Source organism: Chlorocebus sabaeus, chromosome 12 (genome assembly GCF_047675955.1).
Source record: "Chlorocebus sabaeus isolate Y175 chromosome 12, mChlSab1.0.hap1, whole genome shotgun sequence".
In the NCBI taxonomy this organism is placed as follows: Eukaryota; Metazoa; Chordata; class Mammalia; order Primates; family Cercopithecidae; genus Chlorocebus; species Chlorocebus sabaeus.
In genome coordinates, this window is record NC_132915.1 from 61,618,563 (window position 1) to 61,690,651 (window position 72,089).

The window sequence follows — 72,089 nt, forward strand, 5'->3', positions numbered from 1 at the left end:
TATATATACTTCTAGAACTTATTTAATATTATGCACATATGAAATTTATTACAAAGTATTTATTATGAGATATTAAGATATGCTAAAAGAAACAGAGAAAAATATAATGAAAATCCAGGTACCCACTACCCAGCTTAAGAAAAAAAACATTATCAATACAGTGAAGATTCCCTGTTTACACACATTTCTGAATTTCCATCTCTTTCTTTTTTTTGGAATAAAAAAATGTATTACAAAAATAATACATACTTGTAAAAAAATTCAAACAATACAGAAATAAAAGCACAATATCCCACCCAGTATACATAACAAACACAGAAGCCCCCTCCCCTCCAATCCCATTCCTGGGGGGTTATCATTGTGAACAGTTAGCGTATATCCTTTCAGACTTTTACCTTTGCATGCACAAGTATATATAAAAACACATATAAATAAACACACATGGTTCTGTGTCTTACAAAAATGGAATCACATATATCTGTTATATATGATTCTTCAATTTCTTTCTTCATTCACACATTACACAGATTTCTAAAACACAAACCTGATGACATCACTCCTCTAAGAGCTTATTTCCCATAATATAAAAATCATACACATTAACATCAAACACAAAGCTTGTGATGATATACTTCCTGCCCATCTTTCAGTCTCATCTCCAGCCATTCCAGCATTAAAGGACTGGAATATAAACCATCCTAAATCCTTCCTGGAACACGGCAGTTACAAACAAACAAACTAGAAACACATTCTGCCATTTCTAGACTGTGGCCTTTCCCACTCATGTTACACTTTGCCTGGACTTTTCCATCTGGCAAACTTCTACTAATTCTAAAACAATCAGCTCGCAAATTATCTCTAGGAAGACTTCCCTGACTTTTCAGACATGATTACTCCATTTCCCCTATACTTTATAGCAAGCTTCTTAATTGCATTTATCTCACAGTACTATAATGATTTATTAACATGTTTTGAATTCTACTTCCCCTTCCCCAACTCGATGGTGAGCTCTTTGGGTAAAAGGGATTTGTCTTATTTACCTTTGCATCCCAAGGATCTGATAGAGTGCTTATCATGAAAAGCAGATGCTCAGTAACATATCTGTTGAGGGTTTTATGATTCTAGGAACATTTACTGAGTACCTACTATGCACAGAACCATATCCTAAGCATGAAAAGAAACACATGACACAGTCATTGCCCTAAGAAACTTACCATTTTCCTACCATTTCCCCTGAGGCGGGAGGGACAGAAAACATTTAGATGGCAACATTATCATTTCTGATATATAGGCTGTTTCAAAGTTTACGGTAATTTGCCTCAAATCCATTTAGGAACTAGGCATTGCATAATTAAATAATAAAATAATGGGCAGTTTGTCACATAGGTTTAAGTGTAGCAGAGTCCACTAGAACCCAAGTCTCTGTCCCAGCAGGAAGGCTCTTATCTGTTCCAGCCTGTAAATTAAAAAAAGTGAGATGATACCATGCTTGGAAATTTTTTTTTTTTTTTTTTTTTGAGGTGGAATCTCACTCTTCCGCCCAGGCTGGAGTGCAGTGGCATGATCTCCACTCACTGCAACCTCTGCCTCCTGGGTTCAAGTGATTCTCCTGCCTTAGCCTCCCGAGTAGCTGGGATTACAGGCATGCACCACCATGCCTGGCTAAATTTCGTATTTTTAATAGAGATGAGGTTTTGCCATGTTGGCCAAGCTGGTCTCGAACTTCTGACCTCAGGTGATCCGCCCACCTCAGCCTCCCAGAGTGCTGAGATTACAGGTGTGAGCCACCATGCCCAGCTGGAAATTTCTGATGCTGCTGAAGCTTGTGTCTTGGGTGTTCGACTTGGGATCAGGCTCCTCATAGCTCCCATAATTGATGTTGCTATCCTCCAAACTGTGGGAAGCCTCCCCACTGTCTCCCTCATAGGACATCATGCTTTCTTCATTTTCCATGCCCATCCTTGTGTTCTCCTGAAGCATGCTGAAGCATGTGGAGTTGTTTGGGTTTTATTCCACCAGATCCACATCAGAGTCACTTCCACTTTCACTCAGCTGGATGGCAGAGAAAGAATTGTCTCCTTCATCACTCCCAGCATCTTCCTCATCATCTTCTCCTTCAGATATAAGCAAATCCTCATACAGGACACTGGCTTGAGGCTGTTGTATAGTTCCTTCCTCTTCATCTGCAAGATCACCATCTCCATCTTCACCTTCTGGGGCGGGAGACTTAGGTTTCCCATCCTCCTCGTCATCATCATACCCTTCAATATCTACATCAGAGTCTTCCTCGCCCAGCCTACCTCGGCCCTGGCACACCTGGTTTTCTGGAGTGGCAGTGGGAATATCCAAGACAGACATATTGCTCTCATCTTGAAATACAGAGGTATCTCGAGACATACTGAGGCATGTGTTGGTATCATACAAATCAGGAGGCGGAGGTGTACAGGGCCCTGGGGTCATTGGGTCCAGGCTTTCTAATTCTGCTTCCTCCAAAGCTGCTTCTTTAACTGTACAAATATCCTTCTCAAGTTGAGTCAACTGCTCATCATACTCAGTCAACGTCTGGTAACAGACGTTCACAATCTCCTGGGCAGTCTTAGTATACTGACTCTCAGGTCCATTATACTTAACACTGTTGGCCAGAATAAGGTTTACATCATCTAGAAAACTCTCCCGACTCTGATACTTGTGCTTGGAGATGTTCTTATGTATGGTCTCTAAATCCACCGGATTGACAATCACTTTGTAATAATCTGGAACAAACTTCTTATTAACTGGGTGATGAAATGGCCAAGAATCTGGAACTGCCATCATTTTCTGGGTGACAATGTTGTCCAGAATGAAAGAAAATGCCACTTGGTCATCATCATCCAGCAAGGGGTTGATAGCTTTCTCTAAGCGAGCTAATTTGTCTCCTTTCTCTCTGAGTTTTTCATCACAGAGATCCAGCATGGATTGAGAGATCTGAGTCAATGAGTGTTTTGGACCATTGTAGGTTGCACTGTTTTTCACAATTAGCTCCAGATGCTCTCTGAACTCTTCCCGAGATGGGTAGAGGCGTTTACGCACATTTTCACGGAGTGTTTGTAGGTCCATTGGCCGAGTGATGATTTTGTAGTAGTCCTTTACAACCTTTGCATTGACTGGAGTGTGGAAAGGGTATGTATTTGGAAGATCTCTCATGTCATTGATGATAGACTCCAAGATGGATGACAGCGTCACCATAGGGTCTGTGCGGCGTCGGTGGATGGACTTATGAGGTCTATTCAAATAGTCACAATGAACAGTGGTTCCAACTCGCCGTTTCTTCTTTGGAGGAAGCTGCTGTTTAGGAAACTTGAGAACCAGAGATTTTCTGCGAACCTCATCCGCATTCTCAATTAGCTGTTTCCCCAAGACAATTTTGGTCCCTTCAACCTTGATAAGTTCTTCATTATCATTATGAATGACTGTCTTTTCCAACTCCTCCTCCTGCTCTTCTGTCATGGCAACAGGGTTGGAAGGTGGCACATTTGTTTGATAATAGAGGGGGCAGAATTTGTTAGTCCTCATGTGTCCAATGGCACCACATGCCCCACATTTCAGTTTTAGGTCAGGACGCTCCTTCATTTTCTTGGGCTTCTTCTCAGGAGGACCCCTAAGTTTCTCCTTTTCCTGGTTCCGCTTAAGCCGCCTCAGTTGCTCTTGAATCCTCCGCCGCTCCTTTCGCATCTCTTCCCGATGTTGTTCATCAAAAAGGGCAAATTTTTGAATGAATTCTTCATCTTTTGTAGTCCGTATGCGCACATAGGCATCAATGACAGCTGGTTTTCGGACTGTCTCACAGCGAACATACTCCTTCCCCTCTTCATCTCGAAATGTGCGATAAATCTTGAGACAGTGTCCAGTGGCAGAAGAGTTAAGGCTTGTCACAGAAGCTGTGTCATCATCTCTGTGATTGTTTCCTGATGCTGCTGAGCCTGCTGCCAGTAGCATTCGCTGTAGTTCCTTCCGCTCCTGCTCCTCCCATTCACGTGACAGCTGAGAGCTGGTTTTCTTGTTCTGCAATATGTTCTCAATGTTCTTTCCCATTTCTTCAAAGTCACTATCTTCAGCTGAGCTGCTGTCTGTGTCACTTGATAAGACTTCAGTTGATGACAGAACCTTGTTCTGTAGGTCAAAGATGCGCTGACATTCCTCTTTGTAACGCTCTTGATGCTCAGCCACAGAAACCCTTGATCCACGGGCAAATTTACTCATGGGCCCCTCTCCAGAACGAGCCTGTTCTGTTGACATTGTGCGCACCACATCAATCACTTCCCAGCGGGACAACTTTTTAATCTCTTCCTCTGGCACACCAAATTTACGTAGAAGTTGTTTGGCATTTTTCAGGGAAAGGCGACGAAGGTCTGCATCTGTTCCTGTCACTGTCTTCTTCACTGCCTGTGGCTCTTTATCATCCTTCTGCTGTGTTGGTTTATTTGGAATCTTCACATAGGAGAATCCTTCACCACACCCTGTGGGATCTGCCACCCCAGTCACCTCTAGGAGACACTTGCCCTTCATGGCAGCAATGAAGGCCCTTGTGGTGTTCCAAGGAGCAGTGTGAACTTCATCATCAATCTTCATCTGGAAATCTTCCTCGTTTTCTTCTTCTGGAGCAAAAAAGGATTTCTCACCATAGCCAGCATCCTTCAGTCGTTGCTCTGCAGCTATCATACTATAATAAGCACAGCACTGCTCTGGTGACACCATAGCTCTGATCTCTTCTTCCGTTGGTAAACGAAAATCAGACTTAAGCACCCACCAGTTTGAATCCATCCCTGTGCGTTTGAAGTCAGCGCAGAGCTTTAGCCTCTTCCGGATGCTGCTTTCTGAATGGGAAGGAAAGGCTTTTTTTATATCTTCCATTCGTATCCTCCGTGGCCGATCTTTACTCTTCCAGAAAAGGCGGTAAATAAAAACCTGTAGAAAGTCTCGAATATGCGTATTGGCCCTTTTGGACTTAGGCCCAGGAACTTCAAACAAGGGACACTGCTGGCCAACCACAAAAATATCCACTAATTCCCGAATATAGTAACCCTGTCTTGTCCGAATGATCAAGAAATCAGTTTCTGGCATCTTATGAAGATAAATTGGAGCACGAAAAAGGTTGTTCTCAAATGCCTGCAGTAATTGGCCAGGATGGAGAGAGCCCAGGAAAGGAGATGTATGGCAGTAAACAGTTTCCCCATATTTACAATCTGGTGCTCCAGGATCTTTTCCAGGTTTCCGTTTATAATAGTTCTTTATCTTGGTTGCCATGCCAACCTGCATCATTAAGGGTCCATTTTCCTCACTATATTCTGCAAGAATAAGATCTCCATCTTTGCCTGTGAGATCCTGAGGTGTGCGCATAAAAAACAACTCTCCACCACCTGAGGCTTGCCTCTCTTGTTCTCTCATCTTGGCCTTTTTTTTGATGTGCTTTAGCAAAGGTTGGACTGAATGGGGACCTGGCTGAGAGAGTGCACCGAATGAGTACTTTTTCAGAGGTGGGCGATGGAACTGCCGGATTTTGATGGGCCCCATGTGGGTGGGAAAGAAGGGTTGCCATAATTCCACAGCAGGAATTGAATGCTGGATAATATTCCCTCCAAAGGTGCCTCGAAGACCCTGTTGCTTGGGGTAATAATACTCATCACTAGAGAGATTCCATGGATCTTTCACTTCTGGCTGAGACATGTTCTGCTGTGGTTCCTCCTTGATGACTCCTGTTTTCCCCAAGAGAATTCGACTCTTCTTCAGAGATGATTCCCTCTTACTCTCCTTGGAGGGGGAGTTAGAGGTGGCCTCCTCCTTCTCATCAGGAATTTCAAAAATGAGGTTCTCGTCATTGGGATCAAGTGTCAAAACAGGAGGTTCCAAAAGCCGGGGCATGGCCTGAGCATCCCAAATGATATTGTCCTCCCAGCGTCCATACACCAGATCCTCATTGTCAATGGGAAAAATAGAGTACCAAGGTTTGTCATCATCCAGAGTGGCTGCAAAACCTTGCTGAACATTGTAAGCCATCGCATTCCTAGTCATGCTAGAAGGCAGCCAACCTGCCAGGCTTGCACGCTGAGGTTTTGTCCCTTTGTGTTTGACATCCTCCCCATCCCAGATGATATAATCCTCCCAATGCAGCTGTGTCACCATCAGGAAGTTTTCATCAGCCAGAAGATCAGTGCCATTGCTTTCCTCAAGTTTCCTAAATTTCTCTATCATTCTAGATTTTATCACAGGTTCATGCTCTGTTTTTCTCAGTTTGAAGCCATAGTCAAACCCACTGCCATCTTCAGAGACACCCAGCATATCATACCACAGTTGGGCAGGCCCATAACGCCACTCAGCCACTCTTGGTTTGGTATCTGTCACTTTATCTACATCTCCAGTTGATTGGGAAAATTTGGACTCCACAGGAACCATCATCGTGATTTCATCATCGGAGAGGCACTGCTCTGGAGGTGGTCGTGGAGCATAGTCATAGTTCCACAAAGACTTCTGGCTGACTTCTGATTCTACCGAGCATTCCACCTCCTGGATCTGCTCTTCCTGTATCAGCTCACGATGCTTCTTCCTCTTTCTCCGAGCACTCCGCCAAACAGATGGGACATTCTTCCCTGGTCCAAAAAGACGTAGGAAGCGTAACACCTTTCCAGGTCGAAATTCTGGAAAAAGTTCTGTGACACTTGGCAACAGCTTGGTGGCATCATGCTGCATAATCCCAGTCAACGGAAGGGTCAGCTTTCCATCCTCAGATTCTGCCTGTGTTGCTTCCTGAGGTCCCATCTCAGATTCTGAGTCAGAGTAACTACTGAAGTCCACTTTCTCTGAGGCCAAAAAGGAAGGGGCAATGATGGAGGGCAAGATGATGCCTTCTCCATTTTCAGACACACAGGTAATAGCATCCTGGTCCTTATCCTTCTTCATTGGTCCCGGGGGTGGAGGTGGAGGAGGCATCAACTTGCAATCACTGTCTTCGCAATTAGCATCATAGTCATCTTCATCATAATCTGAGTGGCGAAGGGGCTGCAAGCTCCCCATCGTCTGCTGGTATTTTCGGCTTTCATCTTCTGCCATCTCGTTGATGTCTGAATAGTCCACAGCTGCTTCTGTACTCCTAATCCACCCTTCATCATTTACCACGGCACCGGCAGTCCCGGTGAATTCTTCATTTGCCGTAAGTTCAGTGATCAGGCTGCCCAGTCCCAAAGCCCCCAAGCCTGCTAAGTGCTTCCTACACTCATCATCCAAGACGCTCTCCCCCTCCAGCTGCCCCGCTCCATTGATGTTGCCGAAAAGGATACCCGCTAAAGAAAATGGGCCACCTCCAGCCGAATCCTCCTCGCTGTCCGCGTCCGACATGATGGCGGCAGCAGCGATGGTAGCTACTGCCCTCGGCAGCAAATCGCAGCCGGGTCCCACAGACCGGAAATAAAACAACAGTCACCCGGAAGTGACTTACTGAGCTCCCTTACCCTACCAGCCTCTACCGGAAACTGAATAAAGGTGGGGGAGGGGCGAAGGCGGGTGTGGAGGGGGCGGGACCGGAAAACACTTGTTTTTTTTTTTTTTGACATGGAGTCTCGCAGTGTCACCCAGGGTGGAGTGCAGTGGCAGGATCTCGGCTCACTGCAAGTTTCGCCTTCCGGGTTCATGCCATTCTCCTGCCTCAGCCTCCTGTGTAGCAAGGACTATAGACGCTCGCCACCACACCCAGCTAATTTTTTTTTCTTTTGTATTTTTAGTAGAGACGGGGTCTCACCATGTTAGCCAGGATGATCTCGGTCTCCTGACCTCGTGATCTGTCCGCCTTGGCCTCCCAAACTGCTGGGATTACAGGCGTGAGCCACCGCGCCCGGCCTGTTTGCTTATTTTTGAGACAAAGTCTCGCTCTGTCGCCCCAGGCTCGAGTGCAGTGGCGCAGTCTAGGCTCACTGAAACCTCCGCCTCACTAGTTCAAGAGAATCTCCTGCCTCAGCCTCCCTAGTAGCTAGGATTACAGGCATGAGCCACCATGCTTGGCTAATTTTTTTGTATTTTAGTGGAGACAAGATTTCACCATACTGGCCAGGCTGGTCTGAAACTCCTGACCTCAGATGGTCAGCCCACCTGTGTCTCCCAAAGTGCTGGAATTACAGGCTGCACCCAGCCTCCATAAATCTCTTTATACATTAACTAAATATGTATGCTTCTTCAAATAATCTATAATATTGTCATGCTTTACAATTTTGTATAAAAGGCATTATACCGTGTGTACTCATTTTTTTCCCTTCCTTTTTTTTAAGAGATGAGAATCTCACTATGTTGGCTAAGCTGGTCTTAAACTCCTCCTGGCCTCAAGCAATCCTCCCACTTTGGCCTCCCACAGTGCTGGGATTACAGGCAAGAGCCACCACACCTGACCTTACTGTATGTACTCTTAGCCAGAATGTTTTCTGGATGAAATTTATGTTTATGATATTCAACTACATTGATGCATTCAATTCTATTTTTATAGCTCTATAGTGTTCTACAGTATGGTTATGCTACAATTATCTATGTTCCTATGTTTGTTCATTTAAATTATTTCCAAATTGTTCCTCTTATAAATAATGTATATGATTCCTTGATCATATGTAGGACACATTCTTCAGGGTATACATCTAGGAGTGGAATTACTAGATTTTACAATATATGCTTTTTCAACTCCACTTGCTATTACTAAATTGTTCTCCAAAGTAGTTGTACCATTTTACCTATCTAACAGCAGTGTATAAAAGTTCTTACCTCTCCACATCCATTCTAACACTTAGATTGTCATTTGTTAATTTTTGTTCATTTCCAATAAATGTATAATGATATTGTGGTTGTAATTTGTATTTCTTTGATTCCTAGTGAAGGCTAACTTTTCATACACTTATTGACCAACTGTTTTTCCTCTACGGTCAATTTCCTTTTCATATATTTTTATCTAATTTTTATAGTGTTTTTAGGTTGTCTGTCTTTTCATTGATGTATAAGAGTTCTTCATATATTACGGATTTGCTTGCAAATAACTTTCCCAATCTGTGATATGTCTTTTAATCTATTTTAATGGTGTCTTTGATTTGCTATTTTAAAATTTCAATCTTGTCTTATCAAAATTTTCCTTTATGTTTTTCTTTCTTTTCTTTCTTTTTTTCTTTTTTTTTTTTTTTTTTTTTTTTTTTTTTTTTTTTTTTTGAGACAGAGGCTTGCTCTGTCGCCCAGGCTGGAGTGCAGTGGTGCGATCTCGGCTCACTGCAACCTCTGCCTCCGGGTTCAAGTGATTCTCTTGCCTTAGCCTCCCCAAGTAGCTGGGACTACAGGCACATGCCACCATGCCTGGCTATTTTTTGTATTTTTGGTAGAGACGGGGTTTCGCCATGTTGCCAGGCTGGTCTCAGACTCCTGACTTCAGGTGATCTGCCCACCTCGGCCTCCCAATGTGCTGGGATTGCAGGTGTGAGCCACCACGCCGGGTCTATGCTTTTTTTTTTTTTTTTCCTAAGAAAGCTTTTCCTACGAAAAGTCATAAAGATATTTTCTTACATTCTAAAAGTTTTAATGTTTCACTTGTTTTTTTGTTTAGTTCTTTATCTGTAATTTATGTGTTTGATGTAAATCTAGTTTGTGCGTGTATGTGTGTGTGTGTGTCTGTCTTTCTCTGATAATCAATTGTTACAGCACCATAGATATCCATTAATCTGTGATGGATCTTTGTCATATATCAGATTACCATAGAAAAATATATTATTAATATCTGTCTGAATTTCTGTTCTGTTCCATTGGTCTATTTGTTTATCCTAGAGACTCACTACACTTAATGTCTATAGCTCCATTTCTATAGCTTTATAATAAATCTAGACAGTTGACAAAAATGAGCCCTGTCCCAGCCTTGATTTTTTTCTGAAACTAAGGTTTTTTTTATCTTTTGCCCTTGCATATAAATTTTAGAATCACCTTGTTAATTCCCACTTTAAAAATTTGAGGAGTTTATAATTGTATTACATCCATAAGTTAATTTGGTGAGACCTGATATTTTTGTTACATGAGTTTTCTTATCCATGAACATAATGAACGTAGTAGCTCTTTATTTATTTAAGCTTTCTTTAAATATTTTTCAATAAAATTTAATACTTTTTCTGCTTAAATATCTTATACATCTTTTGTTGATTTATTCCTAAATGTTTGAGTGTTATGTGGCTATTAAATGTTAATTTAAAATGCGTGTATGTAGTTGTGTATATATATGTTCTTAATTTCTTGTTAATATAGGAATTCAATTGCTTTTTAATTATAATTGTCTTACATCTAGTAACCCTAGTCTAGTCAACTGTCTTAATGATTTTCACAATTTGATTGCAGATTGTCTTGGGTGGTTGTTTATGTAATCCTCTATGAGTAATCATATTTAAAGTTTTATTATTTATCATTCTATTTTTAAATACTATCAATTGTGTATGCATGTTTATATCTCTTCCTTTTAGATAACCAATAGTATATAATTTTCCACCTTGCTTTTCTTGCTTAAAAATATATCTTGGAGATTACTCCATAGTAGTTTATAAAGAGATTCCTTATTCTTTTTGATAACTGTAGAATTATCACTTGGGTGAGTATACCAGCCACCCATTGACAGGTATTTGAGTTGTTTCCAGGCTTTGCTATTTCACACAGTGCTGCAGTGAAAAGTCTTATGTATGCATCCTTTTGTTTTTTCTGTTTTGTGTGTGTGTGTGTGTGTGTGTGTTTTTGTTTTGTTTTGTTTTGTTTTTGTCGGCGCATCTTTGGGATAGATTCCTGCAAGAGGGATTAGTGGGTCAAAGTGTAAATGCAGATATTATTTCATTGGTATTTGCCAAACTCTATTCCTCAGTTGTTGAACCATTTTTCATTCCTAACAGCAATGAATGAGAGGGACAGTTTCCCCAAAGCCTCAACAACACAGCATGTTATCAAATTTTTAAATTTTTGCTGATCTCATAGGTATAAGACAGTATCTCGCTGTAGTTTTAATTTGCATTTATCTTATCATGGATGACATGGAGTATCTTCAACCAAGGGGCATTTGCATTTATTTTTACTGTGTACTTGTTCATATCTCTTGTTCATTTTTCTAAGGTTGTTAGTCTTTTCTCCTCTTTTTAAAGAAAATTTTAATATGTTAGGGATATTTACCCTTTCTGTAATATAAATTGAAAATATTTTGCCAGTTCATCACTTATTTTTTCACATCACTGTAAATTTTACCTTTCTTATTAAAATATTTGTTCTCTGGACAAAGAAGTCTATGTTGGTAGTTTTTTATTTCTTTCAATATCCTGAAGTTAACTTTCCATTGACCTCTGGTTTTCACTTGTACTGGCTTTCCACATCAGTTGTTGATCAGATTGGTGCTTTTTTGTTGGTTTTGTTATATTTAAGATTTTCTCCTTGCATTTCATTTTCTACAGTTTCACTATATGTTTCTGGAGGCAGATTTCCTTTTTTTTTTTTTAGACAGAGTCTCACTCTATCGGCCAGGCTGGAGTGCAGTGGTACGATCTTGGCTCACTACAACCTCCACTCATGGGGTTCAAGCAATTCTCCTGCCTCACCCTCCCTAGTAGCTGGGACCACAGGCATGTGCCACCATGCCAGGCTGGTGTCTCCAACTCCTGACCTCAAGTGCTCTGTCCACCTCGGCCTCCCAAAGTGCCAGGATTACAGGCATGAGCCACCATGCCTGGCCTGGAGGCAAATTTCTCTTTTTGTTCTTTTTAGCTTCATTTGACCCTTTAGGCTTATTAAATAGTAAAATTGAATGTCTTTCATTAGTTCTCTGAAATTCTTTGACATCATCTTTTAAAATATTGTCCCTGCTCCATTTTATCTCTTTTTCTTTTTTATGCTCCAATTATGTGAATGTTAGACCTTACTTTGTCCTCTATGTTTCTTAGTCAATATTCTGTATTTTCCCTTTTAAAAATTTTCTTTAGGTTTCATTTTTATATTTTTCTCTGACCCAGCTTCCAGTTCACAACTTTTTTCTTCAATTGTATGTAATCTTCTGTTAAACCCATCCATTCAGTTCTTCATTTTACCTATTGCGTTTTTCAATTTTACAATTTCTAGTTGGTTCATTTTTAGTTTTACAGTGTCACCTCTTACGGTTTCTATGACTGCACTGATATTTTTAAACAAAGCATTTATATCCATGAGTTGTTTTACAACATCTGTCTGATAATTCTGGTATTTGGACTCTTGCAGCTCTGTTTTTGTTGTCCACTCTTTTCCTTAGTTCTTTCCTTAGTTCCTTGATTTGTCTTGAGTCTCATTTTGCATTATAGGCTTTCATAGCTTGTTGAAAAAATTAAAATTATATTTATTGATAGTTTGAGACCCAGGATGATGTTATTTTCCTTCAGAAAGGATTTAACTTTTTTTCAACTTTAAAAAACCTGAGGATATTAGCAGTCTAGAACCAACATTTGAGGGTTTGGCAGGCTAGAGTAAAATCCATACCCCATGCTTCCAGGTTGCGGTCTTTGTCTCAAGCCAGAGCAAAAGATACTATATTAGGGCCTCTGTCTTTGAGGGACATGAACGCTAGTTCCTAAACCTGCATGCATCTGAGTAATCAAAAGCTTAGCTCTGTGTCTGCTGCTTCCAGTCCATTGCCAAAAAAGCCTCAAAACCAAAATAGCAGCCCTTGTGGTTCCAGGATATACAGTGGGTAATTTCCCAAGATCTCTGTGAAGCTCTGCCTCAGCTTCCTTTTAACTATCAGCAAATCCTCCTTTCCAAAGAGATGCTGTTTCACCTCTTTGAGCTCTCTTTAATTGTTTTCTTATTTTAATTCCTTACTATCTTGTTAGATTCTAATGTTTGTAAGAATGTGTGTGTCTGTGTTTGTGTGTTTTGCTCCATTTTTAAAACTGTCTTCAAGTGGGAGATTTGATTGAAATCATCTGCTCTGCTAACCCCGGAATCTGGAATATGGGCTAATATCATAATGGGGGAGACCAAAAATAAACAAACAAGTAAATACATATGTCAGGTGGTGATAAGTGCTATTGAGAAAACTAAGGCAGAATAAGGGAGATAGGAATGCCAGGGGTGAGGGAAAAAGTTGTCAGGGAAGATCCTTCTGAAATAATGACATTTGAGTGAATAGCTATGAAAAATGAGAGAGGTAATTGTTCTATGTAACTTTGGAGTCAGAGTATGTGCAAGGGGGAGAAGATGTGGAGAAATAGGAACACTTTTACACTGTTGGTGGGACTGTAAACTAGTTCAACCATTGTGGAAGACAGTGTGGCGATTCCTCAAGGATCTTGAACTAGAAATACCATTTGACCCAGCCATCCCATTACTGGGTATATACCCAAAGGATTATAAATCATGCCGCTATAAAGACACATGCGCACATATGTTTATTGCGGCACTTTTCACAATAGCAAAGACTTAGAACCGACCCAAATGTCCATCAATGATAGACTGGATTAAGAAATTGTGGCACATATACACCATGGAATACTACGCAGCCATAAAAAAGGATGAGTTCATGTCTTTTGTAGGAACATGGATGCAGCTGGAAACCATCATTCTCAGCAAACTATTGCAAGGACAGAAAACCAAACACTGCATGTTCTCACTCATAGGTGGCAACTGAACAATGAGAACACCTGGATACAGGAAGGGGAACATCACACACCGGGGCCTATCGTGGGGTGGGGGGAGGGGGGAGGGATAGCATTAGGAGATACACCTAATGTAAATGATGAGTTAATGGGTGCAGCACACCAATGTGGCACATGTATGCATATGTAGCAAACCTGCACATTGTGCACATGTACCCTTGAACTAAAAACATAATACAAAATAATTAAAAAAATTAAAATGATGAGGTGAGGGGGTAGCTGAGGGCAAAATTATATAGGGCCTTGTAGGTCATTACTGTTTCAGAATTTTACTGTGAGTGAAAGAAGGAGCCATTATAAGTTTTGAGCAAAAGAATGACTTGAGATCTTACCTGCATTTGAATAGGTAACTCTGGCCTCTATGTTGAACTGACTGTATTGAGGTAAAGGAAGAAGTGGGTCCAGCTGGGAAGTTATTAAAATGATTCCAGTGAGAGAGTGAGATATGATGGAAGCATGGACCAAGATAGTAGCAATAGAGGTGGTGAAAGTGTTCAGATTTTTAATACATAGTATTTTGAAGATAAAGTCAACAGGATTTACTGATGAATTGGATATGTGGTGTCAGAGAAAGGAGATAAGGTTTTAGCCTGGGCAACTAGAAGGACAGAGAAACCATTTCCTGAGATGTAGAAGACTGTATAAGGAGAAGACGACAGCAGAGAGATGGGGGATGTCATTGGAGAGTCAGGAGTTTGATTTTGGATAGGTTAATTTTGAGATTCCCTATTAGATAGATTTCAAGTGGAGATTTCAGCAGAGGCTGAGTACAAGTCTACAAGTTAGGAAAGAGGTCAGGGTTAGAACTATAAATTTGAGACTCATTGGTGTATAAATGCTTTCAAAGCTTAGGGACTGTGAATGGTGTTACCTAAGGAGTAAGTAAAGACAAAGAAATCAAAATATTTTAGGGCTAAACTCTGCAGTGTTCTAATATTCAGCAATCAGTAAGTAAGAAGGACCTGAACAGCCAGTGGCATAGAAGGAGAACCAAGAGAAAGTGATGCTTCAGGCCAAGTGAAGAAAGTGATTAAAAAAATAAAGCATGGTCTGGCCGGGCGCAGTGGCTCACGCCTGTAACCCCAGCACTTTGGGAGGCCGAGGCGGTGGATCACGAGGTCAGGAGATCGAGACCATCCTGGCTACAGTGAAACCCTGTCTCTACTAAAAATACAAAAAAATTACCTGGGCATGGTGGTGGGCACCTGTAGTCCCAGCTACTCAGGAGGCTGAGGCAGGAGAATGGCGTGAACCCATGAGGCGGAGCTTTCAGTGAGCTGAGATCACACCACTGCACTCCAGCCTGGGCAACAGTGTGAGACTCCATCTCAAAAAATAATAATAACAATAAAAATAAAGAAAAGAAAAGAAGCGTGGTCAATGAACAGTTGCTGAAAGTGTAAGTAAAGCCATGGATTAAGCAATAGTGAGGCCAAATTTTAGAAAAGTAAATCTAAGGAATAAACAGCATTTGAAAACATTGGCATTAAAATGACATTTGTTCTTTTGAGTAAAATCTAAGAAAAAGAATTCTAATGGGATGCTTTAGGCAACAGCAAATGATAGCCTTCTTTGGTATCAACCTGGCAGACAGAAGTATCTCCCCACTCCTGCCATGAAAAATGCTCAACAGTTTATCACTTTATTTGCAGTATTATTTCTTTAGTCTCAGAAATAGCTTTGTATACTTTGACTTCTAGATTATTTTTTATTTTTCATTTTTTCATATTTCATCAAATATTTTCATATATGATGATATGGTAGCAGGTGGGTATTAGGTAACTTTTGAGCTCTCATACAAAACAAAAGAAATATTTGGAATCTTCAAAGAATACAAACAAGCTTGCATGTCTACAAATTCTGAAACATTTTCCCAAATAATAACACATTAATAAAACCCTAAGTACTTTAATTATTTCTAAATTATATATATGTGTGTGTAATTAGTTCTTTCAGTCTTTGTTTTAAACATAATTTATTTTCTCCACAGAAAACATTTATTTTTTAATTATCATACAGAATGGGAAATTCAATTTTCTTTTATCAAAATGATTTCCTGATTGTCGTTCAATTTAAAAATTTTAATGTGACATTAAATATGTTTAAACTATTTAAATTAAGATAGTTAAAATGATAAATTGCTTCATTTTTATTTTTTTAAATAAGAAAAAGCATTTTATGGTGTGAATATTTTTATTTGAGTGCATTCATATGAACATAGAAAAAATATAAACATTAAATCGCCATTTCTTGTTTTGAGGAAGGAATGACAGTGGGAATGAGAGTCATGGGGAAGGAGAACTTTGTTGGTTTTTCTTTTTTATAACTTTTATTTTAGGTTTGGGGGTACATGTGAAGGTTTGTTATACTGGTAAACATGTGTCACAGGGGTTTGTTGTACAAATTATTTCATCACCCATGTATTAAGCTAGTACCCAATAGTTATTTTTTCTGCTCCTCTCCCTCCTCCCACCCATCACTCTCAAGTAGACTACAGTGTACAGTGTCTGTTGTTACCTTCTTTATGTTCATAAATTCTCATCGTTTAGCTATCACTTCTAAGTGAGAACATGCAGTATTTGGTTTTCTGTTGCTGCATTAGTTTGCTAAGGATAATAGCCTCCAGTTCCACCCATGTTCCTGCCAAAAAAACCAAACATGATCTTGTTCTTTTCTATGGCAGCATAGTATTTCATGGTGTATATGTACCTCATTTTCTTTATCCAATCTGTCACTGATGGGCATTTAGGTTGCTTCCATGTCTTTGTTATTGTGAATATCGCAGCAATGAACATTCATGTGCATGTGTCTTTATAGTAGAACAATTTATATTTCTTTGGGTACATACCCAGTAATGGGATAGCTGGGTCGAACGGTAGTTCCGCTTTTAGCTCTTTGAGGAATTGCCACACTGCTTTCCACAATTTAAACTCCGACCAACAGTGTATAAGTGTTCCCTTTTCTCTGCAACCTTGCCAGCATGTTATTTTTTGACTTTTTATTATAGCCATTCTAACTGGTGTGAGATAGTATTTCATTGTGGTTTTAATGAGCATTTCTCTAAAGAATGGTGATATTGAGCTTTTTTCATATGCTTGCTGGCTGCATGTATGTCTTCTTTTGAAAAGTGTCTGTTCATGTCTTTTGCCCACTTTTTAATGGGGTTGTTTTTCTCTTGTAAATTTGTTTAAGTTTCTTACAGATCATGGATAGTAGACTTTTGTCACATGCATAGTTTGCAGGTATTTTCTCCCATTCTGTAGATTGTCTGTTTATTCTGTAGATAGTTTCTCTTGCTATGCAGAAGCTCTTAATTAGATTCCATTTGTCAATTTTTACTTTTGTTGCAATTGCTTTTGGTGTCTTTGTCATGAAATCTTTGCCAATTCCTATGTCCAGGATGGTAGTGCCTAGGTTGTCTTCTAGTGTTTTTACAGTTTTGGGTTTTACATTTAAGTCTTTAATCCATTTTTGGTTGATTTTCCATGAAGCAAAATAATACTTGCTTCATGGGATCATTATGATTTTACAGGGCCAAGCATTGAGTAGGTGCTGAGTGAAAGAAAAGTATTCATCATCACCATCGTTATCATCGTCATTGTTCAATGATCTCCAAAATAAAGTAGTTAAAAAAAGATAAGCTAGGGTAAGCATTATCATTACCAAAGGTTAGGATTTGGTTTTATAGGAAATATATTTATTTATATTAAGAGTTTAACAATAAAACCCATGAAGGGGAAAAGGAGAGAAGATTCATTGCATTCCCTGTACTGGACGACAGGAATTTTTACATACGTCTTTTAGTTAAACCTGACAAACCTTTATTTAGTTAAATTCCAGAGAGGAGGTAGTATATGCCCATTTTATAGATGGAAATTGAATCTCAGAAGGACTGATTTGGCCAAGATCACATAGCTGTTAACTGGTAGAAGTGAATCAACTTCACTTGTTTTGACTCCAAATTTCATACTAAACTTCAAACTTATAGTCATTTTGGAGGCTATTGAAATTGGACCACCTACTCTCATCTAGCCTAGATCTAAATCCAAAGCTTGTGGGTAGCATAGGCTTTAATAGTCCTCAGGTTTTTTTGTTTGTTTGGTTGGTTGGTTTGTTTTTGGAGATGGAGTCTTGCTCTGTTGCCCAGGTTGGACTAGAGTGCAGTGGCTCAATCTAGGCTCACTGCAACTTCCGTCTCCCGGGTTCAAGCAATTCTCCTGGCTCAGCCTCCCAAGTAGCTGGGACTATAGGTGCCCAGCACCACACCTGGCTAATTTTTCTTTTTTTTTTTGTATTTTAGTAGAGACAGGGTTTCAACATGTTGCCCAGGCTGGTCTCGAACTCCTCAGCTCAGGCAATCCTCCTGCCTCAGTCTCCCAAAGTACTGGGATTACAGGTGTGAGCCACCATGCCTGGCAATAGTCTTCAGCTTTTATTCACTCTTTCATCCACATCCTAACCACACCAAAGGAACCCCATAATTCAGAGGGCTAGTGACCACACCTGCTGCCTGCACAGAGTTCACAGCTGTGCCAGCCCCTGTCTGCATGGAGTTGGAACATTCCCTTCCCTGGAAAGTTCTCTTCCTTAGCTGGCAAATCAGATGGAGCTGGGTCTGGGCTGACTGTACCTCCTGTGTTCCCATGGATGCAGTCATGCTCATTTCCAGCCAACCTTGGGTTGAAGAAGTTGCCTGACTCAGCAAGTCTGTCATTTCCTCCTACACAATTCTTTCCAGCTTGTTGGCAATGGTATCCAGGAGTGGCTGGAGAATTCTGATAACAGCTTACTGGTTGGATTCCAGGAGAGTAGCTCTGATTCTGCTGAAGACTCATTGGAAGGTGGAGAGTTACTGACAAAGGAAGTTAATGATGACCACTCCAGAAACTCTGACTACCTCTGTGGATGCCTTCACAACTATTTAAAGCATAAATAGTTGGAGCTAACTGAGACACCAGAAAATGAAACAAATCCCATAAATAGAAATTAACAATCAGTCTATGACCCACTTAAGTAGATGTTACATCTCCTGCCAAAAGCCTGCCAGACAATGTACCCTGAGTTAATGGCTTGGTGCCTTCCTTTTCATCACTCTCATATGGAAATTAAACAATTGTCTACTAATTCCCTTGCAGGACCATGCCCTCTTCTTTTCTGACCTCCATTCTTGGTAGCTTTTGTTTGTTTGTTTGTTTTTTTAACTACGGAACTACTTCTTAAAACACAGCCAGTACAGAACTGCAAAAGGTGTCTGACTCGAGCAGTTGTGGATATTGGCATGTGAAAGTTACACTTACCATGCAATATCAAAGTCATGAAACTCAAGTGAAGATATTGTGTTTTTCTCTATTCTGTGAGCAATATTTGGCACACTCAGGGATTCACAAATCCTCTTTCAAGACCTTCCAATATTGAGATTTAATTAGCTTTTTCTAGTTATATCTCCTTTATTATTTAACCTATGGTCTTGTCTAGCACTGTTTAATAGAAATGTAGTATGAGGCACATGTCATTTTAAAGTTTCTAGTAGCTACCTTAAAAACATTAGGTAAATTAATTTCAATAATACACTTTTTTTTTTTTTTTTTTTTTTTTTTGAGAGGGAGTTTCACTCTTTTTGCCCAGGCTGGAGTGCAATGGCACGATCTCGGCTCACCGCAACTTCCACTTCCCGGATTCAAGCAATTCTCCTGCCTCAGCCTCCCTAGTAGCTAGGATTACAGGCATGTGCCACCATGCCTGGCTAAGTTTGTATTTTTAGTAGAGACGGGGTTTCTCTATGTTGGTCAGGCTGGTCTTGAACTCCCGACCTCAGGTGATCCACCCACCTCAGCCTCCCAAAGTGCTGGGATTACAGGCGTGAGCCACCGTGCCCAGCAATAATACACATTAACCTTATCTATCCAAAATATTATTTCAACATGTAATCAATATAAAAAATTATTAATGAGATGTTACATTCTTTCATACTAAGTCTTCAAAATCTGGCTATAAGAGGTACACTTACAGCACCTCTTAATTGGAACTAGCAGTTTCAAGTGCTCAATAGCCTCATTTAATCAGTGGTTACTTTATTAGACAGTACAGCTCTATTCAAATATGTTGAAAGAAAAAGCAAATAGGTAAGTAGTATTATTAAATGAACAAGTTCTCCAGAGGAAAGTAAACATAGAGATTTAATATATTGTTTCTGCTGCATACATTTTGCTTCCTAATAAAACATGTAGAGATTCAATAGTAGCTGCTGGTGCACGAAATAAATAACTTAGAGGTGAAGAGCCTGGCTTTGAGCCAGACAGATCAACCATTAAAATTTTGGCCCTGCTCTGGCCAGGTGTGGTGGCTCACACCTGTAATCCCAGCACTTTGGGAGGCTATGACTGATGGATCATGAAGTCAGGAGTTCAAGATCAGCCTGGCCAACATGGTGAAACCCCGTCTCTACCAAAAATACAAAAATTAGCTGGGTGTGGTGGTGGGCACCTGTAATCCCAGCTACTTGGGAGGCTGAGGCAGGAGAACAGCTTAAATCCGGAGGCAGAGGCCACAGTGAGCCGAGATCACGCCATTGCATTCCAGCATGGGCAACAAGAGTAAGAATCGGTCTAAAAAAAAAAAAAATTTTTTTGGCCCTGCTCACAATTAGCTTGTAATCTTGACAAATTACTTTTATTTTTATTTTTATTTTTATTATACTTTAAGTTCTAGGGTACATGTGCACAACGTGCAGGTTTGTTACATATGTATACATGTACCATGTTGGTGTGCTGCACCCATTAACTCGTCATTTACATTAGGTATATCTCCTAATGCTATCCCTCCCCACCTCCCACAATAGGACCTGGTGTGTCTCAGTTGCTTCTTCTTCTATAAACAATTCACCCCATTTGGGTCTAATATTGAGAGAAGTAGAAATTGAATGAGGAAGATACCCAAGTTGTGGAATGTCTTTAAGGCATAGAGCTTTATAAACTAAGTGTGCTGCCAAGAGAAAGATTATTTAAATGAACTGGTGAGAATGACAAGTGGCATGGGAAAAGAATGGAAGAGTACATGAAGGATGCATTACTCCCGAGATCCTTCCTCATTCTGATATTTTATAATTTCATATTTTATATCAAGTTAAAATGGATAATTTTGCAGTGCTTTGCAAATGCTTATCCTTTAAGTAACTATTCAACCTTAAATTTTGTCTGTGTTACAAATTTAGGAAGTGCACATTTTAAATGCCTATCCCTGATGAGGGGCAGTTGCAAGTTTCTGGGATTCAAATAAAAGAAGATCCTTACTTATTTGCAGGTAGTTCACATAGTGACCCAGAACACTGGCTTTAGACTCTGAAATACCCAAGTTCTTGTTCAGCTCTCCCAGTTTTGGAACTGTGACTTTGGGTAAGTCTCATAAACTCTGTACATGTCATCTGAATGATAGAAATAATAATAATATCTATCACCCAAGATTGGTGAAAGAATTTACTTAGATGATGTGCAAAGCTCCCGTAAAATTCTCCATACATTTTAGTGGTTATATCTTGTTACTTTACAGTTTTGATCATTCTAATGCAGCCATTCCCGTTTAATAAAATCTTTGGAATGGCTTCTTCATGTTGGTGGGAAATTTCCCTTTTACCAACAGCCAAATAAATGGCTATATAAAATAACATTTCTTTCATCTTCATAGGGCTCCCTCCTAAAACAGCCACTTAGGAACAAGAGCCACTGAAAAGTGGTGGATGTCCTCTCTTGACAACCCATAGCAGGAACCAGCTTGTGTAGCAGTGACACTGCAAACTAAGGAACCAGAAGCCAGATGCATCCCTTGCCAGGGGGCTCCCAGTGGAGTCTTGTAGACTATGTTACAGTGTGCCATGGTTCCAATTTAATTCTAAGCTCTAGTTGTGTGACTAAAAGCCTAAAGGAGAAAAAGGAAAACCAGCCTCAAAGTCCTGCCTACTTCTGTCTTCTGGCAAGAAGAAACTATGGCTATACATCCAGGAGGGCTGGAGGGGTTGAGTGGCATTACCATTTTGTAACTCTCTTACTCACAAAAAACACAGGAGATGTTTTCAAACAAATGTACATTCATGAGGAATTTTTTTTAAAGATAGTAGAAAGAATTTTTTTAAAACGCAGCGGCAGCACAAGGCTTATTGGTTATCTCTGTTCAGCAACACACATTTGGGGGTCATGTCAGAAAATGGTATGTGCTCATAGGACCTGCCTTCCTTTAGGTCATACCTTTACATCATCCGTTTATTGTGGAAATAATACTGTTCATTCTCATGGGCTGCTTAAGATTTCTAAGATATCACACTGGCCAGAATATTTTGATAAGTTCCATTGCTCAGGGTCCTGGATTTTTGACTGGTCAAGTCCCATCCAAGGAACTGGAGCATAAAATAGATAACTTAGAGGTCAAGAGCCTGGCTTTGAGCCAAAGAGACCAGTCATTAGAATTTTGGCCCTGTTCATTACTAGCTTGTGATTTTTACAAATTACTTTTCTTTCTAAGCCTCAGTTTCTTCTTCCATAAACAAAGGCTAGAAAGATACCTGCTTCATAGGATTGTTACTAGGATCAAATGAGAATGCCTATAAAGTGCTTAGCATAGTGCCTGGCACATCGTAAGATTTCAATAAATGTTAAATGCTTTCACATGTAAAACTGGTGGAAATATGTCTCGTTTGTTTCCAGGGCCTCTGTTCCTCTAGAAAATTGTCAGGTGATAAGAGTCTATCCAGTACCAACAAGCTACACAACCAGAGCAAGACTGAAACAAGTCCATTTACCTGTGACTCAAGAAGCATGGAATGTTAAAAAGGGAAGGGCCTTTAAAGACCATTTAACCCAATCTTTTATTTTCCAAAAAATAAAAATAAACAAAACTTCTGGGAGATAAAGAAACTTGATCCGTGTGAAGAGCTAGTTAGAGGTAGGGCCGTGGTTCAAATCTATATTTTTTGACCTTTAATCCTGTGATCTGATGAGCTCAATTACTTTAGTGGTTAGAACAGCTTAAATGGCAGGGCATGAATGACCAAGGTGAAAGCCTCCTAAATGTCTAAGTCATCTCATTAACCACTCATTTGTGATTCCATGATTGTATCACAATATGCTCTCTCAATAGCAAACAGAGAGCAAGTGATTACAAGATGCCACCTTAAAAGAAACCCTCCACTTTATAGGCCCTGCAAACCATCATCGTCATGGTAAGTTTGCTAAACACATTTGATATTGAACCATAATGTGTGAAACAATTCATCAAATGCTTACAACCATTTATGCCAAAGAACTGGGGGGAAATCATAGAAATCTATACTGTGAACTGTAAGCCAAAGGCATTTATGACAAGTGAAATGTCATGCTAGACATTCTTTACAATGACACCCAATAATCCCTATTTCCTGGTATTCATATCATTGGGTAACTCCTCCCCTAGAGTTTGGGCTGGATGTATGCACTTACTTCTAACAAACAGAATACAGCAGAAGTGATAGGATGTCGATTGTGAGATCAGGTTATAAAGACTGTGGCTTCTACCTTTGGCACTCTTTTTCACTCTCCTTTAGTTTGCCTATTTGGGGAAAACCATCTGCCATGTCACAAAGTAGCCCCATGGATAAGCGCATGTGAGTAAGCTTGGAAGCAGACCTTCTGAGGCCTGCCTATAACTATGTGAGTGAGATTGGAAGCAGTTTTTTCAGCCCCAATCAAGTCTTGAGATGACTGACAGTTTGACTGCAACCTTGTGAGATACCTTAGGCCAAATGGTACCCAGCTCAGCTGCTCCCAGGTGCATTAGCCATAGAAATTATGATATAATAAATTTTAGGGTAACTTGCAATAGATAATACAAAATACAGATAGGATTGGGATGTAGCAACCCTAAGCACAGGGCTTGATGTAGTGGTCCCCCAAAAAGCAAATATTTTTATTGTCATTATGGACAGTCCAGAAAAACAGTAATTCATTTTCTGTGAGACTTCTCCAAGGTTCTACAAAAATCAAATAAATATACTTATGGATGATCTCAGTACTATTATCTGGACTGTGAAAGTGGGAAAGTTCAGTTTACTGCTACCCTTGGTGCCTGGCAAATCTTGGCTCTCTATAAATATTCTTGAATGAACGAATGAATGGATGAAAGATATCTCCCAATGGCATAACTGGTTCTGCACCAGTCTTATGGGAATACTATTTTAAAAATATCTTCCATTATTTCCTCTGTAATTTCTTAGTAATTCAGGTGTTATTTTTCTTTCCCTTGTATCCCATCTGCTTTCAAGGTAAGTCAAGAGTCATTTTACTCTAGTGAAGGAAGGGATGGGTGCTATCTTGAAAAGAAATCTTCTTGTTTAGTTTCATAGCAAGACAGAGTTGAAAGCCAGATACTGATGAGAGAGAACATTTTAAAAATAAATTCCCAAATCTCCTTTTTTATATATAAGCCATGCATACCTGTATGAAAATATATGTTTCCATGGCCAGACTGCTGTTCTAAGTGGGTCCCTGATCCCATTTCTCCTCACTGGGCAGGACCTCCAGGCTGGAGTCTCCAGCTACCCCCGCTAGTGTTTTCTGGCTGATGGAGGTTTCATACCTCCCTGGGATGGAGCTCCCAGCAGGAGGATAGACCACCATCTTTGCTGTTTGGGACTTAGCTGTCTCACTCTTTGGGCTTTGGAGAGTCCAGGGCATCTGGAGACTGAAGCAGATCCCTAGCCCAGCACAGCTGCTCTATGAAAACACAGCCAGACCTGCTGGTCCCCAGTACCATTCCTTCTCCCTGGATGGGACCTTCCAATGGGGTCTCCAGCCACCTGCTACCGATGTCTTCCAGCCAGCAACAGGTCTGAACCTCCCTGGGAGGGAGCACCCAAGGGGAGAGGAAGGCTGCCATCTTTGCTGTTTCACAGCCGTCACTGTTGATACCCCTAGGTACTAGAAAAGTCAAGATGACTAGGGATTGGTGCAGACTCCTGGCATACTGCAGCACCCCTACGGAAAAGTGGCCTGTTCCTGTACCTCCTCACCTGGCAGGTCCTCCAGGCATGGGCCTCCAGCCACCCCCTGTTGGGGCTATTGAGCCAGTAGCAGCTCTGCAACTCCCTGGGCAGAGCCCACAGGGGTAATTGAAAGTTTCTCTGCCACCACCTCTGCAGTGGACGTGCCATTGCTACTCTTGGACTAGTGAAGGAGCAAAGACCCTAGAACCTTGTAGAAGACCCTAGAACCTTTTGTAGAACCTTGGAGAATTCTCACAGAAAATGAATTACTGTTTTTCTGGACTGTCCATAATGAGAATAAAAATATTTGCTTTTTGGGGGACCTAAGTGCCTCACTCATACCTCCAACAAGCTGCAATTGACCCAAGGAGAGGAGGCAGGTATATCTTCCCTGAGTCCCACTCTGCTTGTCACCAGACAGGGAATTCCTGGCTTGAGCCCACAGCACAGACCCTCCACCATGGGCTGATTGCACTGACAAATTGCTAACCTGTATCTCTCTGGGGTAGAGCCCCCAGGAAACAAGAAAAAGACCCTTGACCACAACCACTACTAAGGTCTCTTCCTCTGCCGCCTCCAACTTGGGAGAGGAACAGAAACTCTGAGATAACCCCAGAGCCTAGGAGTGTCAAGCCATGATTTACATCCAGCACTCAAGGGAGAGAAGAGCCCACTTTCAGAGCATTCAGAGGGAACCCAGCTGCAACTGTGAGGAAAGAAAGGGAGCCACACAACTGAGCAAATCTACCAACTGACCAATATGCCTAACCACCACCTACGCGATCACACCCAAAGCTTCAACACCAAAAATAACCCACTAACACTGTGAAGCCAAAGACAAGAAGTCAGCTTCAAATAAAGACCATGCACAAAACCTTGGCCTTGTAAAAACATCTAGAAAAGAAGTCAATTGACTGTACTCAATCTATACTGCAGTTAAAGGAACAAGGATTCCAGTACCAACACAAGAATTCCAGTAACTCAGATGGACAGAGTGCCATGTGTCTTTCAAATGACTGCACCAGTTTTTCAACAAGAGTTCTTAACCAGGCTGAGCTGGCTGAAATGACAAAAATAGAATTCAGAATACGGATAGGAAAGATCATTGAGATTTAGAAGAATGGAAAAACCCAATACAAGGAAACTAAGAATCACAGTAAAACAACGCAGGATCTGAAGGACAAAATAGCCAGTATAAAAAGGAACCCACCAGCTCTAACAGAGCCAGAAATGCAATACAAAAATTTCACAATGCAATTACAAGTATTAACAGCAGAATCCACCAAGCTGAGGAAAGAATCTTGGAACTTAAACACTGGCTTTCTGAAATAAGACAGTGAGACAAAAATAAAGAAAAAACAATGAAAAGGAATGAACAAAACCTCTGAGAAGTATGGGATTATGTAAAGAGGCCAAATCTATGAATCACTGGCATCTCTGAAAGGGAGAGGGAGAAAGCAAATCACTTGGAAAATATATTTCAGAATATCATCTATGAAAACTTCCCCAACTTTGCTGGATAGGCCAACAGTTAAATTCAGAAAATATAGAGAACCCCTGCAAGATTCTACACAAGAAGATCATCCCCAAGACACATAATCTTCAGATTCTCCAAGGTCAAAATGAAAGAAAGAACGTTAAAGGTAGCTAGATCTCTTTTGCAGGTCATCTACAAAAGAAATCTCATTAGGCTAACAGTGAACCTCTCAGCTGAAACCCTACAAGCCAGAAGAGATTGGAGCCCATATTCAACATTCTTAAAGAAAAAAAATCTTCAACCAAGAATTTCCTATCCAGTCAAACTAAGCTTTCTAAGAAGAGGAGAACTAAGATCCTTTCCGGATAAGCAAATGTTGAGTGAGTTCATTACCACCAGATCTGCCTTACAAGAGGTCTTGAAAGGAGCACTAAATATAGAAAGGAAAGACTGCTACCAAATAATACAAAAACACTCTTAAATACACAGACCAGTGACACTACAACCACACAAACAAGCCAGCATAATAACCAGCTAACAACACAATGACAGGACCAAATCCACACATATTAATACTAACCTTTAATGTAAATGGGTTAAATGCCCCCACTTAAAAGGCACAGAGTGGCAAGCTGAATATAAAAGCAAAACCCAATGGTATACTGTCTTCAAGAGACCCATCTTGCATGTAAAGACACCCATAGGGTCAAAATAAAGGAATGGAGAAAAATCCACCAAGCAAACGGAAAACAGATAAAACCAGGGTTGCAATCCTAATTTCATACAAAATAAAATTTAACCCAACAAAGATCAAAAAAGACCAAGAAGGGCATTATATAATAATAAAGGGTTCAATTCAACAAGAAGACCTAATTATTCTAAATATATATGCACACAACATAGGAGCACCCAGATTTATAAAGCAAATTCTTAGAGACCTACAAAGAGACTTAGACTCCCACACAATAATAGTGGAGACTTCAACACTCCACTGACAGTATTAGACAGATAATCAACGCAGAAAATTAACAAAGATATTCAGGACCTAAACTATACATTGGACCAAATGGATACGATAGATTTCTACAGAACTCTCCACCCCAAACCAACAGAATATACATTCTTCTGATCGTCACATGGCACATACTCTAAGACTGACCACGTAATTGGACATAAAACAATCCTCAGCAAATGCAAAAGAGCCAAAATCATACCAAACGTACTCTTGGACAACAGCACAATAAAAATAGAAACCAAGATTAAGAAAATCACTTAAAACCATGCAATTACATGGAAATTAAACAACATGCTCCTGAATGACTTTTGGGTAAATGAAATTAAGGTGGAAATCAATAAGCTCTTTGAAACTAATGAGAACAAAGACACAACATACCAAAATCTCTGGGACACAGCTAAGGCAGTGTTAAGAGGGAAATTCATAGCAATAAATGCCCACATCAAAAAGTTAGAAAAATCTCAAATTAACAACTTAATATCCCAACTGAAAGAATTAGAGCAGCAAGGACAAATCAACCCTAAAGCTAGAAGAAGACAAGAAATAACCAAAATCAGAGCTAAACTGAAGGAAATCAAAACACAAAAAAACATTCAAAAGATCAATGAATGCAGGAATTGTTTTTTGAAAAAAATAAGGTGAGTCACTAGTTAGACTAATAAAGAAGAAACGAAAGAAGATCTACAGAAACACAATTAGAAATGATGAAAGGGGTGTTACCGCTGAACCCACAGAAATATAATTAACCACCATAATCTACTATGAATACCTCTATGCACACAAACTAGAAAACCTAGAGGAGATGGATAAATTCCTGGATACATACATCCTTCCGAGACTGAACCAAGAAGAAATTGATTCCTTGAACAGTTATGAGAAAAATTATGGGCTCCAAAAGGGAATCAGAAATAAATAGGCTACCAATCAAAAAAAGCCAAGGATCAGATAGATTCACAGCCAAATTCTATCAGATGTACAAAGCAGAGCTGCTGTCATTCCTACAAAAACTATTCCAAAAAATTGAGGGGGGGCTCCTCCCACCACATTCTATGAGGCTAGCATCATACCGATACCAAAACCTAGCACAACAAATAAAAAGAAAACTTTAGACCAATATCTTTGATGAACATTGATGTAACAATCCTCAACAAAACCCTAGAAAACCAAACCCAGAAGCACATCAAAAAGCTAAACCGTCATGATCAAGTAGACTTTATCCCCAGGATGCAAGGTTGGTTCAACATAATCAAATCAATAAATGGGACTCATCACATAAACAGAACTGAAGACAAAAACCACATGATTACCTCCATAGATGCAGAAAAGACTTTTGATAAAATTCAATATCGCTTCATGTTAAAAACTCTCAATAAACTAGGTATTGACGGAACATATTTCAAAGTAATAACAGCTGTCTACGACAAACCCACAGCCAACATAACACTGAATGGGCAAAAGCTGGAATATTCCCCTTGAAAATCATCATAATACAAGGATGCCCTCTCTCACCACTTCTATTCAACACAGTATTGGAAGTCCTAGCCAGAGCAATAACATAAGAGAAAGAAATATAGTCATCTAAATAGGAAGAGACAAAGTCAAACTATCTCTGTTTGCAGACAACATGATTCTACATCTAGAAATCCCCATAGTCTTGGGCCAAAAGCTCCTTCAGCTGATAAACAACTTCAGCAGAGTTTCAGGATACAAAATCAGTGTATAAAAATTATTAGGATTCCTATACACCAACAGGAACCAAGCCGAGAGCCAAACCAGGAAGGCAACCCTATTCACAATTGCCACAAAAAGAATAAAATACCTAGGAATACAGTTAACCAAAAAGGTGAAAGATCTCTACAACAAAAATGACAAAACATTGCTCAAAGAAATCAGGGAAAACACAAACAAATGGAAAAACATTCCATGCTCATGGATAGGAAGAATCAGTATCATTAAGTACTGCCCAAAGCAATTTACAGATTCAATGCTATTCCTATCAAATTATCAATGGCATTCTTCACAGAACTAGAAAAGTCTATTTTAAAATTCACATAGAACTAAAAAAGAGCTTGAATAGCCAAGGCAGTTCTAAGCAAAAAGAACAAAGCTGGAGGCATTGTGTTACCTGACTTCAAACTATGCTACAGGTCTATAGTAACCAAAACAGCATGGTACTTGCACAAAAACAGGCACATAGACCAATGAAACAGAATAGATAGCCCAGAAACAAGGCTGCACAACTATGACCATTTGATATGCAACAAAGGTGACAAAAACAAGCAATGAGGAAAAGACTCCTCATTCAATAAATGGGGCTGGGATAAGTGGCTAGCCATGTTCAGATGATTTAAACTGGACCCCTTCCTTACACTATACACAGAAATCAACTCAAGATAGATTAAAGACTTAAATGTAAAATCCAAAACTATAAAAACCCTAGAAGACAACCTAGGCAGTACTATCCTGGACATAGGAATGGGCAAAGATTTCATGACAAAGACACCAAAAGTAATTGCAAAAAACACAAAAATACACGAATGGAATCTAATTAAACTTAAGAGCTCCTGCACAGCGAAAGAAACTATCCACAGAGTAAAGAGACAATCTATGGAATGGGAGAAAATATCTGCAAACTATGCATGTGACAAAGGTCTACTATCCATCATCTATAAGAAACTTAAACAAATTTACAAGAGGAAAACAAACAACCCCATTTAAAAAATGGGCAAAGGATGTGAACAGACACTTTCAAAAGAAGATATACATGCAGCCAACAAGCATATGAAAAAAAGTTCAATATCACCGTTCATTAGAGAAATGCAGATCAAAACCACGATGAAATACCATCACACGCCAGTCAGAATGGCTATTAATAAAAAGTCAAAAAATAACATGCTAGCAAGGTTGCAGAGAAAAGGGAACACTTACACACTGTTGGTGGGAGTTTAAATTAGTTCAACCATTGTGGAAAGCAGTATGGCGATTCTTCAGAGAGCCAAAAGCAGAACTACCATTTGACCCAGCAATTCTATTAGTGGGTATATACCCAGAGGAATATAAATTATTCTACTGTAAAGACATATGCACACGAACGTTTACTGCAGCAATATTCACAATAGCAAAGACATGGAATCAACCTAAATGCCCATTGATGAGAGACTAGATAAAGAAAATGTGATACAGATACACCATGCAGTATGCAGCCGTAAAAAAGAACGAGATCATGTCTTTTGCAGGAACATGGATGGAGCTGGAGGCTATTAGCCTTAGCAAACAAACACAGGAACAGAAAACCAAATACCGCATGTTCTTGTAAGTGTGAGCTAAATGGTGAGAACACATGGACACACAGGGGGAATAACACACACTGGAGTCTACCTGAGGGTGAGAGGGTGGCAGGAGGGAGAAGAGCAGAAAAAATAACTATTGAGTACTTGGCTTAATACCTGTGTGATGAAATAATCTGTACAACAAATTCACATGATGTGAGTTTACCTATATAACAAGCTTCACATGTACCCCCAAACCTAAAGGTTAAAAAAAAACGAAGGTCCAGAAAACTTAGGTCAAACTTTTTTTTAAAAGTAATCTAAAGAAAAAAGTTATATAACTATGTTTTAATCCTAGAAGATGCTGAATATTACGGCTCTGAATAATGTAATGTTTTTATCTTCATTGGTTTGGAGATGTATCTATACAATGTAGTCCCGTCTTAATAATAACCAAAATTTAAAATTAATAACTTCCTTTTTTTTTTTTTGAGATGGAGTCTTGCTCTGTGGTCCAGACTGGATACGTTGGTGTGATCTTGGCTCACTGCAATCTCTGCCTCCCAGGTTCAAGTGATTCTCCTGCCTCAGCCTCCCGAGTAGCTGGAATTACGGGTGCATGCCACTACGCCCAGCTAATTTTTCTATTTTCAGTAGAGATGGGGTTTCACCATGTCGGCCAGGCTGGTCTTGACCTCCTGACCTCAGGTGATCCACTGGCCTTGGCTTCCCAAAGTGCCGGGATTATAGGCATTAGCTGCTGCACCCAGCCAAAAACAATAACTTTCATTTGTAAAAAGAAAGAAGGAAGGAAGGAAGGGAGGGAGAGTGGGAGGGAGGGAGGGAAACAGAGAGAGAGAGAAAGAGAGAGAAGGAAGGAAGGAAGGAAGGAAGGAAGGAAGGAAGGAAGGAAGGAACGAAGGAAGGAAGGAAGGAAGGAAGGAAGGAAGGAGAGAGAGAGAAAGAAAGAGAAAGAAAGAAAAGAAAAGGAAAGAAAGAGAGAGAGAGAGAAAGAAAGAAGGAAGGAAGGAAGGAAAGAAGGAAAAGGAAAAGGAAGAAAAGAAAAGAATACAGTTTTGCTCTAAGCCATGGGTAGAGTGGACTCAGAAGGTGACCCAAGAAATGTTCTTATAAGACAGGAATAGAAAATTAGAAAGTGTTTTGCCAAAAGAAAAGAAGGGTGACAAAAAATCAAAGGCTAGGCCCTGACTTCTCGTTCCCACCTTGGCTTCTGGGTGGCATGTTAAGGGCTGTGCCAAACGAAAACTCCAGAAAGTTTGAGGGAAGGAAAAACCAGAGGCATTCGTGTTCCACTTTTCATTTGGGATTTGGAAGGGGATTGCCTCAGAGTTCATCATGTCAAGATGGGGTTTCACAGCAGGGTAGAGGTAGACAAAGAGAAGTTATACAAAATAAAGAAGCTAAATTGGTTGCATGCCTCAGTATTAATTTTGTTAAATTTTAACCCCAATTAACAAATAGGTTAGCTCAGTTTTGCCTGGTTTCAGAGTGCCAGAGGCCTCAGTTTGCAGTCTTTATGAAGCAGCAGCACAGCCTGTGAGAAGAATGGTGGGAATGATTGCTAGAAATGAGGCTGATTACCACTGTTTTGCCCCTAACTGACAAGATTCTGCCAAAAATTGACGGGTCCACAACAGCGTCTGTTGGCAGGTTCTGCCTTTGTTCTTGATGCTTTCAGAATAACCATTTCTCTTGCGGGGCAGCATCATAATCATAGGCAGATAGCCCTAGGTTCTCACCTTGGCCCTGGCGGTTATTGCCTATGTGATTTTGGATAACTTTCTTATCTCTCTGAACCTCAGTTTTTATTAATAATAATAACACAAAACAATAATAAGTGTAGTACCTCAGGGTTTATTAAGTGAAAAGCACTTTACAAAGCATATGATATGCATTACCTCATTTAGTTCTCACATTCACCATATGAGGTAGGTACTACTATAATCTACATTTCAGATGGGAAAACATGCCCCAAATCACACAGGTAATAAGTAGCAGAAGTAAGAACTGAAACCAGGTTAACCTGACTGCAAAGACCATGGAGCTTGATTGCTATACAGGGGGATCCAGGAGATGGCTGTGATACCAAGCAGCCTGCAGGGACCCTTATTTGCAATTCCCTGCTAGCCTGTATCAACAGTTGGTCCAGAATAATAACAGCATTGACCCCTGTGGGATCAAGGTAACTCTCTTTTGTGTGTGGGTGAATACAACTTTTAAACAAGTCTCACATTTATTCTAACAAAAATATTTCGATCTGTGTCTATGACTTATCACTTTCCATTAGGTTCCATACTGGGGCCGGGAATCATGCCACACTGCAAACTCCCCCTAGATCTGGGAACAGATGCTTGCTGGTGACTGCCTGCAGCAGCATACCTAAAAACCAGTGACAGTCTGGGCAGGTTCCCAGCTGCTGCAATTAGCCTGCAGGATCCTTGTAGGCAAAGGTGTATTTTAGGACAGCAGTACTGAACAGCATCATAGAATGACAAGAACACAGCCCCTTCCACGTTTCTTCAAATGTCCAAATAGCTCATGCTCATGTTTGACCCTATTTAATAGTTGTTTGTATGGAATGCAAAAATCTGTGTATCTGTATATTAATAAATATCCATGCACATACAATTCAGAAACTGAATTATAATATCTTTTTAAAAATAAATTTTAATTATAATAAAGTAAATTCTTTTTTCAGAGGACTGCAACACATTTTAGTTAGCAAATTCATTTGTTGTTGATAATTTCATTAGCTGCTAAGTTCTTCCAGGGGAATCATTTAGCACTATTGGTAAAAATAATGACTAGATAATGCTTCTTAATGAATTGCCATGAGCAACAAGTATGACTCAATAGCTTAGTATGATGGAAAGAAATTTCTGGTCTAGATCAGGAATATCGAAGGCAAAAGAAAACTTAGAATTTATTTATCCTATGCTACCACCTGTCCCCTGGCATAATTTACAAGTCAGGAAGCAAGTTCAGAAAATTCGTGTCATTTTCAAGGTCACTCAGTGAGTTACAGGCACAACCAGGGGTCCTGACTTTCAGAGCAGCTAAGTCATATCACTTCACAGTCATGTTCTGCTGTACACCTGTGGCAATAACTGTGAACAGATAATCCCCTCCATCTTTGGGACGGAATTAGAGGTTATCACAGTTTATATTTACAAGAATAATTCAAAATATCTGTTGAATAGAAAGTAGAGATATGTTAGGAATCCAAATTCAGGAGGAACTTACTGAAACCTCAGCATTCCAGACACCAAGTCTCTCATTTCATTTGCATAACAATCCATGAGGTTGATATATTAAGAACTTCCCCACACCAACATGGCACAAGTATACATATGTAACAAACCTGCACGTTATGCACATGTACCCTACAACTTAAAGTATAATAATAATAAATAAATTAAAAAAAAAAAAGAACTTCCCCAATTCACAGATAAGGAAATGGGGATTACAGAGGGCGTGTGATGACCCACTGTATTAGTCCATTTTCACACTGCTGATAAAGACATACCCAAGACGGGGGATTTACAAAAGAAAGAGGTTTAATGGACTTAACAGTTCCACATGGCTGAAGAAGCCTCACAATAATGGCAGAAGGCAAGAAGGAGCCAGTTACGTCTTACATGGATGGCAGCAGGCAAAGAGAGAGCTTGTGCCAGGAAACTGTGCCTTATAAAGCCATTAGATCTCATGAGACTTACTCACTGTCATAAGAACAGCACTGGAAAGACATGCCTTCATGATTCAATTACCTCCCACCAGGTCCCTCCTACAACATGTGGGAATTCAAGATGAGATTTGTGTGGAGACACAGCTGAACCATATCATTCTGGCCCTGGCCCCTCCCAAATCTTATGTCCTCACATTTCAAAACCAATCATGCCTTCCCAAGAGTCCCTCAAAGTCTTAACTCATTTCAGCATTAACTCAAAAGTCCATAGTCCAAAATTTCATCCAAGACAGGGCAAGTCCCTTCCACCTATGGGCCTGTAAAATCAAAAGCAGGTTGGTTACTTCCTAGACACAATGGGGGTACAGGCATTGGGTAAATACATCTGTTTCAAATGGCAGAAACTGGCCAAAACAAAGGGACTTCAGGCTCCATGCAAGTCTGAAATCCAGCAGCACAGTCAAATCTTAAAGCTCCAAAATGATCTTCTTTAACTCCATGTCTCATATCCAAGTCACGCTGATGCAAGAGGTGGATTCCCACAGTCTTGAGCCACTCTGCCCCTGTGACTTTGCAGGGCACAGCCTCCCTCCTGGCTGCTGTCATGGGCTGGTGTTGTGTCTGTGACTTTTCCAGGTACACAGTGCAAGCTGTCAATGGACCTACCATTCTGGGGTCTGGAGGGCGGTGGCCCTCTTCTCACAGCTCCACTAGGTGGACTTTGTGTGGGGACTCTGACCCAACATTTCTCTTCCACACTGCCCTAGCAGAGGTTCTCCATGAGCGCCCCACCCCTGCAGCAAACTTCTGCCTTGGCATCCAGGCGTTTCCATACACCTGAAATCCAGGTGGAGGTTCCCAAACCCCAATTCTTGACTTCTGTGCACTTGCAGGCTCAATGTCATCTGGAAGTTGCCAAGCTCTGAAGCCACAGCCCAAGGTCTTCATTGACCCCTTTCAGCCATGGCTGGAGTGGCTAGGATGCAGTGCACCAAGTCTCTAGGCTGCACACAGCATGGGGACCCTGGGCCTGACCCATTAAACCATTTTTTCCTCCTAGGTCTCTGGGCCTGTGATGAGAGGGGCTGCTGTGAAGACCTCTAACATGCCCTGGAGACATTTTTCCCATTGTCTTGGGGATTATCATTCAACTCCTTGTTACTTATGCAAATTTCTATAGCCAGCTTGAATTTCTCAGAAAATGAGATTTTCTTTCCTATTGCATTGTCAGGCTGCAAATTTTCTGAACTTTTATGTTCTGCTTCCCTTATAAAATGGAATGCCTTTAACAGCACTCAAGTCATCTCTTGAATGCTTTGCTGCTTAGAAATTTCTTCCACCAGATACCCTAAATAATTTCTCTCAAGTTAAAAGTTCCACAAACCTCTAGGGCAGGGGCAAAATGCTGCAAATCTCTTTGCTAAAACATAACAAGAGTCACCTCTGCTCCAGTTCCCAACAAGTTCCTCATCTCCATCTGAGACCGCCTCAGCCTGGATTTCATTATCCATATCATTAATAGCATTTTGGTCAAAGCCATTCAACAAGTCTCTAGGGAGTTCCAAACATTTCCACATTTTTCTCTCTTCTTCTGAGCCCTCCAAACTGTTCCAACCTCTGCCTGTTACCCAGTTCCAAAGTTACTTTCACATTTTCCAGTATATTTTCAGCAGTGCCCCACTCTACTGGTACCAATTTACTGTATTAGTCTGTTTTCACACTGCTAATAAAGATGTACCTGAGACAGGGCAATTTGCTAAAGAAAGAGGTTTAATGAACTTACAGTTCTACATGGCTGGGGAAGCCTCACAATCATGGTGGAAGGAGGAGCAAGTCATGTCTTACATGGATGGCAGCAGGCAGAGAGAACTTGTGCAGGGAAACTCCACCTTATAAAGCCATCAGATTGCATGAGACTTATTCACAGGAACAGCACTGAAAGACCTGCCTTCATGATTCAATTACTTTCCACTGGGTCCCTCCCACAACATATGGGAATTCAAGATGAGATCTGGGTGGGGACACAGCCAAACCATATTATACACAGTAAATAATGGAACTAGGATTTGATGTTGGACTTTGTGACTCCAGTGTAGGCCCTTTCTATTTTTCCACAGCAACAACTTATTAAAGCTTCCATAAGAATCCCCAATGGGGAGAACTAAGAATCTCCTTGGCTCTGTATACATCCAGATACTCTTTTAGGTAAAGATATAGCATTCAGCTCAGTTGGAGGGAAGTAGAAACCATGGTCCTTACTCTTGAGGAATTATCTTCCTTCTGGCTGGTGAACTGAAATTATTCAAAAAGGTCTTCGGTAAAGCATGACTGCTGGCATAAAACACAGTGCTTAAGTAGAATAACAATAAATTGCAAATTCAAGCATCTTCCCTACCACTGGAAAGTTTATTGCTACACAGATAAATCCTCCAATGAGTACAAGAAAAATATAAACATCAGCTACTGAATTTTACCCATATTGATATTTGGTCATGTGCCAAATGGGTTTGCACTTTAGCATGCAATATTAAAACTTCGGAATCCACTATCCTTGACCTGCACTGGATTCCCCCAAATGCTTGAAGACTCCATTATTCATTCCCACATCAGCTGTGAATTTCTAGTTCGTTACTAATCTCCTCTGCTTCTTACAAATCAGCTTCTTTTTGTGTGTATTTATTGCATCACCTTGCTATGTATGCTGGAAACCTTTAAATATTTAAAGTTGTAATTTAAGAAACTACAGAGAAGCCAGAAATAGAAGTTTGGGTTTTAAAATTTTTTCTTACAAGAAACGGTTAGAAGCACACCAACCTAGAGAGAAAAAAAAGACAGACTCTCCTGCACAGGTTTGGGGAGCTGCTGATATACCGCCCTGGTAAGTTGACACCCTGGCACCCATGGTATTTAGAGGTAAAGGGTATAGAGTAGATACAATATTGCCCAATTATCCCTCCTTCCAAGACTCTTTTGCCAGAACCAACGCCTTGCCCACCTGCTTTCTCTTCTTAACTTTCCATTTCCTCCTCACCCCCATCCATTGATACCATGAAATATGCTATACATATTGGCACTTTTCAGTCTTTATCATACTTGACTTTTATGCCACACCGTTTATGGGTCCCACCTTCCCAAAACTCTCCTCTTTAGGGCAATGCTAATAACTACTGCTGTCATTATAAGTTTGCATTCATAGAGTGCTTATAATTTATAAGGCAGTGTGTTAAGCACTTTGTCTGCATTCTTTCAATGAACACTTATAAGCCCATGATGTAGACATTATTATTATTCCTATATCACAGATGAAGAAATTGAGGCACAACAGGTTAAGTAACTTGTCCAAAATGATACAGCTAGTAAATGGCAGAGCCAGATTTTGAACCAGATTTTCCTGCCTCCAGAACTCATATTTGTAAGCATTACACTACAGTGCCTCATAATGTTTTCAAGACAGTGACTGTCTTAGTCAGCTGGGCTGCTATAACAAATTACCATAGACTGAGTGGTTTAAACAAAAGACAGTTATTTACCATAGTTTTGGAAGCTGGGAAGTCCAAGATAAGGTGTAAACAGACCCTGACTGTACAGATTTAAGGAGTGTAGCTGGCTGGAGGATAAGGGGTACTCACATAAGCACCTTCCAATTAGTGTATAATTGATGGAGTATAGATAAAAGTACTTAAACAACCAAAATGGCTCTATTTGTAAATAAAATTTCTACACGTTTTGTCAAAACTCGTAGGTTAATTCAAAATCCAATGTGCAAAAACAAATAAAAGGACACTTTGGCAAATTTTTGCAAGTTTGTGATGGTTTCAGTCTCCTCTAGGAAAAAAAAAATATTTTGACTATGTCTGGTGCTTGCCTGTATCCTTTAAATCTTCAGGAAAATTCAGTATGGGGTAAGATCTATGATTCATGTTAGTCTGTGTTTGACTTTTGTGTTAGTATAAAGATTGAAAAAGTGAACTATGTTCCTGGAAAGGCTAAAAACAATAATAATATCACTTAGTATGAACCAGGTGCTGTGTTAAGCATGGCAAATCTGATGGAGGTTTAAGGACTTTGTGGAGCGGTAGGGAGAGGTTCTTGCTGACAGCTAGCCAACCCCAGAGGCAGAACCATTTAGTTAACCTGCAGCTGACCCAGACACATGAAAGAGCCCAGCTGAAATCAAAAGACCTGCCCAAATAAACCCAGCCTAAATTACTGACCCATAGAATCATTAGCTCAATGAAGTATTGATACATTAAGCCATGAAGTTTTGAGGTTTTGTAGCACTAATGAACTACTACAATCTTCAACTAAATCGCCTTTTTAAAAAAGCTGTGAAATGAGTATGATATGCTAGTAATATGTATTGCCTAATATACAATAAAATAAAAATACATTATAACTATTATATTCTCTTATAATATTAAAGAAAAAAGAGAAGATATTATTCCAGGCAAGGCAGATGGTCAAGAGTACAGTTGAAAAATAGAGGAAATTTAACTGGGTTTGGAAAATCATGTAGGATGTGACTGTGTAGAGGTCAGTGAGGACAGAAGTATTGGATTAGGGAGAAAAGGATATTCTACGAATATAAAGTGTATTTGGAAGATAGTGGGTAAATCAGCTCGGTTAAGACATAGTGTTTTGGTTTTATTTCTTTGTGAAGATCTAAATCTGGAAAAGCTTTTAAGAAAAACTTTAATGTAGGCTAATGCCTTCAGTTGGATACCTAAATAAATAAATCATCCCTGTCACCATCTGTTTTTTCAAAATGAGACCAATGCATGTCTAACCTCACTTCTAACCAGAAGGGACTGATTTTTGAGGGATCATAATTCTCTTTCAAAATCTTTTTTGAGGCTGGACAACATAGGGAGACCCCATCTCTACAAAAAGTAAAAACATTAGCCAGGTGTAGTGGCACATGCCTGTGGTCCCAGCTACTCGAAAGGCTGAGATGGGAGAATTGCTTGAACCCAGGAGGTCTAGACTGCAGTGATCACGCCACTGCACTCCAGCCTGGGCAACACAGAGAGACCCTATTTCAAGAAAAAAAAATAAGAAGAGGAAGAGGAGGAGGAGGAGGAGGAAGAGGAAGAAGGAGGAGAAGAAGAAAGGAAAAAACCATTCTTTTGTGGTCACAAGGAACAGAGCATAACTTTCCATTCCTACATTAAACAATTTAGGCACAGCATAGGGCAGATTTTACAGCTGGTAATAAGGTAAACAGAAAATACAGGTGACCAGAAGCTAGGACACAAGCTGATGCTCTTACTCAGCAACTAATGAGCTGTGTTACTTTGGGTGAGTGATATGTCTGAATCTCAGCCTCCTCATCCATCAAATACATGGGGTTAAACCAGATGATCTCTAAGATTTCTTCCAGCTCTAAAATTCTGTCACTCTCTGTCAGCTATTTAGCAAGACAAGCAGCCATCAAGAGATCATCAGATTCAGTGCTGATTCAGCCCTTGGCAGAGGTGCTTCTGAGTACTTCAGGGAGGAACTTGTTGTGGAGCTCCAGCTTACCATGCCTGAGTTTTGCTTGATGCATAATGACTCAGGCACTTCTCTAGAGGGGGCATGTGTGTGTGTGTGTTGGGGAAAGGGGAAAGGGTCAAGAGTGAAAAAAAGTTAAAGTCTTAGACTACATTATATCCAATCTGAAAGTTTATTGTGTCTCTAGGAGGCATATAGGACATTACTGGAAATTGATTCACACTTTGCCGGCAAATACCACTGTCAGCTCGCACTGCTATGAAGAAATATCTAAGACTGGGTAGTTTATACAGAAAAGACATTTAATTAGCTCATGGTTCCGCAAGCTGTACAGGAAATATGGCAGCATCTGCTTCTGGGGAGGCCTCAGGGAGTTTTACTCATGGTGGAAGGCAAAGTGGGAGCATACATTTTACATGGCAGGAACAGAACCAGGGTTGGTGGGGAGGTGCTACAAACTTTCAAACAACCATGTCTCGTGAGAACTCATTCACTATACAGTACCAGGGGGTGATGGTGCTAAACCATTCATAAGAACCCCATTCCCAGGATCCAATCACTTCCCACAAGGCCCTACCTCCAACACTGGGGATTACAATTCAATATTAGACTTGGTAGGGACACAGATCCAAACCATATCAGTCAGAAAAATTTTAAAACTAGAACATCCTTAAAGGGAGCTCCTACTGAGCCTGTCTTGGGATAAGTGCAGCATTCAAAACAGAGACCAGCGTCATGGACTGAGTGACAAAGGAGAAAGGAAGAGGAGACAGGAAAACTGTATTACAATCATCCATTTATTCAATCTGTCATTCAATCTAGCACTTTCTGTAGGCCAGGCACTCAGTAGGTGCTGGAAATACAGCAAAGATCCAAACCAACAAAAAATTCCTGCCCTTATGGATCTTTCCATCTCTTCCTGATATTTCTTCTGTGGTAGCCAGGATGTGTACTATTATACACGCATCTGTTTCTGGGGTGTTTGTTGTTTGCTTGTTGGCCTTCTTTTGTTCTCTTTGTGTGGACTGTAAAGAGTTGGTGGGGTTGGGGGTAACTTTCTGGTGCAGATGCTTGGAGGACTGAGGACACCTGAAGGACTTACTTGGATTGGTCAAAGCTTGACTTAACTCATTCATTCAATCATCAATTATTCATAAAGAACCAACTATATAAAAGGTTCTGCAGTTTTAAAAAAAAGTAAATAAGCCAGATTCTCTGTCCCAAAGATAGTCACAACCTAGTTTTCCCTACTGAGGAAAAAAGACATTAAAAATACTTAATTACAATTCAATATAATCTATGCTACAACTGAGTGCACACAAAGAGTGAACTCAAAGAAAAGAGTTAACTCTGCTGGAAAAAACTCTAGGGACATCTTCCCTGAGGAGGTTTGGTAACCTGGGTTGTGAAGAATGAGTAGAAGTTTTGTTGCAGGCTGAGGGGAAAGCATGTGCAGAATAAAAACACGGAGAGCAGCTGCATGGTTTGGAGAGAGGTGGTTGTTCCGTGTGGCTGCAGCAGTCCTTAATCTTGCTGCTTATTAAGATTAACAGGAGAGCTATCAAAATGACAGATACCGTGACCCTACCACCAGCTTGATTAAATTAGAATCTTTTGGGGATGAAGCCCAGTCCTGCATGAAATTTTAAGACTCTCTGGGCTGGGCGTGGTGGCTCACGCCTGTAATCCCAGCATTTTGGGAGGCCAAGGCAGGCAGATCACGAGGTCAAGAGATCTAGACCATCCTGGCCGACATGGTGAAACCCCATCTTTACTAAAAATACAAAAAATTAGCTGGGCGTAGTGGTGCATGCCTGTAGTCCCAGTTACTCGAGAGGCAGAGACAGGAGAATCACTTGAACATGGGAGATGAAGGTTGCAGTGAGCCAAGATGATGCCACTACACTCCAGCCTAGTGACAGAGTGAGACTCTGTCTCAAAAACAAACAAACAAACAAACAAACAAACAACAACAACAACAACAAAAACTACCTGGGTGGTTCTAAGGTGCAGCCACAGTCAAGAACAATTAGGCTAGAATAGTACTTCTCAAATTTTAATATCATAAGAATCACCTGAGGGTCTTTCGAACTAAAAGTAGATCTACCATTCAATCCAGCAATCCCACTACTGGGTATCTACCCAAAGAGAAAGAAGTTATTATGTGAAAAAGACACACATGTATGTTTATAACAGCACAATTCACAATTGCAAAGATATGGAAAAAACTAAGTATCCATCGACCAATGAATGGATAAAGAAAATGTGGTATATATACACCATGGAATACTGTTTGGCCATAAAAAGGAACAAAATAATGTTTTCTTTGTTGCAACTTGGATGGAACTAGAGGCCATTATTCTAAGTGAAGTAACTCAGAAATGCAAAACCAAAAACCATGTGTTCTCACTTATAAGTGGGAGCTAAGCTATGAGTTTGCAAATGCATACAGAGTGATACAATAGACTTTGGAGACTCAGAAGGGGGAGGGTGGTGAGAGAGAAAAAACTACATATTGGGTACAATGTACAATACTCAGATAATAGGTGCACTAGAATCTCAGAATTCACTGCTGTATGATTCATCCATGCAACCCCAAACTCCAAATCTATTGAAATAAAATATATATATACACAAACATTTATATATATTATATATATATATAAAATAAATTCTAATCCAATAGGTCTGGGGTGGGCCTGAGAACCTGCATTTCTAACAAGCTCCCAGGTGATGCTGATGCTGCTGGCCCACAGCACATTCTAGCAAGTGAACAGAACAGTGGTTCTCAACGTATGGTGCCAGTACCATCAGCATCACCTGGGAACACAGAAGAAATATAGATTTTCAGGGCCCACTCCAGACCTACTGAATTAGAAACTCTGTGGGTGGAGATCCAGCAATCTGTGTTTTCAAGTCTTCTTAAAAAGGTTCTCCTGCACCTTAGAGAGTCATGATAGTGTTGAAAAACCACTGGGGTGAAAAACCACTTTGGTTTAGAGCATCAGAAGGTTGGGTAATGGTATTGAAAGATATTAGAAATGTACATGGGGTGTAAAGAATGTGGCATACAAAGAGTTAGAACAGGGGTTTCCAATCTTTCAGTTTCCCTTGGTCACATTGGAAGAAGAATTGTCTTGGGCCACACATAAAATACACTAACACTAATGATAGCTGATGAGCTAAAAAAAAAAAAATTGCAGAAAAATCTCATAAAGTTTTAAGAAAGTTTACAAATTTGTGTTGGGCCGCATTCAAAGCTGTTGTGGGCTGCATGTGGCCACGGCCCATGGGTTGGACAAGCTTGAAGTTAGAATTTTATCCCATAGGCAACAGGAAATTCCTAGATAGTCTTAAGAAGAAAAGTAATCTAATTCGAAGTTATTTTAAGATCTTTCTGGCAGAAGTTTCCCTTTGAGGCACCTCCCAACTATGGTAGGAAGTGTCCTAGTTGCTTTGGTTTCACTGATGGGCCTTTCCACCCATCTTCCCAAGGCCTCTGCCCCTCTACAGAAAGCCTAGGGTCCTGTGACAGCTCTTAGTCCTGCCCAATGTTTGCTGGGCTGACTTCCCTGGTTTCTGACCTGGTGCTTATCCATTGAGTCTTCCCCTTTCCTGGGTCCCTCTTGGGGGTGCCTGCCTTTGGGTTGTCAGTCCCCTTTGACTTGACTTCTCCTGGGGCCATTGCCTCTTGGGTATTCCTAACTTGGCTTTAAGCACTGCATTCTACCATCACCCTCATTCCCATGCCACATTCGACTCCCACTCCAAGCACAGTGCAGTGCCATGGGACTTGGCTTGTCTGGGAGGAGGTGCTAGACAAACAGCTGAGAGAGACTGCATGTCTGGCTGGCAGTAACTTGCTAGGTGACCAAGGCCAAGCAACTTACCTCTCTGGGCTTCAGTTGTCTTATTTATTTAACCCAGTCTCTGGGACTGGATTTAAAAATCATTCAAGAGACCCAATATAAAGTTCTGCAATTCCATAGAAAACACTGTCTTTGTAGGATTACTTTATTGAAAAACATGTCCAGTTACAAGTCTTTTTTCTTGGATGTGGAAGAAGCTTATTTTTTCAAAATATAGAACCTGTTTTTACAAGTTCAATATCAAGGTGTAGAAGGATAATAAATTAGAAATAGTAACCAGTGTTTTGCCCCCAGATATCTCCCCTAGGCCCTTTTCTTCTGTTCAAGTAAGTAGACAATTCTGAGCTCATGGCCTTGGGAAGAGATATGACACACCTGAAAGCAGAAAAAAAGGGTATCTATCTCATGCCAGTCAGAATGGCAATTATTAAAAAGTCAGGAAACAACAGATGCTGGCAAGGTTGCAGACAAATAGGAATGCTTTTACACTGTTGGTGGGAATGTAAATTAGTTCAACCATTGTGGAAGACAGTGTGGCAATTCCTCAGGTATCTAGAACCAGAAATACCATTTGATCCAGCAATCCCATTACTGCATATATACCCAAAGGAATATAAATCATTCTACTCTAAAGACACATGCACATGTATGTATATTGCAGCACTATTTACAATAGCAAAGACATGGAACCAACCCACATGCCCATCAATGATAGACTGGATAAAGAAAATGTACATATACACCATGGAATACTGTGCGCCATAAAAGAGAATGAGATCATGTCCTTTGCAGGGACACAGATGAAGCTGGAGGCCATCATCCTCAGCAAACTAGCACAGGAACAGAAAACCAAACACTGCCTATTCTCACTTATAAGTGGGAGTTAAACAATGAGAACACATGGATGCAAGGAGGGGAACATCACACACCAGGGCTTGTTGGAGGTCGGGGACAAGGGGAGGGAGAGCATTAGGACAAATACCTAATACATGTGGGGCTTAAAACCTAGATGATGGGTCGATATGTGCAGTAAACCACCATGGCACATATATAGCTATATAGCAAACCTGCACATTCGGCACATGTTCTGTATCCCGGAACTTAAAGTAAAATTTTAAAAAAGAGGAGTGTCGCCCCTGCTTTGGTTTCTAGAATTCTAAGCCTTTAGGACAGAGGCTGCAAAGTGGTGGCCCTTAGGGCAAAACTGAGTCACAGATGTGTTTTGTTGGCCCTGCGGTGATACTTTTCCAAAATGAATTGATTTTTCACATTTGAAATCAGAAAGGTTTGCACAAACTGAAACTTTCCAGCTTCTTCTTGAAAAAATAAATGGTGGACCTCAACAAGAAGAGCCCTGTACCCCCTTTCCTGGGCCAAAGTGTCCTGGGAAGACAGCAAGACTGTGAAGCTTTAGCTTATGCAGAGCCATGCAGCTCCAGAGACTCATCATAAAGATAGTGGGAGGTCTGCTGAGTCCAGGACCAGCAGATGGACAGCTCAGGGGTGACATGTGGGGTCCATGGTTAAGGATCTCTTCTAACAGGCCTGATGTTTGTGGGAAGTGTGCTGAGGCCAGGACCAGCAGATGGACAGTTCAGGTTGACACGTGTGGTCCACAGCTAAGGATCCAATGGCATGAAGGATGGATCTCAGCAGATGCCTTGGTGGACCAAAGGCATAGAAGACAGGATGTTTCCTATTACATCTGGTACCCCAGCTCAGAACTGAGACACAATCCCCTGGGATGGACAGAGTAATAGAAAATTCCTAACATCAAGATTAAGTCTCTGCCATATAAATAGAATGGGGGCTCAAAATAGAAATCAGTGTGAATTTTAGAAGAGAAAAAGAAACATTTTCTGCATGCCTCAGTTTGGGACTTAAATATGTACCCATTATAAAAGAAAGTAGGATTTTCCTTATGTACTTGTTTTTTATGTGCACATGTCCTTTTAAAAATGATATCAGGTGTGGGTGAGAAGGGTAGTAGGAGAAATGAGAATTGTGGTTGAATCTTTTCCTCCAGAATGAGACAAACAATTGATTCACTCTAAAGAGCTTAGAGATGGATTTGATCTTTACACCTGTAGATCTTGACATGTTTGGATCATGTACTCCTTTAAGGAGCTGATAAAAGAGACCTTCTGTTCTGAAAAACATACATGGACACAAAATTTATACAATTATGTACAAATTCCATGAGCTTCAGAACTCAACCCTCTTTGGAAACCCATCCACGGACCCTAGGATAAGAAATCTGCCTCTGCCTGCTACTCTTCTTGTCCCCATTTTCTTCCAGGGATTACAGTGAAAAAGAGAGAAAATCCTCAGCCTATTTGGAATACAAAGAAAACTGCCACCCACAGTCTGTCACCCTGGCACCCTCACCATCTGCAGCCTTTCAAAGCTCTTGCTTGTTCCCACCCCCTTCCAGAGCTAAGTTGCTGAGGCCTCTTCCACAGGCCTGATGTTTGCTGAGCTCAGCCCAGAGCATCCTCTTTGGGAGTGCCTGATACTGATGCACATTAAAAATAAAAGGGGATGGGGCTCTGCGTACTCAGCCTGCAGGGGACACTTAAATTTGCTGCTTGTCAGGAAATTCACTCTGAACACAAAAGTGTCCTGGGTAAGAGATGCTCAACCAGAATGGGTGCAGAAGTATGAGGCTGCAGGTGAGGCGGAAAGCACCCCCTAGCCAGCTGGAAGCCACTACGCTGTTCAGCAGACTTGACTGAAGCAGGTGTCCAACCCCAACCAGCCACCTCCACCTCCACCACATTGATGGGGCCTCCTTTGTGGGGAGAACTGCTTTCGCCTGACGGCATATGAGAGAAACAAGACAGGTTGGCAAACAAGTCTGGTCATGAAGGGCTCACTCACCCATCACATAGGCATTGGATACTACTGTGCGTCCGGCACTGGGCCAGGCACTCCATAGTCCTAACACCTCCCTGCCTTTCAGGAGCACGTGTTGTACTGCAAGAGCATGGGACCAGGTAATGCCAATGTGTGTATTCAGTGTGGTCAAGGGCTCCTCCTGACCCCCACTGACCTACTATGAGGCCTTCAGCAAGTCGCTTCACCCTCTGGAGCCTCATTGTACCCACCTGTAACATGAAGGTATTGGACCTGATGATCCAGATGGTTCTCTTTCAGGTCGTGAAACTTCTCCAATTCCATAGTGTTTACATACAAAGCTTTTGCAGGAAATTTTATTGCTATCGTTGAGCCACTACATGATGATTGCACTTAGTTTAGTAGAAATGCTACCTTGGAAAAGTCACTGATGAGAACAGCCACACACACAATAATGGGTTTTTTATGCCAGTGAGGAATTATGTAGTTAAATGGACAAAATCGAACTGCAAAGCAGCGGATAGTATCTGTCACTCATATGATAAAATATGCTTAGTTATTAAACCAACATATCTAACTGTTTCTGTGCTGATTCAGAAGGCACTTGGGGATCTTGGAGAATCTCATCGTTGTGGTTTGGGAGCAGAAAGTGGAGTTCTCGGCACTGGTATCAGGAGACCTTCTAGTCCCAGCTCTTGCTCTAAGAGTTTGTTGGACTTTGGTGAATCATGCATCCTTCCTCTACCTTGGCTTCTGCATCTTTAAAACAAGGAAGGGCTCAACCAGACTCTGTGAATTGGCCCCAGTTCTAGCATTCTACAATTCTCTGGATCAGACTGCCAAGTGTAATAAAGATTTCCAGCACTAGATATGGATGAGAAATCCCATCATTTTTGGTCTCTAGAACAAGAGAAAGAAGGCCTACTGTCACATACATGTTTAGAACAGGACATGTTACCACCATGATTTGAGGCAGCTTGAGGGAGTCTCTGACCTTTGCCAAAGAAATCTTTGCCAAATTAAACATCCCATAAAACTTGAAGTCTGCCTCTGTGCAAAGGAGTGTGGCAACAGATCCATCCCATCAGGAAGACAAAATTGTCTCACCCCGTGACCAGAACCAGTCCCTTAGGCAAACAGCTTGAGTTCATGCAGAAAATCTTCCAGCTTCTTCCTGGGGCCAGCACCAGTTCTTTCTCTCCTTTGTTACTCCATATTGGCTTCATTTCCCCCCACTTCCCTTTCTCTGTGTGCACCAAACTTCACTCTGGTCAAGGAAGGAACCCGTGGCTCTCGGGAACAGAAAATATCCCTTTTAGAGCTCATAGTCACAAATGAGCTAGCATCTCAATCTAAATAAGTTTCTCAAAGTGTGGTCTGTTGACTCCATGTATCAGAATCAGTGATGCTAAAAGTGCAGAATCCAGGTTCTACCTCAATCTATTGACACAGGATTTCTGTGGGAAGCCTGGAATATGCATTGTCACAAGCATTCTGGATGGGAATGAAGCTTGAGCCCCACTGCCTCACAACAGGGCCCCTTGTCCAGGTCTAGGATATTTGAATTATAGGCAATTTAGTGGAATTTTTGGTATTGAAACCAGAATAAGAGGTAACAACGTATGATTTGAGAAGCCATACATGACGTTTGTTGAAATAGACAGGGAAAAAAAAAAAATCTAAGGCCAGGCACAGTGGCTTGTGCCTGTAATCCTGGCACTTTGGGAGGCTGAGGCAGACAGATCACCTGAGGTCAGGAGTTCAAGACCAGCCTGGCCAACATAGTGAAACCTGGTCTCTACTAAAAATACAAAAATTAGCTGGGCATGGTGGCATGGTGGCGGGCACTTCTAATCCCAGCTACTCAGGAGACAGAGGCAGGAGAGTTGCTTGAACCTGGGAGGTGGAGGTTGCAGTAAGTCAGGATCATGCCACTGCACTCCAGCCTGGGCAACAGAGTGAGACTCCATCTCAAAAAAAAAAAAAAAAAAAAAAAAAAAAAAGGAGAGAAAAAATATCTAAGACAGAAATTGGCAGTAGCTCGTATGGGGCTTCTCTAATGGCGGTGCTACTATAAAATCCAGGCCTGCTCATCTTCTTTAAAGGTAAAGAAATTTATATTTCCCTTCCCAACTTCATCAGAATCAGGGGGCAGCAACTCACCCTAATTAGTCATCTCACAAGAAACTGGTAAATAAACTACAATGTTATTCTGTTAGTTACAAGGACAGACAAAATTGATAAGCAAACAGGAGTGTTCATGGCAGCATGCCAAGGAATTGTCCCCCCACCCCCGCACTTTCTCTTTCTTTTCTTTCTTTTTTTTCTCTTTAGAAAAGTCTACATAGAAAGGCAAATTACCACTAATAGGTGGTTTGATGAGCATGGGCATGGGAATTAGATGATCTTAAAGTCATGAGATGTGGCAACCAGGAACACTCTCCATCAAAGGAAAGAAGGTGAGAACAGACCTGTAATTTACCTAAGCACTTCCTATTGACAAGGCACCATCCCTACTCTTAATCTTGTAGGAATATGCTTGGCCAAGGGACAAGAATCTTCTTGCTGCTTTGAGCTAGCCAATGATAGCAAACCCAATGATAAATGTTTTGCTTTTTTTTTTTTTTTTGAGACGGAGTCTCGTTCTGTCACTCAGGCTGGAGTGTAGTGGCACAATCTCGGCTCACTGCAACCTCCGCCTCCTGGGTTCAAGTGATTCTCCTGCCTCAGTCCCCCAAGTAGCTGGGACAACAGGTGCCCACCACCACACCCAGCTAATTTTAGTATTTTAGTATATTGGTATATACTAAATAGTATATTTAGTATATTCGTAATTTAGTATAGTGTATTTTAGTAGATACAAGGTTTCACCATGTTGGTCTGGCTGGTCTTGAACTCCTGACCTCAGGTGATCTGCCCACTTTGGCCTCCCAAAATGCTGGGATTACAGGGGTGAGCCACCATGCCTGGCTGGTTTCTTCTGCTATTTTCTCCCTACACCGTGGGAGACAGAATAACGTCCATCTTTATTCTGTCCATTGTAACACAAGTGAACAGAATTCTTGAGATGCAGCCTAGTCCTACTAACTAATAAAATTTCTTAATTCTTAATTATCTTAATCTCCACAAATGGGATTCTTAATTCTCCACAATGGGACTGTAATCCATTACCTATAATTCCATTTGCATTTTCACCTAACCTCCACACTTGCTAAACACTTATTTTAGCAAAATGAGGCATAACAAATAAAATATTTGTTTTTCTACCAAATTATGTTCAAATTATGCACACATTTAATTCTTAACATCTCTTCCAAAAGTACAGCTGAAGCAGCCTTAGATGGAATGGAAGTGACCAGTACTTCATCTATGGGCAATGCACATCTAACCCATATGTATCTAACTAGGTTTCAGGCTCAGCTTCCAATCTAGGTCATGAAGGTGTGCACAACCTCCCTAACTTTCCCCATCATCCCATGGGTCCACTTTGTTACCATTAGTCACTTGTCATGCAGGTTCTATTGATGTGATCTGTCCTCCAGCTTTATAGGTTACATTTTTCCTATAATCAACTTAAATTTAGGGGAAAGGACAAAGCCAGAGGAAGCAGGTGTATTGAAAACTTGCTTATCTTTACAGCAGCTGCTGAAACAGCTGAAATAGAAAACACTAGCTTCTTTCTCAAGAGCTTTTATTTAAAATGATAATTGTATCACTGTACATATAAAATAATGAAAGCATTAGAAATACGGTACTCTTAAGACCTGATCTGCATTTTCCTCGTTCAATGAAAAGAGAATGGGATTATCATATGGAAGAGAGCCAAAGGCACAGATAATACAAAATAATAAATTTAAGTTACCAAACATATATACTTTCACTTGTAATACACTTTGGGGTTTTTTTGGTTGTTGTAGTTTCTTTTTTATGAAAAGAGTTAACAATTTTATTTTCACATTTCACAATACAAATAAAAACTACTTTTTTTGGTCCCACTTCTCCCCTCCAAAACTATTCTCTCTTTGATAAGAAAAGAAAGTCTTCCTTATCATGCTGTTAAGAAAACACCCAGAGTCACAGCACCATGGTCTCCTAGTGAAGTAGAACAAGTAATATAAACCTGATATACAAGGCCTCTGCACTATCCTTAACCATCTGATCAAGTCATTCTAGGCCAAGCAGGCACCATCATGGGACAGGCAGGAGGCCTCATCATTGATATGTGGCCTCCCATGGGTGGCTTCATTCCAGGAGCAAGTCCCACTGACATCATCCCATGAAAAAGAGGCCCATCACTGGCATCATGGGAGAGCTCCCATATGGGGTGCTGGCATTATACTTGGGCAAAGAGGACCTGGAAGGCTGGGGGGGAGGTGGTATCATTGCCCCTGCAAAGGAGAGCAGAGAATAGAGTAGGAAGTATCTTTCCTGGTTGAAATGCAGCCATTGTTTAGGCAATCAGGTTCTGAACCTGTTCTTCCATCCATTTCTGGTAGTAGTCTTTCACATTCTCTTTGTGTTTCCTACCACTGAAGTGGGCCTTTCTCACAGATGGAGAGTTGTGGGAGAACTATGTATTGCAGTAGATAGAATAAGACTTGGGCATGTTGCTCTGAAGGAGGTTGGCCACTCCATTCCACAATGCCTGGAGATGACCTTGTAATGCATTTTTCAAACTCATAGCATAACATGAAAATAGTGGTAAAATGTTTTGGAAGAAAACCCACAACATTTTATTCCAGGAATTCTCTGACCATACTATCCTGTCTTTCTAGAACTTTTCATCCCTACTCTGATTATACCTGTTCTTTGATCTTCGTAAGCTCTTCAGCAACTTGTATACTTCATTTTACCCTAGACTTCTGTTTTGTATCATCCTTTCCCATTTCATTTCTTCCTTCTCCTGCCCAGGTCCCATTCTTATCACTTCAACTACTTTCTACCCAGAAAACCCAGCTTCCTTATCTCTTTTACCCCCTTCTATTAACCTGTCTTATAAATCTCCAACCCTGGATTAACCCAAACATATCCATCTTCTTCCATGCTACCCACTGGTAGCCAAGTGTCAAAGAAATACACACAACTAGGTGGACTGGTGCTACTACTATACATTTAGGATTTCCGGTCTCATCTTGGTCCCCAGTGCTTCTAGCCATCTGTATCTGTGTCCCTGGTCAGTTACCCTTTTCCCCTCTTCTCCATGATAGGTCCAAACCTTTGCTGTTCTTCTCATGCTCCCTAGCCTATCCTAAGTACCCCTACTTTCTTTAGCTGATAAAACTGAGATGACCAGGGATGAGCTTCCTCAGTGGGAAGCTTATCACTCACAAGCTTATCCGCATCTCTATTTTCCTTCCTGGGTGTCTTGGAGGACGAATGTGTCAAGGCCAGTGTCACCATGGTGCTCTTGAATTTACTCTTCTCCATATCCATCCAGGAATTTGTTCCATCAAAGATTCATTTTCTCTCCTGTTTCTTCAACTTCCCCCTCCTTCTGGTTTCTTCTCATCATATTCAAGTCTCTTTAAATCTAAAAAATAATAGGCAAAACTCTCACCATTCTACATTCCTTCTTCAGCTATCACTCCAATTTGTCTTCTTTATATCTGGGCTTCTGGAGAGGTCACCATTCAGCTTTGCCACTTCTTTGCTGTCCATCCAGTCCTTCATCAGATATGACTTGGCTTCTGCCTCTTCAAATCCACAGAAACTGCTTGTCCTAAGGTCATCAATGACTTCCTCATTGTTTAACCCAGGGAACAGTTTGTTCTTTCCTAGTTGACTCCTCTGAGATACTTGGCATCATTGTTCTCCTTTTTGAAACTCTCTTCTTTAACTCCCAGTGGTATGTAGGCTGTAGGTTTACTGATAGCTCCCAAATTCTATCTCTAGCCCAACCCATTCCTTCAGACCCTCATATTGAACTGCACACCAAGTTACCCACCTGAATCCAAATGCAACATATCCATAATGGGGCCCATTTATATCTCCCCAAGTTTCTTCCATTCGTGGGCCTCCATTACCAAATCGGAAGCCTGGGAGTCATCTTTAACTTCTTCCCTCACCTCCACCCTTATGGCCAATGGTTGCCAAGTATTTTCTACTCTACTTAATAAAAGGCCTTAATAAGAATGCCTCACTTCTAACTTAGATGTTGAAAGAATCAACTGACTATTCTGCTTTATATCTTGCCCCAGGGAAATCTTATGTGGAGATTTGGAATTCTGTGGTTTTCTCATTCTGCTCTTAATACATAACTTCCATTCACTGAATGGAAACACCTGACTTGGGAGCAGTGAACCCAGCTGCAGTGAAGGGTGCCAAGTATCAAGCTGATTTCTTTTTTAAGTATTTGTGTTGAGAAAACAGGGTTTTGCAAGCCATAATCATCTTGAATTATGCATTGTTGAGCTGCTTTAAGCATAAAAGCAAAAGAAATAAATTTGTAATATTCAGGGTAAAGTTGGGTCGTGAAAATCATCAGAGTGAAGTCATTTGTGGGGACTTGCCAGGTTCTTCTCATAAGGATGAATCTCACTAGTTCCCTTTAAAATGAAGGGGCTTGGAGTTCTGAACCACAGTCCTATCTTTGTGCTCCAAGTTAAAACACATGAAAATAAACCAGAGGACAGGAGTGTGCCTGCCACCCCCTCAGCAGCCCTTCTGGCACACACGGGTAGACGATCATGTGTAGATGCATTTACACGGGTAGATCCATCACCACAGCCCTACTTGATGTCATCACAAGGCATGCTCCAAGACCCATCTGGAAGGTGTTTCAGAAGAGAAAAAGCCTAGAAGACTTCAACATTTATAAAACAGCCCATGCTAATCAGACTTAATTTTTTATCAGAAAAATTTTAAAGGGAGCAAAAATGAACTAAATACCATCCAAGATTCTTTCCAGCTGAAGAAAAGTCTACAATCCCTTTAAGTCACTGGTTCTTAACTTTGGTGGCAGTAGAGGTGAAGGAGGTGTTGCAGACTCCTTTGAGAAATCAATGGAGGATACGGATTCTGTTTTCAAAAAATGCTTACACATGCACACACGCTTACACCCATGCTTACACACCCCCCAACCATACACCTTTATGTACAATTTCAAGAATTTCATGCATCCCAGTTGAAGACCTCATGTCTACATTTAGGTACTGACTACACATGAACTTGAATGTGACTGAAACTTTTTTCGTAATCACAAAAATATAAGATTTCCACTTAGCACCCTTGAAAATCACCCAGGCTTCTAACCTGTTCCTCTTCCATTTCCTAAGCGTTCTTACTATGGACTTCCCTGGGTGGTGGTGGCAGGGGAGCTATTTCTCAGCTCAGCAGAAAATGCTGTTTCATAGTTAAGCCAGTGTTTCTCAGACAAAAGCCTTTGGGAGAACTTGGACCCATTCCATCTCCAGGCCCATGGCTTCTGGACTGGCTGTGCTAGGAAGGATAAGCCAAATTTTAGCTGTCCCCAGTAGGCTTTCCTCTCCACTGGGCTGAGAGTATTATCAAAGAGACCCCAGATTTAGAAGCCAGGCTGGAAGTGGGTAGAATGGTTCAAGCTGCTCCTTTTCTGAAGAGACAGAACATGGTCTGGCTTGTCTACAGGTTTGAGTCAGGGATGATGGGTGCCCAGGAGGAGGGGAGAATTGAAGTCATTAAGACAAATAAACTTTTAAGGGCTTTGGTGGTGCTGGCAGTTGACCTGAGTGGGACACATGGAACTGGAGCTTGTATTAAGAAGTTAAAGCTGTAGTAAAACATTTCCCACACTTAAATGTTCTCAGTGCTCAGATCAGTCCACCTCTCTGAAGCTGCGGGAGAGTATCTGGGGCAGCAGTATTTTTGTTGCTTTATTACTATCATTGCCATGTGGCCTCTAATCTCTGTTATTAAGAACAACTTTGGTTTACCAAGATTCTTCACTTTCTAGAAACTACCATTTCACGATTTCTTAATGGTCATTTACTTACCACTTTCATTTGAGGGCTTTTTCAAGAATTTCAAAAAAGCATCAAAATTTCTGACTCCCTTCTAACTTGAAGCCTCGAAAAAATATCTTGCATGCCACAACAACTAGATAAACATGTTTCAATTTCTCCAGTTGATGAAAACGTCCAATTTTGTTTCATATTACTTCTGCAGAATTACAAAAAATGAATGTTGGCAGAACACCATGGGAAAAAATATGAATTTTAGCAGTTTTGCCTAATTCAATTACATCATTACTTCCCAAACTCACCAGTTGTTATACCATATTGCAAAATGTCACCAGTACACTCCCAGTTTCATATATTATGGAGAAAAGATAATTTTATTCTGTTCCTGTAGAGAAAGTGGAAGAGGATCTTGTACAAGAGAAGTGTCACATGACAGTGACTGTGTGCACTTGCCTCCTACAAATTCTGATAGGTGCAGAGAAAAGATTTTAGCAAAGTTTATTAGTTCATATTTTTTTAAAGAAACAAAATTTCCAATTTTACTTTGCATTAATGAGTTGACACAATGTGTTCAATGTATTATGTAGAATAATACTCATGAAATAGACGCTTTCTGTGGACTCAAAAATAGAGGTTTTACATTCACAGTTCTGTCTACCTGGAACTCCCCACCATGCACACACACACTTTCTCTCTCTCTCTCTCTCTCTCTCTCTCTCTCTCTCTCTCTCTCTGTCACACACACACACACCCACACACACACACACACACACACACACACACACACCCCTTCACAAATTAATTCCAGGGCATCCTTCATTTTTCACCTGATTGGACAAGTGATTCTATGTCCAATGTGAGTGGAGAAGGGGCTCCAACCCATGGACGTGATATGTGTTCAAGAAGGGAGGAAAGGTGGGAAATTAGCAAGCATAAGGTTTCAGTGGAAACTATGTCATTCTCTTCCTGTCCCAACCCCTATGGCACTGTAAATGTGAAAGCGGCCCCAGCCCAAGCCTAAAGGAATAATAATCTATTATTTGTGAATGTAAGCAGTGAAGCCATGGAGTGCTTAAAGCACAAATACTGGAGGCAAAATGCCTGGATTTGACTCCCAGCTCTAAAGGTTACTACCTGTGCCACCACAGATAAATTGTTTAACCCCTTTTTTGCTTCAGTTTCCTAATTGGTAATGGGAAATAATAATAATAACAGAAGAAGAAGGAGGAGGAGGAGGAGGAGGAAGAGGAGGAGCTGCAGCAGCAGCAAGATGTTGGAATTGAAGGCTCCACCTATCATCCCCCCTGCAAGGACACCCAGTTAACAACTACCTATACAGAAAAAACACCTTCATAAGAACCAAAAATCAGGCAAGCCCTCATAGTACCTGGTTTTAACTCCATATCATAGTAAAAGATATAAATAGAAACAGCAAAAAGTTAAAAAGCAGGGAAACAAAGTTATGGCATAGAGTTCTTATTTTTAATTTTTTGCTTGTTTATGCAAACAGTGTTATGTTGTTATGAGGTTAAAATAAGGGTTATAAGATAGTATTTGTAAGCTTCATGGTAACCTCAAACCAAAAAACATACAATGGAGACACAAAAAAATAAAAAGCAAGAAACTAAATCATATCACCAGAGAAAATCACCTTCACTAAAGGAAGACAGAAAGGAAAGAAAGAAGGAAGAGAAGACCATAAAATAATCAGAAAACAACTAACAAAATGGAAGGAGTAAGTTCTTACTTATCAATAACGTCATTGAATGCAAATGGACTAAACTTTCTAATCAAAAGACATAGACTGGCTGAATGGATGAAAAAAGAAGACCCATTGATCTGCTGCCCACAAGAAACACACTTTTCCTATAAAAACACATATAGACTAAAAATAAAGGGATGGAAAAAGACATTCCATGCCAATGGAAACCAGAAAAGAGCAGGAGAAAGTATACTTACATCAGACAAAATAGATTTCAAAACAAAAACTGTAGGAAGCTACAAAGAAGATCACTAATGATAAAGGGGTCAATTCACCAAGAGGATATAACAATTTTAAATATATATATACGCAACACTGGATCACCCAGATACACAAAGCACATGTTACTAGAGCTAAAAAGAGAGATAGGCCCCAATGCAATAATAGCTGGAGACTTTGAGACACTCGACTTTCAGCATTAGACAGATCTTCTAGACAGAAAATCAACAAAGAAACATTAGACTTAATCTGCACTACAGACCAAATGGATCTAATAGATGTTTACAGAACATTTCATCCAATGGCTTCAGACTACACATTCTTTTTCTTAGCACAGGCATCATTCTCAAGGATAGGCTATATGTTAGGTCACAAAACAAGTCTTAAAACATTCAAAAAAATTTAAATAATATCAAGCATTTTCTCTGACCACAATGGAAAACTAGAGATTAATAACAAGAGAAATTTTGAAAACTATGCAAACACATGGAAATTAAACAATATGCTCCTGAATGACCAGTGGGTCAATGAAGAAATTAAGAAGGAAACTGAAAATTTTCTTGAAACAAATGATAATGGAAACACAACATACCAAAACCTATGACATACAGCAAAACCAGGACTAAGAGGGATATTTATAGCTGTAAGTGCCTACATCAAGAAAACAGAAAAAAAAGCTTCAAATAAACAACCTAATGTTGCATCTTAAGCAATGAGAAGAGCAAGAACAAACCAAACCCAAAATTAGTAGAAGAAAAGAAATAATAAAGATCAGAGTGGAAATTAATGAAATTGAAGTGAAAAAAAATACAAAAGATCAATGACACAAAAAGTTGGATTTTGAAAAGTTAAACAAAATGGACAACTTTGAGTCAGACTAAGAAAAAAAGAGAGAAGACACAAATAAATAAAATCAGAAATGAAAAAGGAGACATTACAACTAATACAGCAGAAATTCAAAGGTTCATTAGAAGTTACTATGAGCAACTATATGCCAATAAATTAGAAAATCTAGAACAAATGGACAAATTTCTGAACACATACAATCTACCAAGATTGAACCAGGAAGAAATCCAAAACCTGGACAAACCAGTAACAAGGAGTGAGATCAAAGCCATAACAAAAACTCTCTCAGTAAAGAAAAGCCCAGGACCTGATGGCTTCACTGATGAATTCTACGAAACATTTAAGGAAGAACTAATATCAATCCTACTCAAACTATTTCAAAAAGCTAGAGGAGCAGGGAATACTTCCAAACTCATTCTATGAGGCCAGTATTACCCCGATACCAAAACCAGATAAAGACACATCAATATAAGGAAACTACAGGCCAGAATCTCTGACAAATATTAATGCAAGTTTTTTCAACAAAGTAATAGCAAACCAAATTCAACAATACATTAGAAAGATCATTCATCATGACCAAGCGGGATTTATCCCTGGGACGCAAGAATGGCTCGACATACCAAATGCTTTGCAAAGACAGTTCAACATATCAAATCAGTCAATGTGATATATCAACAGAATGAAGGATAAAAACCATATGATTATTTCAATTGATGCTGAAAAAGGATTTGATAAAATTCAACATTCCTTCATGATAAAACCCCACAAAAAACTGAGTATAGAAGGAGTATAAGTTAACATAATAAAAGCCATATACAACAGACCTACAGCTAGTATCATACTTAATGGGGGAAAACTGAAATCCTCTCCTCTAAGATCTGGAACATGACAAGGATGCCCACTGATATCACTGTTATCCAACACAGTACTGGAAGTCCTAGCTAGAGCAATCAGACAAGAGAAAGATATAAAGGGCATCCAAATTAGAAAATAAGTGAAAGCATCCTTGTTTGTGGATGGTATGATCCTATATTTGGAAAAATCTAAAGATTACACAAGAAACCTATTAAAAATGAACAAATTCAGTTGCAGGATACAAAATCAACATAACCAAAATCAGTAGAATTTCTATATGCCAACAGCGAACAATCTGAAAAAGAAATAAAAAAGTTACCCCACTTATAATAGCCACACATAAAACTAAATACCTAGGAATTAACTAAAGAAGTGAAAGATCTCGATAGTTGTTCCAAGACGGCTGAATAGGAACAGCTCTGGTCTGCAGCTCCCAGTTGTAATTGATGCAGAAGATGGGTGCTTTCTGCATTTCCAACTGAGGTACCTGGTTCATCTCATTGGGACTGGTTGGACAGTGGGTGCAGCCCATGGAGGGTGAGCCAAAGCAGGGCAGGGCATCGCCTCACCCGGGAAGTGCAAGGAGTCAGGGGATTTCCCTTTCCTAGCCAAGGGAAGCTGTAACAGACTATACCTGGAAAATTGGGACATTGCTACCCAAATACTATGCTTTTCCAACTGTCTTAACAAACAGCACACCAGGAGATTATATCCCACACCTGGCTCAGTAGGTCCCATGCCCACAGAGCTTTGCTCACTGCTAGCACAGCAGTCCAAGATTGAACTGCAAGGCGGCAGCCTGGCTATGGAAGGGGCATCTGCCATTGCTGAGGCTTGAGTAGGTAAATGAAGCAGCTGGGAAGCTCAAACTGGGTGGATCCCACCTCAGCTCAACGAGGCCCTGTAGACTCCACCTCTGGGGGCAGGGCATAGCTGACCAAAAGGCAGCAGAAACTTCTGCAGACTTAAATGTCCCTGTCTGACAGCTCTGAAGAGAACAGTGGTTCTCCCAGCATGGTGTTTGAGCTCTGAGAATGGACAGACTGCCTCCTTAAATGGGTCCCTGACCCCCGGGTAGCCTAACTGGGAGACAACTTCCAGCAGGGGCCAACTAACACCTCATACAGCTGGGTGCCCCTCTGAGATGAAGCTTCCAGAGGAAGGATCAGGCGGCAGCAATATTTGCTGTTCTGCAATATTTGCTGTTCTGCAGCCTCTGCTGGTGACACCAGGTAAACAGGGTCTGGAGTGGACCTCCAGCAAACTCCAACAGACCTGCAGCTGAGGGACCTGACTGTTAGAAGGAAAACTAACAAATAGAAAGGAATAGCATCAACATCAACAAAAAGGACATCCACACCAAAACCCAATCTGTAGGTCACCATAATCAAAGACCAAAGGTAGATAAAACCACAAAGATGGGGAGAAACCAGAGCAGAAAAGCTGAAAATTCTAAAAACCAGAGCACCTCTTCACCTCCAAAGGATCACAGCTCCTCACCAGCAATGGAACGAAGCTGGAGAGAGAATGACTCTGATGAGCTGACAGAAGTAGGCTTCAGAAGGTCGGTAATAACAAACTTCTCTGAGCTAAAGGAGGATGTTCGAACCCATCACAAGGAAGCTAAAACCTTGAAAAAAGATTAGACGAATGGCTAACTAGAATAAACAATGTAGAGGAAACCTTAAATGACCTGATGGAGCTGAAAACCATGGCAGAAGAACTACATGACACATGCATGAGCCTCAGTGGAAGAAAGAGTATCAGTGATTGAAGATCAAATGAATGAAATGAAGCAAGAAGAGAAGTTTAGAGAAAAAAGAAATGAACAAAACCTCCAAGAAATATGGGACTATGTGTAAAGACCAAATCTACATTTAATTGGTGTACCTCAAAGTGATGGGGAGAATGGAACCAAGTTGGAAAACACTCTGCAGGATATTATCCAGGAGAACTTCCCCAACCTAACAAGGCAGGCCAACGTTCAAATTCAGGAAATACAGAGAACACCACAAAGACACTCCTCAAGAAGAGCAACCCCAAGACACATAATTGTCAGATTCACCAAGGTTTAAATGAAGAAAAAAATGCTAAGGGCAGTCAGAGAGAAAGGTCGGGTTACCCACAAAGGGAAGCCCATCAGACTAACAGCAGATCTCTCGGCAGAAACTCTACAAGCCAGAAGAGAGTGGGGGCCAATATTCAACATTCTCAAAGAAAAGAATTTTCAACCCAGAATTTCATATCCAGCCAAATTAAGCTTCATAAGTGAAGGAGAAATAATATCTTTTACAGACAAGCAAATGCTTAGAGATTTTGTCACCACTAGGCCTGCCTTACAGGAGCTCCTGAAGGAAGCACTAAACATGGAAAGGAACAATCAGTATCCGCCACTGCAAAAACATACCAAATTGTAAAGACCATCCATGCTAGGAAGAAACTGCATCAACTAACAGGCAAAACAACCAGCTAACATCATAATGATAGGATCAAATTCACACATAACAGTGTTAACCTTAAAAGTAAACGGGCTAAATGCTCCAGTTAAAAGACACAGACTAGCAAATTGAATAGAGTCAAGAGCCATCAGTGTGCTGTATTCAGGAGACCCATCTCACATGCAGAGACATACATAAGCTCAAAATAAAGGCATGGAGGATGATCTACCAAGCAAATGGAAAGCAAAAAAAAAATGCACAGGTTGCAATCCTAGTCTCTGATAAAACAGACTTTAAACCAACAAAAATCAAAAGAGACAAAGAAGGCCGTTACATAATGGTAAAGGGATCAATTCAACAAGAAGAGCTAACTATCCTAAATATATATGCACCCAATACAGGAGCATGCAGATTCATAAAGTAAGTCCTGAGAGACCTACAAAGAGACTTAGACTCCCACACAATAATAATGGGAGACTTTAACACCCCACTATCGATATTAGACAGATCAATGAGACAGAAGGTTAAGAAGGATATCCAGGACCTGAACTCAGCTCTGCACCAAGCAGACCTAATAGATATCTACAGAAGTCTCCATTCCAAATCAACAGAATATACATTCTTCTCAGCACCATATCACACTTATTACAAAATTGACCACATAGTTGGAAATAAAGCACTCCTCAGCAAATGCAAAAGAACAGAAATCACAACAAACTGTCTCTCAGACCACAGTGCAATCAAATTAGAACACAGGATTAAGAAACTCACTCAAAACCACACAACTACATGGAAACTGAACAACCTGCTCCTGAATGACTATGGGGTACATAATGAAATGAAGGCAGAAATAAAGATTTTCTTTGAAACCTATAAGAACAAAGACGCAATGTACCAGAATCTCTGGGACACATTTAAAGCAGTGTGTAGAGGGAAATTTATAGCACTAAATGCCCACAAGAGAAAGCAGGAAAGATCTAAAATTGACACCCTAATATCACAATTAAAAGAACTAGAGAAACAAGAGCAAACAAATTCAAAAGCTAGCAGAAGGCAAGAAATAACTAAGATCAGAGCAGAACTGAATGAGATGGAGACACAAAAAACCCTTCAAAAAATCAATGAATCCAGGAGCTGGTTCTTTGAAAAGATCAACAAAATTGATAGACCACTAGCAAGACTAATAAAGAAGAAAAGAGAGGAACCAAATAGATGCAACAAAAAATGATAAAAGCGATATCACCACCAATCCCACAGAAATACAAACTACCATCAGAGAATACTATAAACACCTCTATGCAAGTAAACTAGAAAATCTAGAAGAAATGGATAAATCCTGGAAATGTACACCCTCCCAAGACTAAACCAGGAAGACATTGAATCCCTGAATAGACCAACAACAGGCTCTGAAATTGAGGCAATAATCAATAGCCTACCAGCCAAAAAAAGCCCAGGACCAGACGGATTCACAGTTGAATTCTAACAGAGGTGCAAAGAAGAGCTGGTACCATTCCTTCTGAAACTATTCCAATCAACAGAAAAAGAAGGAATCCTTCCTAACTTGTTTTATGTGGCCAGCATCATCCTGATACCAAAGCCTGGCAGAGACACAACAAAAAAAGAGAATTTTAGACCAATATCCCTGATGAACATCTATACAAAAATCCTCATTAAATACTGGCAAACTGAATCCAGGAGCACATCAAAAGCTTATCCATCAAGATCAGGTTGGCGTCATCCCTGGGATACAAGGCTGATTCAACATATGCAAATTCATAAACATGATCCATCACAAACAAAAACAAAGACAAGAACCACATGATTATCTCAATAGATGCAGAAAAGGCCTTTGACAAAATTCAACAGCCCTTCACGCTAAAAACTCGCAATAAACTAGGTATTGATGGGAGGTATCTCAAAATAATAAGAGCTATTTATGACAAACCCACAGCCAATATTATACTGAATGGGCAAAAACTGGAAGTGTTCCCTTTGAAAACTGGCACAAGGCAGGGATGCCCTCTCTAACCACTCCTATTCCACTAGTGTTGGAAGTTCTGGCCAGGGCAATCAGGCAAGAGAAAGAAATAAAGGGTATTCAATTAGGAAAAGAGGAAGTCAAATTGTCCCTGTTTGCAGATGACATGATTGTATACTTAGAAAACCCCATCGTCTCAGCCCAAAATCTCCTTAAGCTGATAAGCAACTTCAACAAAGTCTCAGGGTACAAAATCAGTGTGCAAAAATCACAAGCATTCCTATACACCAATAACAGACAAACAGAGGGCCAAATCACGAGTGAACTCCCATTCACAATTGCTTCAAAGGGAATAAAATACCTAGGAATCCAACTTACAGGGGATGTGAAGGACCTACAAACCACTGCTCAATGAAATAAAAGAGGACACAAACAAATGGAAGAACATTCCATGTTCATGGATAGGAAGAATCAATATCGTGAAAATGGCCATACTGCCCAAGGTAATTTATAGATTCAATGCCATCCCCATCAAGCTACCAATGACTTTCTTCACAGAACTGGAAAAAACTAAAGTTCATATGGAACCAATAAATAACCCACATAGCCAAGACAATCCTAAGTAAAAAGAACAAAGCTGGAGGCATCACGCTACCTGACTTCAAACTATACTACAAGGCTACAGTAACCAAAACAGCATGGTGCTGGTACCAAAACAGAGATGTAGACCAATGGAACAGAACAGAAGCCTTAGAAATAACACCACACATCTACAACCATCTGATTTTGACAAACCTGACAAACAAAAGAAATGGGGAAAGGATTCCTTATTTAATAAATGGTGCTGGGAAAACTGGCTAGCCATATGTAGAAAGCTGAAACTGGATCCCTTCCTTAGGCCTTATGCAAAAATTAATTAAAGATGGATTAAAGACTTAAATGTTAGACCTAAAACCATAGAAACCCTAGAAAACCTAGGCAATACCATTCAGGACATAGGTATGGGCGAAGACTTCATGACTAAAACACCAAAAGCAATGGCAAGAAAAGCCAAAATAGACAAATGGGATCTAACTAAACTAAAGAGCTTCTGCACAGAAAAGAAACTACCAGCAGAGTGAACAGGCAACCTACAGAATGAGAGAAAATTTTTGCAATCTACCCATCTGACAGAGGGCTAATATCCAGAATCTACAAAGAACTTACATAAATTTACAAGAAAAAATCAAACAACCCCATCAAAAAGTGGGCAAAGGATATGAACAGACATTTCTCAAAAGAAGGCATTTATGCAGCCAACAGACACATGAAAAAATGCTCATCATCACTAGTCATCAGAGAAATGCAAATCAAAACCACAATGAGATACCATCTCACACAGTTAGAATGGCAATCATTAAAAAGTCAGGAAGCAACAGGTGCTGGAGAGGATGTGGAGAAATAGGAACACTTTTACACTGTTGGTGGGAGTGTAAAGTAGTTCAACCATTATGGAAGACAGTGTGGTGATTCCTCAAGGATCTAGAACTAGAAATACCATTTGACCCAGCGATCTCATTACTGGGTATATACCCAAAGGCTTATATAGCTTAAATCATGCTGCTATAAAGACACATGCACATATATGTTTATTGTGGCACTATTCACAATAGCAAAGACTTGAAACCAACCCAAATGTCCATCAACTATAGACTGGATTAAGAAAATGTGGCACATATACACCATGGAATACTATGCAGCCATAAAAAACGATGAGTTTATGTCTTTTGTAGGGACATGGATGAAGTTGGAACCCATCATTCTCTGCGAACTATCACAAGAACAGAAAACCAAACACCATATGTTCTCACTCATAGGTGGGAATTGAACAATGAGAACACTTGGACACAGGGCGGGGAACATCACACACCGGGGCCTGTCATGGGGTGGGAGAATGAGGGAGGGGTAACATTAGGAGAAATACCTAATGTGAATGACAAGTTAATGGGTGCAGCAAACCAACATGGCACATGTATACATATGTAACAAACCTGCACATTGTGCACATGTACCCTAGAACTTAAAGTATAATAATAAAAAAAGGAATGCAATACACACAAAATTCTCAACTTGTGACTAAATTCATCAGCAATTAATATATGCTGTTAAGAATTGTGTCCCATGCTGTAAAAGCATGTTCATTTTCTTAATGTGCCATATCCAAAGCAATGTATTCTTGCTCAGGTAGACTGAGATGTTATTTAGTGTAAAAGGTTGACAGTGGCATAAGGGCAGGATGGAGAAGAGAGAAAGGCTCCGTACTTATCACCTAGTATCTTCCACTAAGATCCCCAGCTCTCCTTGTAGTAGCTGCAGCCCCTGTGTTTTGATGGTACTAGTAATGGGATAACTAGGCCTTTTCTCTTCCCAATGTCAACAGTCCCATTGACTTCCAATCTGGTAAATTGGAAACAAACCAATGACTCCTAGTTTCATTTATCATACTTTAGTGACTCTTTCTTAACCTTTAAAAGGCTAATTCCTCATCATAATTATCATTATTGGCTGGGCACAGTGGCTCATGCCTGCAATCCCAGCACTTTGGGAGGCCAAGGTGGGCAGATCACTTGAGGTCAGGAGTTCAAGACCAGCCTGGCCAACACAGTGAAACTTTGTTTCTACTAAAAATACAAAAATTAGCTGAGCATGGTGGTGGGTGCCTGTAATCCCAGCTACTCAGGAGTGTGAGGCAGGAGAATTGCTTGAACCAGGGAGGTGGAGGTTGCAGTGAGTGGAGATAGTGCCACTGAACTCCAACCTGGGCAACAGAGCAAGACTCCATCTCTCTCTCTCTCTGTATATATATATATAGGCAGAAGGTGATATATATATATATAGAGAGATATAGATATAGATATAGATATAGATATAGATATAGATATAGATATCATTATCAAGCCAGGTTACCCCAGAATTTTAGCCTTGCATTTCGCTATTTACCAATGGGCAGGTATCCTGAACAATTAAACCTGACTCCCAGTATGTGCCTTGTGGTTTCATTATGCTGTTCTCTGCTGGATACAGCCTCCTCCCCAGTCTAAACCTATCAGACCATCAAGTTGTCTTTTAAATTCACATTTATAATATTAGCTCAACCTCCATTTAAAAAATGAGCAGGCCTTTATGTGATGACCTTCGTCGACAAAATGATAAACATTTTTGTGGCAACCACTCTACCAAAACTAAGTACAGTCACTTATATCTATATCATAATACCACTGTATTACACACATAGTATGGCCTTGATCTAAGTCAATCTGCTTCATAGTTTCTGTGTATCTTCTGTATAAAAAGAACAATGAAAATATCTGTAATTATTTATATTTCATTATTAATCATTTTAATAAAACATTTTATAAACATTTTCAGCCCATACCTCCAAAGTAGATTCATCTACTCTGATGCCCAAGGGTATTTTGATAGAATGCCATTAACAGTATATAGCAACACATTTAAAAGGTTATGATTTTGTCTTGACAGTATGATCTGTACACTCAAATTGAGCTTCAGGGCTCAATGGGCTGATAAAAAGTACAACTCCTCACAATATTAAACATAAACATTGTGATTGGAATGAGTTTCATCATTATTGTTCTTTCATGCAAATATAAAACAAAAACAATCTGATGATGGTGGAACTATTTACAGTACATTAACTATCAGTTAACTTTTAAAGATTGGAGAGGTTATAGAAAGAAGAAAAAGTTGTTTATTTCTTGGAATTTTTAGTATCTACTGATTATAGCATAATTAGTAAAGCTTAGAGATTCATTTTGTAAGCTGTAATATTATTATCTGTACTAATAAAAAAGTAAACAGCAAAAAAAGAAGTGAAAGATCTCTATAATGAAACCTATAAGATACAGATGAAAGAAATTAAAGTGAACAAAAAATGGAGAAAATATTCAATCTTTATGGATTGAAAGAATCAATATTGTTAAAATGTCCATACCACCAAAGCAATCTACAGATTCAATGCAATCCCTATCAAAATACCAATGACATTCTTCACAGAAATAGAACAAAAATCCTAAAATTTGTATGGAACCTCAAAACGAACAAACAACAACAACAAACAGAATAGCCAAAGCCATCCTAAGCAAAGAGAACAAAACTGGGGGAATCACATTACCTGGCTTCAAATTACTACACAGCTATAGTACTGTAGTACTACTTTTGGTTACTACAGGGCTACAGTAACCAAAACAGCATGGTACTGGCATAAAAATAGACGCATAGACCAATGGAACAGAATAGAGAATCCAGAAACAAATCCATACACCTACAGTGAACACATTTTCAACAAAGGTGCCAAGAACATACACTGAAGAAAAGACAGTCTCCTCGATAAATGGTGCTGGGAAACCTGGATATCCATATGCAAAAGAATGAAACTACTGCAGAAATAGACGAGAGAGCTGTATCTCTCACCATATGCAAAAATCAAATCAAAATGGATTAAAGACTTAATCTAAGACCTGAAAGCATGAAACTACTACAAGAAAACATTGTGGAAATCTCGAGGACATTGGTCTGGGCAAAAATTTCTTGAGCAATACCCCACAAGCACAGACAACCAAAGTTAAAAGGGGGCAAATGGGATTATATCAAGTTTAAAAGCTTCTGCAGAGCAAAGAAACAAACAACAAAGTGAAGAGACAACATACAGAGTGGGAGAAAATATTTGCAAACTGCCCATCTAATAAGGGATTAATAACCAGAACATATAAAGAGCCCAAACAACTCTTTAGGAAAAAATCTAATCCAATCAAAAAATGGGCAAAAGATTTGAATAGATATTTCTCAAAAGAGGATATACAAATGGCAAACAGGCATATGAAAAGGTGCTCAACATCACTGATCATCAGAGAAATGCAAATCAAAACCACAATGAGGTATCATCTCAGCCTGGTTAAAATGGCTTATATCCAAAAGACAGGTAACAACAAATGCTGGTGAGAATGTGGAGAAAAGGGAACCCTTATATGCTGTTGGTAGGAATGTAAATTAGTACAACTACTATGGAGAACAGTTTGGAAGTTCCTCAAAAAACTAAAAATAGAGCTACCATATGCTCCAGCAGTCTCACTGCTGGGTATATACCCAAAAGAAAGGAAATCAGCATATCGAAGACATGTCTGCACTCCTATGTTTGTTGCAGCTTTTACAATAGCTAAGATTTGGAAGCAATCTAAATGTCCATCAACAGATGAATGCATAAGAAAAAGTGGTACATATCCACTATGGAGTACTTGAGCCATAAAAAAGAATGAGAGCCTGTCATTGGTAACAACATGAATGGAACTAGAGATCATTATATTAAGTGAAATAAGCCAGGAACAGAAAGACAAATATCACATGTTCTCACTTATTTGTGGGATCTAAAAATCAAAACAATTGAACTCAAGGACAGAGAGAGTAGAAGGATGGTTGCCAGAGGTTGGGAAGGGTAGCAGGGTGCTGGGGAGGAAGAGAGATGGTTAATGGGTACAAAAAAAAATAAAAAGAATGAATGAGACATACTATTTGATAGCACAACAGGGTTACTATAGTCAATAAAAACTTATTTGTACAGTTTTAAATCATTAAAAGAGTTATTGGATTGTTTGTAACTCAAAAGATAAAATATTTGCAATCACCCCATTCTCCATGATGTGCTTATCTCGTATTGTATGCCTATATCTAAACATTCATGTGCCCCATAAATATATATACCTACTATGTACCCACAAACATTAAAAATTAAAACAATAATAATATATACAGAATACATAGGATTCATGAGAAAGAAATATATTATTATACTGGCAGCATCTCGTGCCTAGCACATAGTATGCACTAGAAAAGCACCTGCCATTACTACTGCATAGGTTTAAACAATTTTACTGGGACAGGACAATTTTATGAGTTATAATCACCATCCTTTAGCAATCCTAAAAACACACCTCATTTTCATCTGTCACCCTCTCCCCTCTCACTCACTGGCCCACTGCTGTCAAGAGGGAAGGTTGATGCTGGCCATGATTCCTTGGGAAGAACCAGCAGAACCAGTTTTCTCTCCTTGATGCCTGAGAAAGGATTTTTTTTTTTTTTTGTTTCTCTGAACTGAGGTTGAAGAGAAGGGAAGCAAAAGAGAAAGGGCTGGTGGTGGTATCTGAGGAGCTTCTTGAGCTCCGGCATGTTCCCACAACTCCCTAAGACTTGCTTTAAATGAAGAAACAGAACCTTTAAACAACAGTGTGGACTTCAGAGAAGTGACCTCTGCCTTGTGTCCTAAGTGCCCTGCATCTCAACTGGACTTGAGCGGCATGAACCTCCTAGAACGTCCCACCCCACCAGGCCGGCAGCAGTTGGGCATAGATGATTGGGATGGTGTTGAAGCAGAGAAGACCTAAAATACGCCTTTTGGGTTTCCCACTGACCAGAAAGGTGTGGAGAACAGTAGACCCTCTCTGTGCCCCAGAGGAGTGTGGGAGAAAGGAGAAAACCAATCTGAAAAGATATTAAAACCCTGATGCGGGGACAACACAGCCGAAACGGAGAGGACTGCATGGCTGCAGGCCAGCTAGTGACTTGGTGCCCTGCCAGTGTGGCAGGATGGCAAGGCCTGAGCACAAGGAGTTTTGCCCACCTCAGTGAGTAACAGAATGAAAAGGTACCAACAGCCAGGGGCCTGATCCTCTTGCCCCTGAAGCTACGACACTACCTAAGACCCCTGGATCTCCCAACAGCACTGCCAACTCAGGTTGGGAGTGGGGTCAGGGATTAAAATCTTTGAATTAACTCAAGTAGAAGCCTGAAATAAATAACTTCACCTCAAATGAACTGAGATTAAATTTTCTGCCAGATAGTGAAATGGAGTTTGAAACAGAGAATAACTTGAGTCACAAAAAAACAGAGCACAGGGACTGAAAATTCATACTAACTTATTAGACAGTGGAAATGCCTGGGATGCATGTCCAAGAGTGCTGTCTAAACCGTGCCTCATGGTGCAAGATTCCATTGAGAACTCTGCTTAGGCAGTCCTCAATATTGCCACTTTCTTACTGAAGGAATAAATCCCCTAGGTGGATAGCTGCTAGAAATGGCAGAAAAAGAAGAAACAAACTACACATCAAGGGGTAGGTAACCAGGGATTTATAGTGACTATGTGGGACTCACTGCAGCTGGGCAAAGGCAGTACAGCCCGCTAGACAGAGCCCTGAATTTGAGTCAGAGGTCTTGGGTTCAAATCCCAGTCCCTTACTTTGCTCTGTAATCCTGAGCAAGCACTTTAGCTTCTGAGAACCTCAGCCTCCTCATCTATAAGCAGCTTCTCCAGGTGAGGGTTAAATGAGGGCAGGTATGGAAAGTCCCCTCACAGAGCCAGACATGTGATAGATCCTCAGTGAGTATCTGAAGAATGAAACCCTGCCTCTAAGTCCTTTACTTCCAGACCTGCCCTGGCTTCTTCTCCCAGGTTGATGGTCCTGCTTACCATGCATGCTTCCAACTCTGGCTCTGATCTTGTCCTGAGTGGGTGGGTGACCCAGAACCAGGATGCTACCCATACTAATTCAAGTATTATTTGCTCTTTGGATTCTTGAAGTCCTTCTAGCTGGCTAAATAGCCCTGAGTCCCCACTCCAACATTATAAACCCCCTTTCACACACATACCTCCCTCGCTGGCTGGACCAGTGAGGTGCCAGCATGTCATGGGGCTAACCTGGCCCTATGTAACCAGAGGAGCTGTAGATCCCTTGTCCCAGAGACACCGAGGAGTTTTATCTTATAACTGAGGATGAAAGGGCTATTGTAATGAACAGACAGCTTGGGCTTTATAACTAAGCCAGAGGAAAATTGTACAGCAATATCCTATTGTCTGATTTAAATGGTGTTCAGGCCAGGGTGCTAATAGGGCCTCTTTGTGAAGGAAGCAGAGGTGATGAATTCCTCCCTCAGTAATAAAAGGAGCAGAATCTTGAAAGAGGAGTCGTACTTTAAAAGGGGTGGCCCTTTAAAAACTTCCTGGGGCTAGCAGAAAGGAAAAGGGGGTACACTGGGAGCCAGATACTGAGAGGGACCCCAGAGGCCTTACTGGTGGGAGGCCTGCATGCCTGCCTGACAGCTTGATATATTTCAGTGATGGAAACTGCTGACCATACTCTTTCTGTTTAAGTTAGCACATTTTGTTGGCTTCCTTGTTGTAGGCGTTGCGTTATTCTTTCTCAGCTCCCCATCTGTATCACTTTTCTCCCTTTAGCACACTTATGTCAGGGTCCACACTCTTAATAATGAAGTCAAAATGCCCTGTTGTCAAGGCTTCCAGCAAAAATTTTAAAAATGCTAAACACGAAGAAGCTGTTAAGGCAGCTGGGATTACACCAGGAGGGAGGGATAAATTCAAACTGCACTCCATGAAACCTGAAAAACTCCATCAGCTTTACCAGTTTCTCTCCAGCCTCCACATCCCCAAGGACCTTATTGTCCCTAAAGAAACCCATTAGTGTGCACAGGCTAATGAGACCCTCCAGTCACCGGAACAGGAGAAACTCAACAGGGAGCCCATTTCTGCATACTTGGCAGCAGGCTGCTGGAAACACCTGGTCCTCCCATCCACCCCCAAGGCTCAGGGCAGCACTGACTCCTCCAACCTTGGCTACTCAAGGAATTTTGCTTGAAGAGACACCCCAAGGAGTCAGAAGACTTCTTTGTGGTGGGTTCTGGTCACTAGCTTGGAACTCCTGTCCCCATCTGGGGGACATTGTGTCATAGTTTCATCCTTAAACAATTGGGGAGGCTATCTTGCAATGAAAATGACTTTTTCATGAAAGTCAATGTGGAAACATTAATAGCACCCAGGTGTTTATTTCTGAAATATGGAATTACTCGCAGAGATTTGGAGGGTGGCACATGGTGATGGGCATGACAACCTCCATTTAAACAGGGATTAACCTTCACAGACTAAGCACCCTCATTCCATTGCTAACCCCATTTCCACTGATAGGAACTCCTTGGAGCCTGGGGTAGCCCAGTCCTACAGACAGAGAAGAAGCTGTGTAGATGCCCCTGTATCTTCTACAGCCTCATTCCTCCAAGAGCACCCCATGGCCCTGCATTGGTGGTTTCCTCTCGTGTTGACACTAGCCCATCTCTACTTTCACAGAACACACCCCATGTTGTCTGCCTAGCTAGAGGTCCAGTCAATACTTTGTAAGTCTTAGGACTCAATGCATCTACCCACATAGTTTAAATATCGGCTGTGTGACCATGGGCAAGTCATTTAATCTCTCTGAATCACAGTGAAATCAGAATACTATTATCTCTCTTGCTGGGTTGTTGTGAATATTAGAATTAGTGTCAGGAAAGCTTTCCACAATCTAAGAGGGATTGAATAAATGGTGTCTGGTAGTCATGGTAGTAACAGACAAGTTGTATATTTAGAATAATGAGTACTCACTCCAGCCATGCATTTTACTGATCTGGCTCAGTGGCTTTAAGATGGTTTATAGCAGCAGAATTCCCTTTCTTTCCTGATGAAATCAGACACGAAATCTCCATTTCATAAAGCAAATAACAGGACACTGCTCTGGTGGAACCGGGACAGATAGCCAGGACTCCTGCCCACTTGGCTCCCCCACCTTTCTGTGGAAGTCCC

The 72,089-nt window shown here is 40.5% G+C and overlaps 1 protein-coding gene and 1 pseudogene across 1 annotated transcript; both read right to left on the reverse strand.

Moving 5' to 3' along the window:
- Positions 1-288: 288 nt before the first annotated feature.
- On the reverse strand, positions 289-7,518 carry TAF1L (TATA-box binding protein associated factor 1 like). The gene has a single exon (XM_037998342.2). The coding sequence runs from the start codon at positions 7,366-7,368 to the stop codon at positions 2,008-2,010; it is 5,361 nt and encodes a 1,786-aa protein (XP_037854270.2). The 5' UTR covers positions 7,369-7,518; the 3' UTR covers positions 289-2,007.
- A 42,920-nt stretch (positions 7,519-50,438) lies between these two features.
- Positions 50,439-51,592, reverse strand: LOC119624344 (U1 small nuclear ribonucleoprotein C-like; annotated as a pseudogene).
- Between the last annotated feature and the right edge of the window lie 20,497 nt (positions 51,593-72,089).

Bases quoted from the DNA above. Each gene is read 5' to 3' on its own strand.
- TAF1L (XM_037998342.2), bottom strand. From the start codon at position 7,368: ATGTCGGACGCGGACAGCGAGGAGGATTCGGCTGGAGGTGGCCCATTT.